The sequence below is a fragment of the Rhincodon typus genome, chromosome 7 (assembly GCF_021869965.1).
Source record: "Rhincodon typus isolate 14 chromosome 7, sRhiTyp1.1, whole genome shotgun sequence".
Classification (NCBI taxonomy): Eukaryota; Metazoa; Chordata; class Chondrichthyes; order Orectolobiformes; family Rhincodontidae; genus Rhincodon; species Rhincodon typus.
The window spans coordinates 14400176-14472264 of NC_063338.1; the positions used below are offsets into that span (position 1 = coordinate 14400176).

At 42.1% G+C, this 72089-nt stretch overlaps 3 protein-coding genes across 6 annotated transcripts in view; 1 reads left to right on the top strand and 2 right to left on the bottom strand.

The window, feature by feature from the left end:
- The window catches only part of LOC109910743 (carboxypeptidase O), a 34873-nt gene extending 20690 nt beyond the window's left edge, over positions 1-14183 (top strand). Inside the window, exons 7-11 of the mRNA XM_048599202.1 lie at positions 1686-1796; positions 1923-2013; positions 6615-6817; positions 9582-9666; positions 13779-14183. Of these exons, the coding sequence (XP_048455159.1) occupies positions 1686-1796; positions 1923-2013; positions 6615-6817; positions 9582-9666; positions 13779-14050 (762 nt within the window). The 3' untranslated portion in view covers positions 14051-14183. The remainder of the gene's footprint in view (positions 1-1685; positions 1797-1922; positions 2014-6614; positions 6818-9581; positions 9667-13778) is intronic.
- Positions 14184-27963: 13780 nt separating this feature from the next.
- Positions 27964-59372, bottom strand: fastkd2 (FAST kinase domains 2). Of its 4 annotated transcripts, none has more exons than XM_020509985.2 (12): positions 59258-59372; positions 57441-58235; positions 53542-53645; positions 49410-49518; positions 47618-47741; positions 42440-42579; positions 39460-39635; positions 36131-36294; positions 34575-34796; positions 32044-32131; positions 31431-31545; positions 27964-29158 (listed from the first exon to the last, which is right to left on the bottom strand). In XM_020509985.2, exons 2-12 carry the CDS (start codon positions 58173-58175, stop codon positions 29081-29083), a joined length of 2055 nt encoding a protein of 684 aa, XP_020365574.1. In that variant the 5' UTR covers positions 58176-58235; positions 59258-59372; the 3' UTR covers positions 27964-29080. The 4 variants fall into 4 exon arrangements, with proteins under 4 accessions (XP_020365574.1, XP_048455275.1, XP_048455277.1 ...); XM_048599318.1 differs by having other exon boundaries at positions 59175-59291; XM_048599320.1 differs by having other exon boundaries at positions 58618-59291.
- Positions 59373-68542: 9170 nt separating this feature from the next.
- tspearb (thrombospondin-type laminin G domain and EAR repeats b) overlaps positions 68543-72089 on the bottom strand; it is a 59406-nt gene continuing 55859 nt past the window's right edge. Inside the window, exons 11-12 of the mRNA XM_048598694.1 lie at positions 69596-69697; positions 68543-69035 (exon numbers count right to left, since the gene is read on the bottom strand). Of these exons, the coding sequence (XP_048454651.1) occupies positions 68882-69035; positions 69596-69697 (256 nt within the window). The 3' untranslated portion in view covers positions 68543-68881. The remainder of the gene's footprint in view (positions 69036-69595; positions 69698-72089) is intronic.

A 72089-nucleotide genomic window follows, 5' to 3' on the forward strand; every position in this document is an offset into this window, starting at 1 on the left:
GCTTGACACCATCACTGTAGCTAAACACTTGGAATTCCCTTTATACAATGTCACAATCAATTTCCTTCCAATGGAGGAAAAATTCTTACCAGGAAGTGTGTTCGATGGTGCAGCTTTCTTCTAAGTCAATGGAAATTATTGACATTGACTACACGTTAAGGGCCAACATAAATTCCAAAGTAAATTCTTCATTACGAAGGACTAGCTCAAAACATAGTGAAAATGGACAGGACTGAGAAATTAACAAAACTGATAGAATCTGTCTTCTTTTGACTGAATTATTTGCTTGCAATGGTGCCAGATGTCAGTACTGGGAAATGAAGCCACTTCTGACTGTTGAAATTCAGTGTGGGTGGTCAGGAGATCCTAGGCACCTACAGCAGTGGTTCTGAACTTTTTAAATCTTATGTTCAACCAAACATTTTGTGGAAAAAACCCTAGTTCCACCATAATACAAACAATATTTTCCAAGAACGTGTATTTTTACATTCACATACATTTTAGTTTTATATTCACCATGAATGGAAACAATTAAAGTCATTAAAAATAGCAATGATTTTGCTGGGAACAAGTTTTATTGCTCAGATGTGAAACGTAGAAATCAGGAACGAGAATAGGCCTTTTGGTCCTTCGAGCCTGCTCTGCTATTCAGTGTGATGATGGCTGATCATCCAATCAATACCCTGTTCCTGCTTTCCCCCCACACTCTTTGATCCCTTTGGGCCTAAGAACTATAGCTAACTCCTTGAAAACATTCAATGTTTTGGCCTCAACCACTTCCTGTGAAAAATTCACAAGGTGAACAAATTGAGATTTCTTCATCTCAGACCTGACATAGTCTACTCTGTCTCTTAGCCTACAACCCCTGCTTCTGGACTTCCCAGCCATCAGGAACACCATTCCTGAATATAACCTGTCTAATCCTGTTAGATTTTATAGGTTCCTTTGAGACCTCCCCTTATTCTTCTAAACTCCATTGAATGTAACCAGTCTAGTCTCACTTCATACATCAGTCCTGCCGTCCCATGAATCAGTCTGGCAAACCTTCATTGCACTCCCTCCATAGCCAGAACATCCTTCCTCACATAAGGAGGCAAAACTGCACACAATACTCCAGTTGTGGTCAAGGACCTGTACAATTACAGTAAGACATCCCTGTTCCTGTATTAGAATCTACTTGCTATGAAGGCCAGCATACCTTTTCCCTTCTTCACTGCCTGATGCACCTCAAGCTTACTTCCAGTGACTGTTGTATGAGGAAATCCAGGTCTCATTGCACCTCCCCCTTTCGCAATCTATTGCCATTCAGATAATAGTCTGACTTCCTATTTTTAACTACCAAAGTGGACGATGTCCCATTGATCCATATTATACATCACCTACTATGCATTTGCCCCACACACTCACTCAACTTGTCCAAATCACACTGAAGTATCTCTGCATCCTCCAATCCTTTCCATGCAATTTACTGCCTACAAAATGAAATAATAATTTGATCATTAGCAGTGGTGCCTGTGATTGCATTTCATTGGCAAGCATGTAAAATCTTGGGGTTCCACTTAACAATAAACACTGATCTACAGCACTGCTGACAGTCAGGATGAGGATCCCTGAAAAAGAAACTCTATCAAATACTTCTAACCTTCTCCTTCTATAATCTCGCTTTGTTTGTGTGTGCATGCCAGGTACTAGAGACCTACACTGCAGACCCTCAAACAGATCGCTTCCTCCAACACATTGACTTCTACGTCCTGCCAGTTCTGAATATTGATGGTTACATTTACTCCTGGACAACAGTAAGTGCAAACCAGACCATTATTACATAACACTACTGAAACACAATGACCTACCAGCAATCCTGTGAAACTTGTCTCAGTACATTTCATTACTGTACACTAGATTCAAAATCCCTCTATTTCTAGGACCGTTTATGGAGAAAATCCATGTCTCCATGTGATAACAGCACTTGTTTTGGAACTGATCTCAACAGGAATTTTGATTCACAATGGTGCAGTAAGTGATGTTCTCAAAAATCTTGCCTTTTGCATCTACATCCATATCCTTTACATTATTCTCTATTTATGAATGAGCCATCCCCTCCCTCTATTGTTTCTGTCTTCCCATCAATTACTCTGTCTACCTTGTTACTATCGTACATCACGGTGTGTAGGTTGACTTACTTGAACCCTTACAAAACCCTTTCACAAACTGGGCTGAAGTTTAAGTATAAAATGGGAACGACTGGCACAGGGTAGGTGGTTGTCATTCTGAGATGTAAAACAAAGACACTGGCAATTCAAATTAAATATATATATAATGCTCTTGTTGAATTAATTAATTTTACAAGGATACTTTCACCAATTTGTAAAAAAAAAATCGATTTCAGAATCCAACGCTAGTCCCTCATATTCATTTTGAGTTGCATTAGCTGTAGCATCATCATAACAATGCCACTCTGGATTAGATTTGGTGCTTTCAGTTTCAGAATCATCCCTCACAACCAATTATAAGATGTAGGAGCAGAAGTAGGTTGTTTAGCCCACTGAGTCTGTTCTGCCATTCAACAAGATTAAGGCAGATCTAATACTCCTCAATTACAACTTCCTGCCTTTTCCCAATAACTCTTGATTTCCTTACTGATTAAAAATCTCTCTCAGCCTCTACAGACCTTTGCAGGAAAGAATTCCATAGATTCACTACCTGCTGAGAGAAGAAATTCCTCCTTATCTCTGTCTTAAATGGGTGACCTCTTACTCTAAGATTATACCCACTGATTCTAGACCCTCCCACAACAGCAAACAATCTCTCCCCACATCAAGTCCCATAAGAGTCTTGTATGTTTCAATAAGGTCTTCTCTCATGCTTCAAAACGTCAGTGACTAAAGGCTCAACCTACTCAACTTCTCCTCATAAAACAGTCACTCCAAACCTATGATGAATCTCCAAGGTCATCCTCTTGTCCATCCACTAAATTACATAGATAACAAGGTGTAGAGCTGGATGAATACAGCAGGCCAAGCAGCATCAGAGGAGCAGGAAAGCTGACGTTTCGGGTCTAAAAAGGGTCTAGGCCCAAAATGTCAGCTTTCCTGTTCCTCTGATGCTGCTTGGCCTGCAGTGTTCATCTAGCTCTACACCTTGTTATGTCGGCTGCTATGTCCTGGATGCCTCTTGAGTGTTGTTGCAGCTGCACTCATCCAGGCAAGTGGGGAGTATTCCATCACATTTTGGCTTTGGGGAGTAGATAGCAAATGATATGACTTTTACTTTGAAACAAGCAGAGGATCCATTTCTGTTCATCCTTTGCCTTGCACGTTCTTCCTTGTGTTTAAACCCCTGTACAGAATCTAGACAATCAAATCTGCTTGATGCCACATGCTGATTTATGAAGTGAGTAAAATATGTACTTATATTTGTAAAATATGCATTTAGAAAGTGAAAAATTTAAGCTGATGATTAATGTGAGTACAGCATTTCTTACCAGAAAAGGAGGGGAGTGGGTTGACTTAAAACCAAAAGTAGGCCAAAACATGATCTTTCGCATCAATAAAGTGGGATTGTCTTATACACCAGGTGAACTTCCACACCTCAATCTCTGGTATTTATTCAGCTCTGCCCTAATTGAGCAATTTAACATTATCTATTTAATATCTACTGAGACGTCCTGAAGTATCTGTCTTTAAGGATCTAGTACTGATCTAGTAACTTTTCCGGTAAGTGTGTTTTTAGTACTGATCTAGTACTGTGTGTACGCTGCTACTTTCTACCTGTTTGTCCAGTTCTGCAGAAGCTGATTGTGACTGTTTAGTGTTTCAAATTTCCAGCATTTTAAGTGCAGGGGTCAGGGTGGGACAGTGGAGCAGCTGAGGGGCTAGAATTCGTCAGAATGTGAGGTAGTGAAAAAAGAAATCCCAGCGATGGTCTGTACTGCATGATAAAAACCAAAAGAACTGAGGATGCTGTAAATCAGGAACAAAACCAAAGTTGCCGGAAAAGCTCAGCAGGTCTGGCAGCATCTGTGGAGGAGAAAACAGAGTTAAAGTTTCGGGTCCGGTGACCCTTCTGAGGACCTGCTGAGCTTTTCCGGCAACTTTGTTTTAGTACTGCATGATAGTGCAAGTATGATCCAAAAGAGGTGAGCAGTGCAAAATTGTGTGAGATAGAGCTCACAGCCAGCAGCCCTCCATGAAACTCCTCCGAAATTGACATGTTGGCAATTTTTAGTAAAACTCCCTCCTCCATTTAAATGCTGATCTGACCTGACATTCCATTGGCATAGACTTCTGAATAGATTTTGAGGTAAGTGAAGCAGAGGAATCTGACCTTTCTTTCCTTTGTAGCCCATTGGCATTGAAGTTAATCGTAGGATTAAAATGTGTTGTAAACCTGAGTAACATTGTGTTCAAAAAAGTGCTGGTAAATAGCAATCCATACAATCCAAACTTCACAGAATCGCGTTATAACCAACACAAGTTTGCGTTTTACAAATACCGTTCCCCTATTTGCCAATCACGTTACAGCCAACTCGCATTGCCAGAACACCTTGTAACAGGATGTTTAGCTTTCAACATGCACAAGTTGTTGAGTTCCTAATTAGCTCCCAGTCTGCTCGTGAAATCATAATCTCCGCTGAGCTTGCATCACAGATTGTAAAATCAATTAGAAGTGCCTCTTCCAGAGATTGTAAAGCACTTCCAACAAATAGACGATCCACACCCGGAAGACACATCAAGTCAGCTTTAATAGCACAAACTGGACTGTGTAGTTCACTTCAGGAAACCCCAGTCTGTATTTTTTTATCCTTCGGCTTACTGTTCCAAGGGTGTGTGTTTGGCGTCAAAAGTATGTTGGGTAAGTGATACACTGACACCATCTAGTGGCTGTGGTGTGGCAAATAGGTTTAAGCCCAACAGACCGAGGGCAGAAACATAAACAAAAACTCAGTAAAACTGACCGAATCTGTGAACAGAAAGCAGAGTTAACATATTAATTCCTCCTTCATTACAGCTCCTGCCAGATGTGCTGAGTTCCTCCAGCAATTTCTATTTTTGTTTCAGATCTTTGGCATCTGCAGTTCTTATGTAGAATGGTCACTGGGACTGGAAATGTTAACTCTGCTTTCTCTCCACAGATGCTGCCAGTCCTGGTGAGTTTCTCCAGCAATTTTTGCTTTTTTCTTCAGGTCTTCAGCACCTGCAGTTCTTTGCAAAGGGTCCCTTTAGGGGTTTTCCCCCATACTCTCTACTTGCCAAAGCTCTAAAATCACAGGTACCTCTCCACAATCACAACCTGAAAGTTGGGCTGCTCAAAATCAATTTTCTTTTAATCTAATCTTCAGAGGATCTTCCTGTTGGGAGGTGGCCTCTTCCCCCTCTCTCTTGGCGTAGGCACTGGCAGATGCCAACTCAGCGGCTGGCACTATCAATCATTTACTGTTGGAGGACTGCTCTCTGGCCCTCCAGGCCTAGGAGCACTCTCACCTTGATTTAATACTCTCTGCTCAATAATTAAAGCTCACCAAAACTTGTGTCAGGTGCTTACTCCTGATAAGGTTCTGGGTTGAGTTCAAATTTGATCCTGATATCTGGGTCATAGTCGTATAGTCAGAGAATCAGACAGCACAGAAACAGACGCTTCGGTCTAACCAGACCATGCCAACCATAATCCCAAACTAAACTAGTCCCACCTGCCTGCACTTGGCCCATAATCCATAACCTTTGGTCCTAATCCCAAATGGAAAACTGAGCCCTATAAGGGCCTAAATTGAACTACAGTTGGTGCTGTCTCCATTTGACAGAATCCCCACGATGCAACAAAACTGAGCTGGCTCTTGATTCCATCCAGGAAATCCATATGGTGTTGGAAATAAAATACTTCACACTGGTCCCGTTCTCCTGCTGGGAATGTGGGACGTCGTTCCAGGAAAGTTCACTCTGAATTTGGTCTGGTCTGCACATCCTTCTTTGTTTATTTGTACAAGGGAATGTGGGTGTCGCTGGCTGGACCAGCATTTATTGCTCATTCTGAAGAAGTGGGTGGTGAGCTGCCTTCTTGAATGTGCTGTACTCCTTGCAGTAGATTAGCACCCCCAACGTTGACAGGAAGGGATCTGGGATGAAAGTAGAATGCCACATTCTCCCAGTGCTGTTGACCCTGTCCCTTACAAATACCAAGCCAACCCCTTCCCAGAATCCCCACCCCACACATTCCAGAGAAGCAAAGTGAACTAGAAGCTATGGTCCTTGTTTCTTCATTTCAAAGAACCACACAACAGCAACTTATATTCACAAGACTTTTTAACATGGTAAAATGTCCCAAAGAGCTTTGTAGGGGCAATGTTCACATGATACTTGATAGCCAACGAGATGTCAGGATAAGTGTATAATAGCTTGCTCAAACAGACAGTTTTTAAGGAGATTTCTTCAAGTTACAGACTGAGACAGAGAGGTTCACAGAGAAAATTGCACAATGTGTGTGTGACCTTAGCTGCTGAGGGGCAACGGTTAACAGTGAAAGGTTTTGGGGACAAATTAGCAAGAATGGGGGGAACGAAGGGATGTATACATCATATTGCTGCTTTCCTTTGAAACTGTGTACTTCATACTTTGCTTCAGGTATTGGAGCTTCAAGAAACTGCTGTTCCAACACCCACTGTGGTTCAGCACCAGAGTCTGAACCAGAGACCATTGCGGTTGCTACTTTTCTCCGTGACCATCTACAGGATATTTTGTGCTACCTGACCATTCACTCCTATGGACAGCTGATTCTTACTCCATATGGGTACACAAACACAACAGCCAATAACCACGAGGAAATGGTGAGACATCTTCCCTAGCGGAGGGGATGGCAATCTAAATTCTAGGTTTTGCAATTACCCAGTTGCTCTGCAGATTAGGCATCAGATTATCTGGGACAAAGGAACCTTATTTACAGTCAGTATAGTCCAGAAACCACCAAACCCTGGGAATGATTGATATTCCAAACTATGATGCAGATTGAGGGATGAGTTAAACACAAAGTGTAATGTCATATAATAAATTAGCACATTCAAAATAAAAAATAAAATGACTTGTATTTGTATAGGATTTATTCTGACCTCCAGACGCCTGAAAGTGCTTTATAGCCAATGTAGTGCTTTTTGAAGTGTAAACACAACTGTAGGAAATAAGATCGAGATCCAACAAAAGGCAAAATATTAGCTAGCAGGCCATCTGTTCTGGTGAGGTGAGTTGAGGGATGAATGCTGGCCAGGACTCTCAGGAGAGTTGGGTCCTCAGTTTACCACCTCATCTGAAAGACGTTGCCTCCAATAATGCAACATGCCAGTCTAGATTACCCATCCAGATCTCTGGAATGGGCTTTGAGCCCACAATGCTAAGCCACTACTAGCACTATTTGATCTTCAGCCCCATTCAGATTTAGCAACTAACAGCAGATTACTTAGACAATTTGGATTGTATTGCCATTGGAGGTGGGACACAAGACACTCCATTCACTCAGAATCTAGTCCAAAGCGGGTTGTAACTTCAGTCTGCATTGGATCATTTACTAAAACCACCTATTGTAAAATCATCTACTGACACATTTCCATGGGCATGAACATTTTAAATCCTCTTGAAAAGGTTCTGGGGATCAGGGCTGGCACTACAAAAGAGCTAGACTGTGGCCACCTTTAAGTCTTTGTCCATTGAGACATCTGATGACCAAGACGCAGTGAATGAGAGAAGCAGAAAATCATTTACTTCAATTTCCAGATAGCACCTATTTTGAGATATGGGACCTGATTTAGGTTGAGGTACACCAGGAAGTGGGTTGGTGGTCGCAGGGGTATGTGTGGTTAGGGAAAAGGGGGAGCAATTAAGCTGAAATGGGAGCAACATTCTCACTCTGTTTCATCCCTAATCTGCAATGATAAATTGCTGTTAGCAAGGCCATTCACCTAAGCTAGTGCGGAATGCCTTCCAATACGCAAGCCAGGCTCTTTGGGATCCAATCAATTGGGTCATGGGGCTAAAGGAGACCCTGGCAAGGGAGTTTTCATGACAGTTTCACTAGATTTTCTTTTGAGCTGGTTTTCTTTGTGGAAGAATGGAATAGTGAGGGGACGGCAGTGTCTGTCCGGGTCCCACAAGGAAATCCAGGGCACCCCACGTTCTGAATCCATCCCTTCACCACTTACATGACTAGCAGGGACCATACCTGACTTACATGTGCATTTTCACTGCCAGGGTCTGAGCTCGCTGTTTTCACTTCCCATTCACAAATCTGTGCCAATGTTGCAAAGACCCAGTCATATCAAGAATGGCTTCTTTCACCTAGCTGTGGGACTAACATTCACATTTGAACTGCTGGTCATAGAGTCATACAGCACGGAAGCTGACCCTTCGGTCCAACCAGTCCATACCAACCACGTTCCCAATCTAAACTAGTCCCACCTGCCTGTGTTTGGCTCATATCCCTCCAAACCTTTCCTATTCATGAATTTATCCAAATGTCTTTTCAATTTTGTATCTGCATCCATCACTTCCACTGGCAATTCATTCCACACACGAACCAGCCTCATGTACTTTTTAAATCTTTCTCCTCTCAACTTAAAAATGTGTCCCCTAGTTTTAGACTCCTCCACCATCGGAAAAAGATCCTTGTCATTCATCTTATCGACACCCCTCTTGATTTTATAAACCTCTTTAATGTCACCCCTCAACCCTTACGCTCCAGTGAAAAAATGTCCCAATCTTTCCAGTCTATTTTTATATTTCAAACCCTCCATTCGCAGTGACATCCTGGTAAATCTTTTCTGAACCCTCCCCAGTTTAATAGTATCCTTCCTATAAAAGGGTGATCAGAACTGCACACAGTACTCCAGAAGAGGCCTCACCAACATCCTATACACTTCAACATGATGTCCTAACTCCTATACTCAAAGGTCTGAGCAATGAAGGCAAGCATGCTAAATGTCTTGTTAACCACCCTGTCTACCTTCTATTGTGAGAAGGGAAATTTTTTTCCTTATAGAATCCCTACAGTGTGGAATCAGGCCCTTTGGCCCAACCAGTCCACACCAAACCTCAGAGCATCCCACCCAGACCCATCCCCCTATAAGCCACCTAATCTGCACATCCCTCAATACTACGGGCAATTTAGCATGTGGCCAATCCACCTAGCCTGCACATCTTTGGACTGTGGGAGGAAAACAGAACACCCGGAGGAAACCCATGCAGACATGGGGAGATGGTGCAAACTCCGCACAGACAGTCGCCCAAGGGTGGAATCGAACCCAGGTCCCTGGCGCTGTGAGGCAGCAGTGCTAACCACTGTGCTTGCATTATAGCCTGTGTCTAAAAGAAGTAGACCTGCATGAGTAAGAGCAGGTTTCATGTTCTACAGGCAACAAAAGAGAAGCTGGTTTAAATCATTGTTATAAATATGTACGGTCGGTTCAGAATAGAACTGGGGTTGCCTCCCCCTGAGACAGTATATTGACCAGCACTGAGCCAAGCTACATCTAGCTTGTTCTAAATTCTTGAGTTATTCTCTGTGAGGGCCTCCTGTTTGAGCAACGCTGTCCTGTTATTTTGCAGATGAGAGTTGGAGAAAAAGCAGCTGATGCTTTGGAGCGGAAACATGGGACCAAGTTCAAAGTGGGGCCTTCCTCGTGGATCCTGTGTAAGTTTCAGCACTTATGCTATTGACCTGGCTCTTTGCTCCTTGTGCACCTCACTTTGATCAGCTCTGATCTAGAGACTCTTCCGATGTAAGCTTCTCTGAAGTTGAACTACAAAGCAATTCTGCTTATTTTATTACGAAGGAAGGAGCTGTTTTGCATTACAATGGTCAATATCGTTTAGAAGGGCAAATTCCCTCTCAAAGGCAAGCCCCAGATTGAAATGATTACTCACCACCAGGTTCCATAATGAACACACTTGAGAAAATTCCAAATATTCCAGCAAATACTAATGGGGCACAAAAGCAGTCTAGTGTGGTCACAAAATGTTAGCAACTTTAACAGTACAATTGTGTGCATTGAGGAAAGCTGTATCGTGGGGTGATAGTACCTGCTGAAACTTAGCCAGGTGATGGAGAAAAGTCCACTGTCTATGTTTGATAGAAAAGAAAATTCTAAAAAAAGTAAGCAAAGATGAGAGGCAGTAAAGAATTGTGATCTCTAAATGCTTGATAATCTCTTAATCAGATAAAGGACCCTAAATGTGGTTGAAATGAAGGAATTAAATTGACTGATGGCAAAACATGAGCCCAAAATTGTGAAGCAGTTAAGGATATAGACTAGAAAAGGACGGGGGGTTGGTACTAATTGGTTAACTATTTCAGAGAGCTAGCACAGGCACGATGAGCCAAATGGCCTCCTTCTGAACCACATGATTCGGGTAAAACGGCACCTAAAAACTAAAGATGTGTAAACAGTTTAGGCATAAGCCTTCCTAAGAGCAAGAACAGGAGTGACAAGTATGTGGCTTAGATCAGGAGTAAATGTTCAGAGATCAAACGACTTTCCAAAGTAAGGCCAAAGAGAGAAAGATGGTCAAGCATGGACAGTAGAAGTGAAGAAACAACAGGCTTGTCCTGGCAATGACTGAAGGAGGAATTGGGAGTGAAAACAAAAGAGGAAGAAAATAGGATGGATGAATAACATTGACCAGTGGACTGAGGGAGGCTTAAAGAAAACCAGAGAAGAAGGAAGACTAAGGCAATGTTCTCTTCCTCAAGAACAGTCCCAATTTTGCCAACCTACATAACTGAAGTTCCTCATCACTGGAATTAGTCTTTTGGGTCTTTTCTGCGGCCACTCTAATACCTTCACATTCTTGCCAAAGTCCAATGTCGGTATTAGACATAATACTCCAGTTGAGGCTGAACCAAGGTTTTATACAAGTTTAAAATAAACTTCTTGCTGTTGGACTCAACACTGCTGGTAGTGAAGTCTACGATACTGTAAACTTCATTGCAGATGACAGTTAAAAAAACAGAAATTGGAAAGACAAAAGGGAGGGACCAGGAGATGGAGACTAAGAGCTAGGGTGCTGAGGCCATGAATGGGGCCATGAGGCCAAGAGTGGGGGGGAGGAGAGGGGTGTGGGGGAGGAGGTGTGTGTTGGGGCAAGGAGGTGTGCCCTGAGTCAAGATTGAGTGTCTGAGAGCTAAGGGTGGGAATTCCCTGGAGGAGAGGTCAGGTGCCAGACACCATTTCGCTGAGACTGGGTTGGGGAGTTGGGAGCCACCTCATTGCAAAGGTGCCTGCTGGATCTGGGGTGGTTGAGGGAAAAATAGAGGAGGCTACAAAGTGGTGAGAGAGACGTGGAGACTGTAATGGGGCTTTAGAGTGAGAATGGACTGGGTAAGATGGGGGTGCAGCACAAAGGGGTCCATGGAGCAGGGCGGGGTGGTGCAGGAGGTGGTAGGGCCACAAGGGAGATGGTGCAGAGACACACAGAACAGCAAAGGGACTGAGATGAGACAAGGAACTGCAAAGGGGCTGGGGACAGACGGTGACTGGGGAGAGGCAAGGGCGAAGAAGGGGACCACAAGAGGCTTGGGGGAGGCAAGAGTAGCATATAGATGAGGAGGCGGAGGGGACGGGAGACTGGGAGGCCACAATTGTGGTAGGAGAGACAGGCAGCAAGGAGATTGGGAGGATGAAGATGGTATGTGGGAGAGAAAGAGCCTGCAAGAGGAGGGAAGAGAGTAAGAGAGAGGCTACGAAAAGGAAAGAATAGTTTCAAACCTGACAAAAAATAAACACTCTGCTAATTAGGAGCGGGGGATTGCTCAGGTAAATAATTACTTGCAAATGATTATAGAATTACTGCCTTAATACTACATATGTTCAGGAGCTACTATATGGGAAAGTGCAGTGGATGCTATTGTAATGAACACTGTATCAATTGTTAAATATAAATCTGAGACTGCAATACAGGTAGTTCTGGTATAATACGTGTTTCGTTAATGCAAATTGGCTGTAGTGCAACCAATGAATTGTGGACTCTATTTGGATAACGTGAACTTTCTGCTGTGCAGGTATCGCGATTTTCTTTAGTGATTTCCATACACCGCGATTTTCTATAGCGATTTCCCTTAATAGCATTTTTCTATAGTGATTTCTCTGTAACGGTGACTTTCTACAGTGATTTTCTATAGCACAAGGCCATGCAAGAACGCAACTGTTGCATTACAGGAGAACTACCTGCATGCGATACAGTAAAAAAGGCAGTAGGTGTCGGATTTAAATATTCCAGCACTGTGAATATGCGATACAGCCGCTTTAACTGTAACCTCATCATTCCAGAAGTGTGTTTGTGGTGATAGCTTTCTGTGTGTAGAATTGTATGTCAGTGACTTTGAAACAAAAAGTTCTCTTGCTAATTTATGCCTGTAGTCTTGTGGCCAACTTGAAAACTGTGGTGTCTAGGAAATTAATGTTTTCCTTGCGTATCGTGCTTTAAATTTCAATGAAAAATTCATAATCATTGAAGATTTTGATGAGGACCCATCAGACAAACTGCCTTGGTGCTTTAACCAAGAGGTGTAAAGGCTTTGATAAATCCTCAGAAGAAATCTGACTAGAAATTGAATAGGGATGAGGAAGGGCAGAGAGGCTGGGATTGCTTACCTTAAAGCCAAGAAACCTGAGGGGATTTGTGAAAAATTCTGTAGCGTTTAGACAGTTTCTGTTCATTCTATTTCAGGAGTGGCTGAGAGGTCACTAATCAGATGGATTTACAAGGGAAATTTTCATGCAAAGCATTGTTAGGATCTGGAATCCATTTCTTTCATGAGATTGTGGCAGATGTTTGAAAGGAAGCTGGATAAATACTTTGAGAAAAATAAAGGGAAGGATGGGGTGGGAGGGCAGTGAGGAGAGAATCATAGAATCCCTACCATGTGGAAGCAGGCCATTCAGCCCATCAGGTCCACACCGACCCTCCGAAGAGCATCCCACCCAGACCCACTCCCTTATCCTATTCCTGCAACCCTGCATTTCCCATGGCTAATCTACCTAACTACACATCCCTGGACACTATGGGCAATTTAGCATGGCCAATGCACTTAACCTTCACATCTACAGAGAGGGTAGGATTGACTGGATTTCTCTTGTAAAGAACAAGCACAGACCAGATGGGCTATCGAGGAGTTTAAAAAAAGGGGTGGGATAAGGGGACCTGGAAACTGGAGAAGCAACCAAGACCCAAGATTTCCCTCCCTGGCCCTGGGCTCCAAGGCAGTTTTCAGGAAGGTGCTTATTTAACATGGAACCGCAAAGGTGATATCAGAACAAAGGTGAAACGCTTGCCAAAAATTAACAATTTAAAGGGGAAATTGCAATCTAGAGAGCAAACGAGTGTTGGGATAGACAACCTCCAGATCTTCGGAGTAAACAAAAAAAAAACCAAGGAACAGTAGATGCTGGAAATCAGAAACAAAAACAAAGGCATTGTTGAAAAGACACAGCAGATCTGGCAGTATCTGTGGAGAGAAAACAGAGTTAATGTTTCAGGTCCAGCGCTCTAGAGCAGGGAAATGTTAAGTCTGCTTTCTCTCCTCAGATGCTGCCAGAGTTGCTGAGTTTTTCCCAGCAATTTTTGTTTTTGTTCTGGAGTTCAGGGCTGAGGGCAGGTACTGTTGCCAATGGAGTGGTAATAGTAAGGGGAGGATCTACCTTCGGAATGATGTTCCAAATTAAAGGAGTTAATATAAGTCGGTGTTTAATGGTAAGAGGATGGTACATGTAGTCAGCTCATGTACTGAAACATTTCATCTTTCAGATTATTCATCTGGCTCCTCACGGGACTGGGCAGGTGATGCTGGGATAGACTTTTCCTATACTTTCGAGCTCCGAGACAACGGGACCCATCAGTTCCTGCTCCCAGCAGATCAGATCCAGCCAACCTGTGAGGAAACCATGGCTGCTGTAACGACCATCATTGAGCACGTTCATGACAAGCATTTCCCAAACTCCTCTCCGACCATTGTAGCTCTGTGGTCAGGTGTGCTGACCCCATGCTTATTAAGCATGTACTTTGTGAATTCGCTGTAGGAAAGAGAAGGCCGACAGATAACTGGGTAGGCCTATTTAAATAATAAAGGGCTCCATTAGGTTTGATGCAGAAAAGATGACTTTGTGGAAGCCAATAGCCATAAAAATAAAAGATACTCACCAATAAATCAAATGAAGAATTCAGGAAATTTTTTTTTTTAACATAGAGAGTCCTTTATTCATTCACAGGCTGAGGGAGTCGCTGGCTACACGGCATTTATTGTCCATCCCTAATTGCCCAGAGGGCTCTTAAGAGTCAACCACATTGCTGTGGGTCTGTAGTCACATGTAGGCCAGACCAGGTAAGGATGGCAGTTTCCTTCCCTAAAGGACATTAGTGAACCAGATCGGTTTTTCCCAAGAATCGACAACAGATTCATGGACATCATTAGATTGTTAATTCCAGATACTTATTGAATTCAAATTCCACCATCTGCTGTGGTGGGATTCAAACCCAGGTCCCCAGATCATTATCTGGGTCTCTGGATTAACAGTCCAGCGATAATACCACTAGGCCATCGCCTCCCCAGAATTTGAAACGTGGAATGGTTGGGGTGGATAACATTGATCCATTTCGCGGTAACCAAGCTAAGTTCATGACAGAGAAAGGAATAGAAGGATATGGTGATAGGATTAGATGAAGTAGGGGTAGAAGGAAGTTTCTATAGGCTCAGCATTGACCTGTTGGGTAAATGGCTTATTGTAAAATGCCATGTTTCTTAGTGTGTTTTTCTGCTAAATGCTCAGATTTCTGGAGTGAGGGGGTGAAGATAGATCACTATTATGTAGTTGTGGTGGGTACAGAGGAAAGGACATGTCGCTCAGGGGCTGAAAACTGACTCAAAAACGTGGTCAATATTAAGAAGTGACACTGTTCCCCAGCTCTAATCCAAGTATTTCCATTTCCTCAATCATTATTTCACCAAGGAAATGGGGGATAGGTACTTTCGTGTAACCGTATCAAAATTCCACTCCATTCTGTGCCCAAAGGTAGCTTCCTGGCACTGCCCATGCATCATCCTGAGTCAATTCTCCGGGAATTAGGCAGCTTTTGTCAGCGGGTGGTTTAACATTGCTTTCCACCTCTCAGGGGCAAGGTGAGGGGCCAGGTCCCAAGTCTACCTCAGCCAGAAGGGGAATTGAACTGACTGTGTTGACACTGTTGTGAACCTCACACTGTTCATCCAGCTCATTGTTCTAATCCAGCCCCATAATGAAATAACTCCTGAGATATATTGGGCTGAGCACCGACCACCCCTGGTTCTCACCATGACGGTTGCATTCTTCTTTGCAATTTACAAATATGGAAGTTTCTTCTTAATTTTAGCTCTGATTTGCTCAATGTTTTGAAAACAGAATACATTATTTTTTTAAAAATCAAGCCAGTTGAATCTGTAAGGGAAATTCTCAGGACAACTCATAGGAAGTGGACTTTTACAAATCTCCTGCTTTCCCCAATGTTACATACTCTCCAGGTCAGGCAAGGAAGGCTCGTATGGTGATCAGGATGTTTCAATCCGAGACCAGAGTGTGGTATCCACTCAATCAACTGTACATGCTGGATATGGACAAAGTACTGAACCAATATCACCATTAACGCTGCAAGATGAGCCTCACTGGCACTTTCAAATCCCACTTCGCAGGCTTGAGCACAAAATTAAGGCTGACTCTGCCAGTGTAGTATTGAGGAGCTGCATCACGGCCAGAGGTGCCATCTTTAAGTCGGACCCAGCTTTTCCTCTCTGGTAGATGTAAAAGATGCTCACTTTTTGAAAAAGGGACTGTGGAGTTCTCCCTGTGTCCTTCACAATGTTTATGCCTCAACCAATAGGTAAGGCAGGTGGCCTGGCCAATGGAAAACTGAAAAGAAAACTGAAATTGCTGGAGTAACTCGGCAGGGCTGGCAGCAGCATTTGCAGAGAGAAAACAGATTTAACATTTCGACTGCAGTGACCCATCTCTAGAACCAAAAGTACATGGGAAATGATGTTATTTATACTGCTGGCAGGGACTTGGGGTGGGGAGGGAATAAAGGAGTGAACAGAGATGGAGCCCAGAAAGAGAGAGAGAGAGAAAGGCAGACATATGATTGATAATAAGCCACTGTCAAAAGCATAAATAAATAAATAGCAATTTCCAGCTACTATCAGTTCTGAAGGACCGAACTGTTAACTCTGTTTTCTCTCCACAGATGCTGCCAGATCTGCTGAGTTTCTCCAGTAATTTCTGACCTGATCATTATCTCATGACTATTCATGGATAACTTGCTGGATGCTATTTGACTGCCCACTTCTTACGTTGCAGTGCTGACTTGCGTTTAAAAGGTACTTTCTTAGTTGAGCAACATTTTGGGTTGTACTGTTCTAGTGAAAGAAGCTGTACAAATGTAATGACAGTTTTTCCTACAAATGCAGCACTCACAATAGTTTCAGAATTGAACCGACTCACTGTGCCTAACCGTCCACAACTATGACAGCTTTTGCTGAAAATGCTGTTGTAGTGTCTATTAATAAATCCTTGAATCTCTGCATCTCTTAAACATAACACTTAATGCAGATCACGTTGACTGTGTGGGTCCCTTAGCATTCTAGACACAAGCAGAGACTAGTGCATTTGTAACTGATTTCTGATTTACTGAAATGATTGAATGAAAACTTCAGGGTCTTGCTGTAATATTATCTGCATTATTCAACACTGAAAAGTCAAATCCCACAGGCAATATTCCCATGGAACCAACTGAACAGGAACAATTTGCATTACTTGCTCATCCATCATCATTCTTGTGATAATCCTATAATCTAGGAAAGCAGTATCTTCTCCAGATAATTTTTGAATAATATAAAAGCTAGAGCAGTCAATCATTTTTGACTTCTGATGTTTATTGGTTTAAATCCCTTGAGCTGGTGCCCATTAAAAAGGACAATCATGGAATTCCTACAGTGCAGATAGGGGCCATTCAGCCTATCAAATCCGTACTGACCCTCCAAAAAGCATCCCACCCAGACCCAGCTCCCCATTCCATCCCCGTAACCCCACATTTCCCATGGTTAACACACCTAACCTGCACATTCCTGGATACTACGGACAATTTACCATGGCCAATCCATCTAACCTGCACATCTTTGGACTGTGGAGGAAACCGGAGCACACGGAGGTAACCCACACAGAAATGGGGAGAATGTGCAAACTCCACACAAACAGTCACCCAAGACCGGAATCTAACCTAGGTCCCTGGTGCTGTGAGGCAGCAGTGCTAACCACTGAGCCACTATGTCAATAGATCCTTCTAATACTAGCATTGACCTAAATCTCACCAATGCCTGTCTTCTGGAAGAAGGACAGTGCTATCTTCAAAATTGTGCCAAAAAGAGTCACTGGACCGTTTTCTCTCCAGGCTGCCAGGCCCATTGAGTTTCTTCAGAGTTCTTTGCTTTTATTTCAGATCTCCAGCGTCTGCAGGATTTTGTTTTATTTGCTCAGGGGATGTGGGCATGGCTAGGCCAGCACTTATTGCCAATCCTAATTGCCTATTATGGCTTTGCTTGAGTGCTTAGTTCATTGCTACTTTTCTTCCACCTTGTAGAAATTCTGCTTTTCTCTCCAACGGAATTCCTGTTTAGAATTTGGAATTGGAAAAATTAGTCAATTTCCATCTTTCTCTTGCTTTCATCGAGTCCATCTTTGACTCTGTCTCTTCCCTGCCTTGACTTCTCTGTTTCTTTCTCTGGAGGCAGACTGTCCAGCAATTTCCATTGGAAACCCACCCATTCCACAGTTAATAAGGACTTAAGGACATAAGAACTAGGAGCAGGATTAGGCCATCTGGCCCCTTGAGCCTGCCCTACCATTTAATAAGATCACGGCTGATCTTTTTGAGACTCAGCTCCACTTACCTGCCCACTCACCATAACCCTTAATTCCTTTACAGTTCAAAAATTTATCTAGCCTTGCCTTAAAAACATTCAGCGAGGTAGCTTCAACCGCTTCACTGGGCAGGGAATTCCACAGATTCACAACCCTTTGGGTGAACAAGTTCCTCCTGACCTCAGTCCTTCATCTACTTCCCTTTATTTTGAGGCGATGCCCTCTAGTCCTAGTTTCACCTGCAAGCGGAAACAACCTCCCTGCCTCCACCTTATCTATTCCCATCATAATCTTATATGTTTCTATAAGATCTCCCCTCATTCTTCTGAATTCCAATGAGTATAATCCCACTTAATAAGAAGAGTCTTTGGCCTCCATATGTTTGCTCCATTTCTTCCTCCACAGATGCTGCCAGACCTGGTGAGTTTCTTCAGCTCTTACTGCTTTTAATTGCTATTTACAACTTGTTAAAGGGCATGCTCCAGTAGCCCAAGTGAGACATAATTTCAGCTTGCTGCAAGGCATCAGAGTATTTCTTGTTAACACAGACTGAAGTCCATTAAGGAAATGCTAAGGATTCCTGATGCAATGCGGTAACAGATGCACAAAGCACAGGGTTCGGCAGGATTTACACAGTGTCTCAGGTCTCTCAAACTCAGCTTTGAAAATCAGTGTTTTTTTAACCCCGTGCAGACTGCATATGTTCATACGTCGGCAGACAGCACCAGATGCGAATGAATGACACATTACTCAATGCTATTAATTAGAAATATTGAAAAAATGTGTTCACCACTTTCATGCACTGAATATTTGCCAGTGCATAATGTACTCAAGGATACTGTATTTCCACAATACACAATGTCAGCTGTGTATGCTTGATACAAAAATGAGGGTTTAATTTTAAGAAAGGCCAGCATGACAAATCTCCCTTTGTTCATTAACAAATATTGAATAGTTTGAGAATCACATCTTTTGAACATTAGATTTTATCGTAGGTTCTAAGAATGATGTCTTGCCTAAACAAGCACCCAGCCAGCAGCTGCGCAAAGCTGTGAAACTTTACAATTCTGCTTATTAAAACTATGCAAACAAACTTTATTCTCAACAACATAATCTGGAAAAAAGCACTGTAATTTAACTTCCATTACCGAATGTTAGTAGTGGTATTGGAAACATGCACTAGATGAGTGGCACGTGTGCCTCGATTACTGATTCCTTCATTTCCCAGTCAGAAGGTCACAGGCTCAAACAGCACTCTAGAGATTTGAGCACAGAATCCGGACTAACACTGCACTGTGGTACTGAGGGAATGCTGCACTGGCAGAAGTCATATCTTTCAGTTTAAACTGAAGCCAAGTGTTGCCACACGTTTCAAGAAGTGCAGAGGAGTTATGAGATAACAAGGTGTAGAGCTGGATGAACACAGCAGGCCAAGCAGCATCATAGGAGCAGGAAGGCTGACGTTTCGGGCCTAGAACCCCCTACCCTGAAGAAGTTACCCTCCTAAGGGTCTAGGCCTGAAACGTCAGCCTTCCTACTCCTATGATGCTGCTTGGCCTGCTGTGTTCATCCAGCTCTACACCTTGTTATCTCAGATTTTCCAGCATCTGCAGTTCCTACTATCTCTGCAGAGGAGTTATCCCTGGTGTCCTGGCAATATTTACCTGCATTCACTGAAACAAAAAATTACTTGACATTATCACGGTTCTGTTTGTGATGTGGCAGTCTGCCATGTGATCTTTCTGCATTATTTAGCTGAGGTTCCTACACCGCAATAGTGACCATGTTATACAAAGTTCGTCGGCAGAAAAACAGAAGTTGCTGGAAAAGCAAAGCAAATCCAACAGCAGTTGGGAAGAAAAGTCAGAGTTAACGTTTCGGGTCCGGTGACCCTTCCTCGGAACTCATATTACAGCATCCAAAGTTCATTGGCAAATATTTCATGAGACCTTACTCCCATCAAATAGCTGGCCAGCTAACTTCCCTTTCTGATCCCCAGGTTAACTGATATTGTTGACTTTTAAGGTAATGCAGCCTTGAGATATCTCCTTATATGAGCGTTAACACTAAATCCAGTGTTAGGGTTGATGACCAGAAACCTGCTCAAACATTCAGAGTTTTAAGGAGTATCTTGTAGAAAAAGATAGCAAAAGGTGAGAGGTTTCGGGAGTGAATTTTGTTTTGTTTAGGTCCATGGCAGCAGAAAGCATAGTCACCAAGAATGGAGCAATTAATATCAATGAGCATTCTATCCAGGTGCACAATGGCCTGGCGCGGCCACTGCTCTGCCCAGAGCTGTAAGAAACTACAGAAGGTTGTGAGCATAGTCCAGACCATCACGGAAGGCCACCTCCTGTCCATGGACTCCATTTACACTTCCCATTGCCGCGGGAAGGCTGCCAACATCATCAAAGACTCCTCCCAGCTGGGTAATGCTTTCTTCCAACCTCTTCTGTCAGGCAGAAGATACAGAAGCTCGAACACACGCACCAACAGGTTCAAGAACAATTCTTCCCTGCTGTTGTTAGACTGATAAATGGACCTGTCTAACTTCAAAAATGTTGATCTTTCTAATGTTGATCTTGCTTTGTGCACTTCCTGTGCAGTGTATCCTGTGCAGTGTATGCCTCTCTCTGTCTAAGCACCCTATGATCTTATCTCCTTGCTTTCTATGATTTGCCTGTACTGCTCGCAAAACAAAGCTCTTTACTGTTCTTAAGTACATGTGACTACAACAAATCAAACCAAACAAGATGCCAGAACTGGAAAACTGCAAATATCTTAAGCTGTGGGGCTGGAGAAGGAAATTACAGAGATAAGGAATGGTAAGGCCATGGAGGAATTTGAAAATAACAAAGGGAGCAAGCAACAGAGTGAGAGCAGCATTAATCTTGGGTGCAATTCAATGCTCCTTTGCATACATTAACTCAGATCCATAGCCCAAATCAGAAAGAGGTCCCAAGGAGCAGCTCAACGTGATCCCAATAAGCAATATCTTCCTAGTTTGCATTTTCTCATTTGAAGAACTCAGGTCTGGAGCTCACTCCCATTACCTCCAGAAGCTCTTACAGCGTTACAATTTGAGAAAGATCTAGGATCCGTCTGACACCAGCTGACCTCTACAGAAGAACGTCTTTACAAACTCAATCCTCTTCTAAGTATATTCAAGTACATAACTGACAATCAGCTTCTATCTCTCCTGAACTTGATACATATTTATGATTTCTAATTGATTAAAAGGACTCTGTGCAGACTAATATCTGTAACCAACTGATATTTTCACCACAATATGAGCCAAGTCAAGGCCATTCTCAAATAAATCAGGACTCATCTGTGACGACCATATGATATGATCTAATGTGGTTCAAGTGTTAGTTCCATGACTGTTACCTTGGTGCACTCTTTCTCTCTCTCTCTCTCTCCATACATTCTGAGGATTTGGAGAACTGGAGGTCATGGAAAATGGAGACACATCTAACTGGTGGCTATTCATAGCTTGTTGTCACCCTCATTGATTGATTTTCATTAGCTAAGATGTTCCAGCTGTCTCCGAACTGTTTCAAAACTGCAGAGAAGCTTACTACCAGTGTGCTTTCCTCTGCCTCAGAAACTGAATGCCTTGTGCATGTAGGCTGACCAAAATATGAGAGAATTATTAAGTGTTACAGCATAGGAGGCCATTGACCCATTGTGTCCACGGCAATTTTACAAAAGCAACATGCCTAGTCCCATTCCCTTATTCTCCTTTGGTCCCTGCAAATGTTTCCCTTCAGATAATTATCTAATGCTCTTCAATCTGTTTCCACCACACCCTCAGGCAATCCAGCTCCTGACCACTCGCTGCATAAAAAAAAGCTTTTCCTCATGTGACCATTGCTTTGTTTTTCAATCACTTTATATTACGTGTCTGCATATTGGTTGTGCCACCAATAGAATGTTTCTCCCTGTCGAGACCTCCCTCATAATTTTGAATGCCTGTAACAAATTTCCAATGAACTTGCTCTTCTCAAGAACAGCTTCAACTTCTCTAATCCACCCAGGTAACTAAAGTTCCTCATCCCTGGAACCATTCCCATGCATCTTTTTTGCCTCTTCTGTATGTCTTCACGTCCTTCATAAAGTGTAGTGTTCAGAACTGGACAGTAGTTTAGGCCTAGCCAGTGTTTTGTCATAACTTCCTTGCTTTTGTACTCTTAAGCCTAGGATCCCAACTTCTCAACATTCCTCCTGCAACCTTCAACAGTTTGTCCTCACTTGTCCCGAGATCCTGCACAACTGCACAACTTATTTCACACTACTTGTTGTTCTTCCTACATGCATTAAATTTCAACGGACATCTCTCCATTCAAGCTTACGTCTTTTCAATGGTTAAAACTACCCTCTGCAAGTGGCAGCCCCGATGATTTGATGCTAATTGGAGAGATTCTGAATGTATTGCCAGAACGACAACTCTGCCTCTGGTCATCCAACTGGCACACTTTGAATTTCCACTCAGTCTTACCAGCTTGCTGAGCTCCCTACATATGAAAAATCACATGGGCAAAGGTAGCCTAGATAAGGATTTCATACACTGTTTCCAGGATAGTTTCTTAGAACAGCATGTTCTGCAGCTGACCAGAGAGTAGGCTGTACTTAGATCCTGTAATTCATTGACGACTTCATAGTTAAGGCACGTCTAAGTAGCAGCAATCATAACATGATTGAATCTTGCATTTATTTTTCGGAAAATAAAAGTTAGTCAAGACTTAATAAATGGAATTATGAGAGTATGAAAGCAGAGCTAGCCAAAGTGAACGACCAGCTTAGGCTAAGGGATAAGTCAATTATATTGGAGTAGACATTCAAAACTGCAAGTCCTTTGGATGTACAAGCAGAAGTAGACCATTCAGTCCATTGAGTCTGCTCTGCCATTCAATGAGATCATGCTTTATTTGATAACCCTCAACTCCACGTCCCTTCCTTTTCACCATAACCCTTTGATTCCCTTACTAAAAAATCTATCTCAGTATTGAATATACTTAATGATCCAACCTCAACTTTCCTCTCTGGTAAAGAATTCTACAACTTCACTAACCCAAGAGAAGAAATTCCTTCTCATTTCTGTTTTGGCGACCCCTTATTCTGAGATTAAGACCTCTGGTTCTAGACTGTCCCATCTACCCTGTCAAATGGCCTAAGAATCTTGCGTGTTTCATTTAGGTTGCCTCTCATTTTTCTAAGCACAATTTGAAAAGAATGTAGTTAACAAACTGAAAGGCAGTCTAAAGACAGTGAATGGGGGGTGGGGTGTACTAATAATAAGAAATAATCAGATGGTAGATGAATTAAAGTAACATGCAATTGTCTTCACTGTAGAGGATACAAGTCATATCCCAAACACTTGGCATAAATCAGGAAATAGCAGGAAGGGAGGAACTCAAGAAAATTGCAACTAAAATGGAAATGGTTATGAGCAAATTGTCGGAGCTGTGTACTGACAGGCACCTGGGCCCTGATAGACTTTCCATCCTATGGTCAGAAAAGAAGTGTCCTGTGAGATAGATAATGTGTCAGTTTTAAATTTCCAAAATTCCCTAGATTTGGGGAAGGTTCTATTAGATAGGAAAGTTTATTCCAAAAAGGAAGGTGGAAAGTAGGAAACTATAGGCAGGTTGTTTAAGCAGCAGTTGCAAGGAAAATGCTTGAAACTACTATTAAAATGTTATAGCAGGGAACTTGGAGAAGTTCAATGTAATCAGGCAGCCAACATGGTTTTGACAAAGGGAAATCAGGTTTAACCAATTTATTGGAGTTCTTTGAGGAAGTATTATGGATAGAGGGAAACCAGTGGATACACTGTACTCATGCATTCAATAAGGTGCCACTTCAAAAGTTATTGTGGAAAATAAAATGTCATGGCGTGGAAGGTTACAGATTGGCATGGGTAGAAGATTGAAAGCTAACAAGCAGCAAAAATTAGACATTCTTTTGGGCGAGAGGTAATGAGTGACAGGATCAGTGCCAGGATCTCAACATTTTACAACTTATATAAATGACTTGGATGAAGGAAGTGAAGACATGGTAAATTTGCTGATGACACAAAGATGGGTAGGAAAGTGAATTGAGAACAGGACTGAGGGAGCTACAAAAGGTTGCAGATAGGTTTGATGAGTGGACAAAGATCTGGCAAATGGAATTCAACGTGGAAATGTAGGAAGGTCTGTTTTGGCAGGAAGAATAAAGAAAAAAGCATGTTATCTAAATGGTGACAGGTTGCAGAGCTCTGAGATGCAGAGGGATATCTCTGAATATCAATGACAAAAATAGGCAGTTATAGCAAGTAATTAAGAAAGCTAATAGGATTTTATTATTTATTGTAAGACAAATGAAAAATAAAGTTGGGAGGCTATGCTTCAGTTCTACAGGACATTAGTGAGACCGTATCTGGATTACTGCTAACAATTTAGGTCTCCTTTTTTGAGGAAGGACTTATATGCATTGGAAGAGTTCATAGACAGTTTACCAAACTAATACTAGGAACCAGAGTTGGGTTATGAGGAAAGAATGGAGAGGTTACGCTTGTATCCATTGGAGTTCAAACAAATAAGAGGCAACTTGATTGAAACATAGATCCTGAGGGGGCTTGGCATAGTGAATGTGGAGAGCATGTTTCCTCCTGTGGGTCAATCTAGACCTAGGAGTCACTGTTTAAAAATAAGGGATGGCCATTTAGATAGAGATTAGAAGAATTTGTTTCTCAAAGGTCACAAATCTTTGGAACGTTCTATCTCAAAGCGGAAGTGGAGTCTTTGAATATGTTTAAGATAGTTCGATTGATAAGCATGATGGTGAACGATTATCGGGGAAGGCAGGAATCAGATCAACCATGATCCTACTGAATGACAGAGCAGGGGTAAGGAGTTTTCTGTCCAATTACCTAGTGTCTAGATTACAGCAAACTTCAGATCCCTGCTTCAGTGATGTGACAGGCTTTTGGCTATTGGCTCTCATATCTTGTTCACGAAGAAATGGTTAGATCTTTTGATTCTCTTCAGGTCCAGATTCTTCCCTTAAAGTAGCTGTGGCTTATTTGGTAACGAGTCAGAAGTTTATGAGTTCAAGTCCAAAAGCCTTGAGCTCAGAATCAAGGTTGTCATTCCAGAGCCAGGGCTGAGGCAGTACTGTTTACCGTTGGAGGCTCCGCCTCTGACATGAAACATTAAACCCAACGGCCCTTCTGCTGTTCAAGTACCAGCAAAACAACAGCATGACACCATCTCAAAGTAGAAGAAATCTCGTAGTCAATATATATTCCTGAACCAATATTGCTAAATCCCAGGTAATTTGGTCATTATCAATGACCTGGCAAACTGATTCCCATCTTTTCTACACTGTAACAGTGTTAGCATTTCAGGGTGCAAAGCATTTTGGGAAATCCTGAAAGGTGGGTTATATTTCTTTCATTTACTTGTATTGATTAGCATTTACACAATTTGCATTTGTTACTGCTAATTTATCAAAAGTTCATTTTATTTTAAAAAAAGTGTGCATCTAATCCACATTCTTCTTATTCCAGGAGTAAAGGAATATGGATATGAAATTAGCTGCCAGGGAACACAGTAATGAACAATTTTTATCGGATTGGAGATAGGCTTGTAGGGGAGTTCCTTAGGGGTCGGTGTTAGGATTCCTGCTCTCCCTGATATATATTAATGAATTAAACCTTGGAGAATAGGGTACAACTTCAAAATTTGCAGATGAAACAAAAACTTGGAAATGATATCGCCTTACTATTACTGAACACATGACAGCACAGGCACGTGGGACAGCTCATCAGCACAGGAGAAGGTGCTGCAGACCATCTGCACAGTCAACTATTACTCCAGTCATCTTGAAATATCAAGCCACTGGAAACAATGACTGGAGTTGGACAAGCTCATTCCATCTCCACTGTAATCAAGTGAGACACAGACTTTTTTTTGTGTGTGCACATCTCCCCAACTCCTTCACATTCCACTTTATCTCAAACTAAAAGAAAGAAAACGCACTTGTTTAAGAAAGAATGCAGGGATAATCCAGGAAACTGTAGGCTGGTGAGCTTGACGCCTGTGGTGGGGAAGCGCTTGGAGAAGATACTGAGGGACAAGCTTTATGCACGTTTGGAGGAAAATGGACAGGTTAGTGACAGGCAGCATGGTTTTGCCTGGGGAAGGTCATGTCTCAACAATCTGATTGAATTTTTTGAAGAGGTAACGAGGATAATTGATGAGGATATATTTTATATGGACTTTGGTAAGGCATTTGATAAAGTCCCACATGGCAGGTTGGTACAAAAACTAAATTCACAAGGGAATCGGGACGGCCTGGCTAGATGGATAGGAAACTGGCTTGGTCACAGAAAACAGAGGGTAATGATGGAAGGACGTTTTTCAGAATGGAGACTGGTAACTTGTGGTGTTCCACTGGGGTCAGTCTTAAGTCCTTTGCTGTTTGTAGTGTATATAAATGATCTGGAGGTAAATGTGTTTCAGAGATAGTAGGAACTGCAGATGCTGGAGAATCTGAAATAACAAGGTGTAGAGCTGGATCCATCTTCTATCCGCCTCCCCCTCTCTCCCTATTTATTTCAGAACCCCCTTCCCCTCCCCCATTTCTGAAGAAGGGTCTAGGCCCGAAATGTCAGCTTTCCTGCTCCTCTGATGCTGCTTGGCCTGCTGTGTTCATCCAGCTCTACACCTTGTTATCTTGGAGGAAAATGTGGGTGGTCTGATTAGTAAGTTTGCTGATGACACGAAGATTGGTCGAGTTGCTGATAGTGCCAAAGATTGTGAAAGTATACAACAGGATATAGATAGATTTGCAACTTGGGCGCAGAAATGGCAGATGGAGTTTAATCTAGACAAATGCAAGGTGAAGCATTTTGGAGGTTCAAATTTAGGTGTGAATTATATGATAAATAGCAGAACCCTTAGGAACACTAACATTCAGACTGATCTGGGCATGCAGGTCCATGGTTCCCTGAAAGTGGCAACACAGATAGCCAAGGTGATTAAGAAGGCATATGGCATGCTTGCCTTCATCAGCCGGGGCATGGAGTACTAGAGTTGGCAAAACATGTTGTAGCTATATAAAACCCTTGTTAGGCCGCATTTGGAGTATTGTGTGCAGATTTGGTCACCACAATACCAGAAGGATGTGTAAGCTTTGGAGAAAGTACAGAGAACGTTTACCAGGAAGTTGCCCGGTCTCCAGGGCATTGACTATGAGGAAAGGACTAGAATTGTTTTCACTGGAGAGACAGTGGCTGACAGGTGACCTAATAGAGGTCTACAAAGTTATGAGAGGCATAGATAGGGTGGATAGTCAGAGGCTTTTTTCCAGGGTTGAAGTTTCAATTACAAGGGGGCATAGGTTCAAGGTCAGAGGGGGAAAGTTTAAGGGAGTTGTGCGAGTGACGTTTTTCATGCAGAGAGTGGTAGCAGCCTGGAATGCACTACCAGAAGAGGTAGTGGAAGTGGGCACATGGAAGACATTCAAGAGGCACCTAGATGGGTACACGAATAGGGAGGGAATAAAGGGATACTGATTGAAAAATGGCAGGTTTGTTTTTAGATTAGTTAGGGCATGATGGTCAGCACAGGCTTGGAGGGCCGAAGGGCCTATTCCTGTGCTGTAAGTTTTCATTTGTTCACTCTTTAATATTCAGCCACAAAAAGAGGTAGGAACAGCTACCTGGAACATATAAGCTGCACTAGATATGACAGCAGTTCTGGAATCATCCCAGCGCAGAACTGCCTTGGTTGTCAGAGACTTATGGAGATACAATAATCAACACTGAGGCTTTCACAGAACGTCAACTAGCAGAAGGGCATCAGCTCACAGAGCTATCAGCAGCTTACACACAATTCCAATTAAGGAAGCCAAAGTGTCAGGCGAAAGACAGGTACTGGCATTGCAAACAGATTAGCTACATTCCGTAGGAGCGAACACAATTGCCTCATGACTATATGACTACCTTTTGTAAACAACAAATTTGGCACAACTGCGATGAAACTGAGAGACTTAAACTATTATATTTTAATATTGTTTATTGCAAGTTTGTTTTCTTGGGATTTAAGTTAAACAATTGCGCTTGTCTGCGTGTTTGGAGTGAACGTTCCCTGTTTAAAAACAATACCCACAATCCCAAGCAAGAGTTCCTCAGGAACTACCTGGAGGGCTTATGGGGAAAACTTTCCAGATTCTGACTTTCATTGTCAATCCATGCTGAAAAGCACTCTTAACTTGTGTTGTTAACTAACTTTTGTTTGGCTTTATTGTTAAAACAAAGACTGCAACATTGCATGCTTATGCTATAGTAAAAGATCACTTTGGTCATAAAAATAAAAAAAAATTACTATCTATCCAGCTAGGTTCCTGTTGAGATTCAGACTAGTCTGGTGCTAACATCCCATAATAACTGGGGCCATCAGATCATAATACAATCGTCCATACATAAGCTCCAGCAGCAACTAGTCCTGAGAGAATCAGAGACAAATTCTTGAAGGAACTGGACACACTACAAAAGGCGGACAAGCTCACTATGTTGGGGATCTTCGACACATGGGTAAGAGTTCACTCTTGGGCATGGGATGGTGTTTCGGGATTTGAGATTTGGTGAAATGCAACAGCAACGCAACATGCTTCTCCCAAGTCTTTACAATCATGTAAATATATCAACCACCAACAGCATCTTTACACAGCAGGTAAAGTACAAGAACACTTGGATGCACACAAGATCTAAACAGTGGCATCAGACTAGACTTTATCATTACTCTGCACAGCAACATAAAAGATGTTACGATCAAAAGGATTCTGTGCTGTGCAGTGCTCTACAGACCACGTGATGCTATGTTCCCAGGTGAAATTTACTATCTCACCAAAAAGAACTCCAGCTGATTCACTAAATCTGTCTCACACATGATTATAAAAGAAAGTGGAGTACATCCCTTCACATTTCGGTCTGAACTGGAGATCAATTTGAATCCACAGTTTCAGGATAAACAACAAATCACTTCAATTTTGGAATATCTGTTCTCGCAGGTGCAATAGCACCACAGACCAGTCAAAGAGAGCACAGCGACCAGGAGCAATCAATTCCTTTGTTTTGTTCCCTCGATGCAAGTGGCACTGATTCTCACCACCCACTCATTCAGTGAAGATGGCACTCTTCAGGAACCCAACTCGTTCATCTTCAGATAGCTTCCCGAACTCGTGTTCTGAGACCTGGAATAAACAAACAGAAATTGGTGAAAGAAAATCCAAGTCAAGATATTGAAGGAAGACAGCGTGCATAGATGGAGGCATTTCGGCCCAATGAGTCTGTGCTGGCTCTTTTGAAGAGATGTCTAGTTAGTCCCACTCTTTTCCCTGCAATTTTTATCCATCAAGTACATGGTTCCCAAAGGCAGCCAGTAGGTAAGTGAGAAGACGCAAAAATATTTTAATGTGAAAGACTTTTTTTCTTTAGATCCTGCTGATTTCTTTACACAGTACTCTCAACATCTGTATACACTCCCTTCTCCCTCATTTTAAGGGGAGGCGACGGCCTGGTGGTATTATCGTCAGACTATTAATCCAGAGACCCAGGTAATGTTCTGGGGACCTGGGTTCAAATCCCGCAAAGGCAGATGGTGAAATTTGAATTCAATATGCAAAAAAATCTGGTATTAAGAATCGATTGATGATCATGAAACCTTTGTCGATTGTCGGAAAACCCATCTGACTCACTAGTGTCCTTCAGGAACATCCTTACCTGGTCTGGCCTACACGTGACTCCAGAACTACAACAATGTGGCTGACTTCCCTCTAACATGGTCAAGCAAGCCACTCAGTTCAAGGGCAGCTAGGGACGGGTAATAAATGCTGGCCAGCCAGCAACACCCACATCCTATGAGTGAATGAATAAAAAAAAGTTTCGAAGTTCAGTGGTTTAGCTCATCAAGTCATTGGTACTAAAAAGGAAAGTGAACTGTAATCACTGATGTAGGAACATGGTGTCACTTCATGCACAGGAAACTCCCACAACAGCAGTGAGATAAACGACTAGATAATGTGTTTCAGTGACACTGGTTGAGGGATGAATGTTGGCCACATCACGGTAGAGATAATTTCCCCGATATTCTTGAAAAAGAGTGCCACAGGATATTTTATGTGCATCTACCATCTGAACGGCTCAACCGCAAGATGGTATCTCTGGCAGTGCTGTGCTCCCTCAGTACCGTACCGCAGGGTCAACCTGGATTTTATGCTGAATTTGCTGAAATGGCAGTTAGAGAATTTGAAGTCAACTAACACAAAAAGTGTCTGGAAATAACATGATGACATTAGTAAATATGAACGTGGAGCTGTTTGCTTGCGGTAAGAAAGGCCCATCAGATTCACTGGTGTTCTTTAAAGAAGGAAACATGCCCTGCCTCCTTACCTGGTCTTGTCTACACACGACTCCAGTCGTAAATTCCATGTTCTCCAAGTAGCCTAAAGAGGCACTCGGTTGTGTCAAACCATTTAAAAGGCAGCAGTGCACTGTTACTTTCTCAGGGCAACTGAAAATGCAGCCTTGCCAGTATTGCCCCCAGTAATGGAATTTTTAAACACTTTGCATTAACAACCCGGCTGAGATTGCTGTGCAAACAGTTGCTTTTTTGTCAGAAATATTAAACCAAAGCGGGGGCTCTCCTAGCTGACATTAACTCCTTTGGTCCATCTGAGCAAGATGGGTATATGAAATGAAGGAGTTAGATACAGTTCTCAGGGCTAAAGGGATCAAAGCAGGAACTGGATGATCAGCCCTGATCACACTGAATGGTGGAGCAGGCTCAAAGGGCTGAATGGCCAATTCCTACTCCTCTCTTCTACGTTTTGCACGTTTCTAAATATAACCTGTCAATTGCTGGATGTCAGGAAGCAATTCTTCATACAAAGGGTAATGGAAATCTGGGGTTCTTGCTTTCCCCGCAAAAAACTATAGGGTCTGAGTCAATTGAAAAAACCGATATTAATAGATTTTTATTGGGTAAGGGTATTAAGAATTAGGGAACCATGGCAGACCGTTGATGTGGAGGGATAGACCAGTCATGACTTGACTGAATTGTGGACCAGGCTCAAAGACTGAATAGCCTCCCATGGTTCTGCAAATCAAGTAAAATCGGAAAAGGGTTACAGGCTCCATTCCCTAATTTCCTCAGAGGTCCGAGCTCGGCAGCGCCTGGAGAAATGGGACGTGAATATGTGGGCACACTGATCAGCATGCATGGACCCTTGGATCAGCTGTGCAGCTACATAGCTTAGAGAGAATGTCGGTTACAGATAAGAGAGGGCTTTTAACTACTCATCTATATTATTTGGCAGATGATATCCAAGGCAATAATTCAATACGACATGGAAACTTCATTCACTTGGAGAGTTATCGCTACAATCAGAACATCAGAAAGTAGAATTTTGAGTGTTACACAGATGAGACAGGCCACAACTCAAGGAGACCATTATAAATACTCACCAATACCGCATGGTACCCCAGCACCTTGAGATGCCGAATCTTCATTGCCAACCTGTCTTTGGGGTGAGATGTGCCAAAGCAAAAGGCAGATACTGGAGCACAAAGCACAGCCACTCTGCAAGGTACAAAATGATAGTTATTACTGACCGAAATATTTCAATGATGTGACAGGTTGATGCTAATACAGTGGACTTTGTTTGAAATAATTACCTCTTTTGCTTAAACCAAAATCTTTCATTTTTCTTGCCCCAAGACATTCCCCACCCTATCAGTTACTGATTTGCTTTGTAATCCCTCTTTCTGAATGAAAGAATAAAGGTGAAATCTGTTGTTCTTCCCAGTCTTCCAGATAGTGTCTAGACAGATGAGAATTACCACGGTAATGTACTAGGAAGCCAGAGCAATAGATTACACCTTTAACTAAGATTTGAATCAATTGTCTGAAACTTTGAATTACAAGCATATATTGTGACAATGGTGTGGAAAATGTTGCATATGAAAAAATTTGTGTCAATCCTATCAAAAGGCATTTCAATCCCAACTGCATGTGACCAGGTAACAGGTTCACCAATAACTGCATCAATCAATAGATTTACAAGACAGTAATCCTTACCGCTGTATGTCACTCTCACTGCCAATCTCATCATCCTGAGGAATAGGGACCACATTCTTACTCTTTTGGTCTAAAGCAATCACATAATCTTGATGGGAACACAGAAAACAGAGATTATCTTGGTAGAAAGCAGTTTGGAAGAGTTTCCATATAGATTGTGTACTTGACAAAAAAAAACGTTACTTACATTTCTACTCCTAGTCTATTCTTTTCTATTGAGATTTGAACACTCCAGTAACGCATTGCTGGCTTTCAAGATGTGATAAAGCCTCATATCCTCTCCATACTCAAGACCGTCCATTTGCAAATCCATAAAATCGCTCACCTCTTCTCCAGCCTCAACTTCTCTGCTGCCAAAACCCTCATACAAGCTTCTGCTCCACCCAGAATTGACTCAGAAGTGACAAGATTTCTGCTGACTTCTGCACCGTTTCTCAATGGTTACCATGACCAGCAGTGAAAATTTCTTCAAGCGCCACACTTCTGGACTGTGCTTGTGAAAGGGTCAGCCGCTTAGCCCCACAGGCCTGATCTTTGCCACAGCTGTGCAAATCTTACCCTTTCAACTACATATTCAAATTCCTTTTGCAAAACATTTTTGAACCTGCCTCCAACTCACTTTGGATTCCAGGTTGTAACTTACTGCATTAAAGAAACCTCGTCTCGCCTTTGATTCTTTTTGCCAACTACTCTAAATCTGTTTCAGAGATAGTAGGAACTGCAGATGCTGGAGAATCTGAGACAACAAGGCGTAGAGCTGGATGAACACAGCAGGCATCAGAGGAGCAGAAAGGTTAGGAGGTAGGAGATGGGAGTGGGGCTTGAGTTGGGAGGAGGGGTTAGGTGGGAGGAAGGACAGGTTAGGGAGGCGGGGACAAACTGGGCTGGTTTTGGGATGCGGTAGGGGGAGGGGAGATTTTGAAGCTTGTGAAGTCCACATGGATACCATTGGGCTGCAGGGTTACCAAGCAGAATATCCTACCTACTAACCTCATCCCGCCCCCTTGACCTGTCCGTCCTCCCTGGACTGACCTATCTCCTCCCTCACTCCCCACCTACACTCACCTTTACTGGCTCCATCCCCGCCTCTTTGACCTGTCTGTCTCCTCTCCACCTATCTTCTCCTCTATCCATCTTCCATTCGCCACCCCCTCTCTCCCTATTTGTTTCAGATCCCCCTTCCCCTCCCCCATTTCTGAAGAAGGGTCTAGGTCCGAAACGTCAGCCTTCCTGCTCCTCTGATGCTGCTTGGCTGCTGTGTTCATCCAGCTCTACACCTTGTACTCTAAGTCTGTATCCTTTATTATTGATCCTGTTACCATAGAGTCATAGAGACGTACAGCATGGAAATAGACCTTTCAATCTAACTCACCCATGCTGACCAGATATCCTAAATTAATCTAGTCCCTTTTACCAGCATTTGGCCCATATCCCTCTTATAAACTCTTCCTATTCGTATACCCATCCAGATGCCTTTTAAATGTTGTAATTGTACCAGCTTCCACCACTTCCTCTGGCAGCTCATTCCATACACGCACAAATGTCTGCGTGAAGAAGTTGCCCCTTAGGTCCTTTTTAAATCATCCCCTCTCACCTTAAATCTATGCCCGCTAGCTTTGGACTCCCCTACCCTTGGCTATTCACCCTATCCATGTTCCTCATGATTTATAAATTTCTGTAAGGTCACCCTTCAACCTCTGATTGCTCCAGAGAAAATAGCCCCAGCCTATTCAGCCTCTCCCTATAGCTCAAACCTCCCAACTCTGGCAACATCCTTGTAAATCTTTTCTCAATCCTTTCAAGTTTCACAACATCTTTCCTATACAGGTGGACGAGAATTGAATGCAGTATTCCAGAAGCGTCCTGTACAGCTGCAACATGACATCCCAAATCCAATACTCAATGCACTGACCAATAAAGGCAAGCATACCAAAGCCTTCTTCACCACCCTGTCTACCTGCGACTCCACTTTCAAGGAAATACAGGTAGTTCTGCTATAATGCGTGTTTCATTACCATGAATTAGCTGTAACGTGATTGACGAATGGTGGATGCTGTTTGAATAACACAAACTTTCTGCTGTACAGCTATAGTGTGATTTTCTAGGGAGATTTTCTATAGCGCGAAGTCATGAAAGAACGCAACTATCACGTTATAGGAGACCTACCTGTACGCACTCACACCCCAAGGTCTCTTTGCTCGGCAACACTCCCCAGGACCTTAGCATTAAGTGTATGAGTCCTGCCCAGTGGAAGGATTTTCTACTTATTTGCTCTATCAAAACTTCTCATTTTTGAAAAAGTCTGTAAAGTTTATCTTTAATCTCTTCCGTTTAAAGAAGAAAGATCTCAAGCTCTTTTGTCTCTCTACCCGAATGCAGTTCCATATCCTCGTCTCATTCTGACAAACCAGCTCTCCTCCCGCTACAAGTCCTAATATCCCGTTAGCAAAGGGTGGTGGAGACTTTCTGAGCCACAATAAAACAGAGTTCTCAAGTAATTGCTCACTTTTTTAAAAAAAAAGTTCAAATACCTATAAAAAGTAAGTTTTTCAACATCAAGCCCTGCTGATACAGGCTGCTGTCACCCAAGATGGTGTCCACGGTTTTCTGTAGCTCTGCATTCACCGAATGGGACAATGACGGATCGACAACTGTGGTATTCACCGGCTGCCTGATGAAGGATGGATTTTCTAACTCCAAGCACAGATTGATGCACTGAAGCATCTGCTCGTTCGCTTCACGGTAGACACTGGCTAGAACAGATAAAATTAGGGGGGGTCTGGAAGCATTGATGAGTAATTTTCATTGCGGTTTACTTATACCTCGACAGAAATGATCCAGGTTGTTACAAACAGAAAGCCAAGTGGTGAAAATATTTTCTCTCAGAGGATCACGTGCCTTCGGAATTTTCTTCCTGAAAAGGTGCCAAAAGCAGATTCCTCCAATGTTTCGAAAGCAGAGGAAGACAGACTTTCGTTAAGCAGGGGACAATAAGTAATCGGAGATAAGTGAGAATGTGGATCTGAGGTTACAACCAGATCAACCACCATTTTATCAGATGGTGGAGCAGGCTTAATGGGCTGAATGGCCTATGTCTGCTCCTTGTTTGTACGATAGAACTGGATCTAATCTTTACACACAGAAAGTGATATATATTTCAAACATGCATCTCCTAACCTAAACAGCGCAATTTCAATTTATAGGAACACTAGTGAATTTGCAATGTTAACATAGGTGACCATTCTCTTTCACCCAAAATAATCCTCTGCTGGATATTATTGCCACTACAAATGTGCTAAGGTTGTGTTAATGCTAGCAAGTTGAGCATGGAAGTGGTTAGGGGTTACAGCAGAGTTTGTTCTCCAATGGATGAGGAAACCGACAGTCGCACACCCAGATTTAGTTTGCATGAAGCTGTGTGGCATAGTAAGAAATCTGATTGAAAGCAGAACGTTGCAAACGGGCACAGAATTTAAGTGAGTGGGCATGGTGGCGGAAGACGGAGTTCAATGTGGGAAATGTCTGAGATCATCAACTTTGTTCCTAAGGAGATTATAGGAAAAGTAGTGGACAGGTACAATGCAGTATTGCCTGCAAATTGAGCTGAAGTCATGCTACATTTACATAAAGTCCTTATTAGACCACGTTCAGTGTGCTATGTATAGGTCGAAACATGACATCATACCTCGGGAAGAACTGGGGGCAATCAAAAATGTCAAAATGAGGGCTGACAGATTTTTGTTGCGCAAGAACAGAAAGGCAACATTAAACAGTCACGCTTAAGATCAACCATGATCTAATTCAACGGTACAACAGAATCGAGGGTGTGAAAGCACTCAGTTTGTTCCTCACAATTCGAAAGATTAAAGTCATTCTAGCTGCAGAGGACAATGGAGCTGCTCTCTCATGACAAAGAGAGACAGACGACTGATGGTGAGTTTAACCGGAGGGTCACTATATCTCCGGCGAGGTTGAGAAGGTGGGCCCTTCGTGGTACTCCAGCTGGCATGGGAACTGAACCCGCGCTGCTGGCATCACCCTGCATTGCAAACCAGCCATCTAGCCAACTGAGCTAATTATCACTCACCTGATGAACAAAGTTCATTTAGAACGTCATCCCGGAACAGTTGGTTCAGAGCAACCTGGGGATAGTGGCCCATCAGACACAAAGAATAAACACCACGGAGAAGCTCCTGCGAAGAGCATTTCGACAAATACAACTCAAACACATCACTTACAGTCTGTAGGAATCTGTGGAGGGGTAAGGACACACAAAAAAAAAATTCATCTTCCAAAACCAGTCAAACTGCCAGGGCCAAGTCTGACATTGACCGTGAGGCAGCAAAGCAGAGATGAGCAGTACTTCCACGTACCTACATACACATTCAAAGTTAACTTTCTCTCCACATTTTATTTTTGAGGTTTCCCTACTTATTACCTACAAACGATTGCACAGAAACAGGTCACTGCACCCAAATGGTCTTCTCCCAGGGATTAAAGGGGTAACACGGATACTTATGAGCTGAGAGACACAGAGAAGGAAGTAGCTGTTGGTGGTTGTTTTTCAGGCTGGAGAGCTGTGTGCAGAACTATTCTGCAGGGCTTTGTATTGGGAACAATGTCTTCATTGATATATGTGTATTAATGACCTGGAATTGGGTAAACACGATATCATTTCTAGGTCTTCAGATGGCACCAAACTGAAATGCGGAAGCAGTGAGCAGGACAGAGCTCAGGAGGCACACAAATGTAAAGTGGTTTATTTGAGCAGGAAGAATGATCATAAATCATAGAATCCCTACAGTGTGGAAACAGGCCCTTCAGCCCAACAAGTCCACACCGACCCTCAGATCATCCCACCTAGACCCATCCCCCTAATCTACACATCCCTGAACACTATGGGCAATTTAGCATGACCAATCCACCTAGCCTGCACATCTTTTGGAATGTGGGAGGAAACCGGAGCACCCAGAGGAAACCCACGCAGACAGGGAGAGAATGTACAAACTCCACACAGACAGTTGCCTGAAGGTGAAATTCAACCCGGGTCCCTGGCGCTGTGAGGCAGCAGTGCTAACCACTGAGCCACCGTGCCAATGAGGAGTGATGTAAACCTAATGGCATAATTTTAAAGGAGGCACAGGACCAAGGTGTTACCTCTGTCACACCCTGGTTCACTTCTCTATCACCCCCAACACTTCATCCCCCTTTCATGGCACTTACTTTGCAATCACAAGTGGTGTAACATTTCCCCTTTTATCACCCCTCCCTTCTCACTATCCATGGTCCGAATGCTCTTTCATGGTAATTTACTTGTACTAAAACAGAAGTTGCTGGAAAAGCTCAGCAGGTCTGGTAGCATCTGTGAAGAAAACAAAATCAGAATTAACATTTCGGGTCTGGTGACCCTTCCTCACCGGACCTGAAACATTAACTTTGATTTTGTCTTCTTCACTGATTTCTGCCAGACCTGTTGAGCTTTTCCAGCGACTACTGTTTTTGATCCTGATTTACAGCATCCACAGTTCTTTTGATTTTTATTCAGTAATTTACTTGTGCTTCTTTCAATTTAACCTATTGTACTCACCGTCGCAATGTGGTCTCTGCTACATTGAGGAAGCTAAATACAGACTCAGTGACCACTTTGTGGAATATCTCTGCTCATTTTGCAAGCATGACCCTGACTTTCTGGTCGCCTGTCACTTCAATACACCACCTTGCTCTCACAGTCGGACTTCTGTGCTGGACCTGCTACAGTACTCCACGAAGCTCAATGCAAGCTGGAGGAACAACACCTCGTTTTCTGTTTAGACACTTCACAGCCTTCAGGACTCAATAGTGAGTTCAACAACTTCAGACTATGAACTCTGTCCTCAGTTTTGTTTCCCCTGCCTCTCACCAACCCTAGCAATAATCACTGGGGTCAGGCTTTCTTAATTTTGCTTTCTGACATTAACACCTAGCCTGGACCTCTCTCACCTCCCAAAACCATTACCACTCATTTTGCCTTTATGACGCACGTGAACTCTAATTTCTCTCATCCTCCAGCCTTCCCTTGACCGGGCTACTTCCAACCACTTGAAACGAGAGATGATGGCCTAGTGGTAGCTTCACCGGACTAGTAATTCAATCTAATCCTCTGGGTTCAAATCCCACTATGGAGATTTAAATTCCTTCCTAATAGCTGTAATTGGAAACTAGTCCATTGTGACCATGAAACTAACAGCAACTGCTTTAAAGACCATTTGGTTCACAAATATCCTCTAACATCAATATCCTGCCTGGCCAACATTAGACTCCAAACTGAAAGCAATGTGGTTGACCTTAACAATCCTCTGAAATGCCTAGCAAGACACTCAGTTCAAGGATCAGCAAGATGTCCAATGAAAGAGCAACAGTTTATGAAATGAGAAGGATTTTAAACTGTCCAGGACCAAATATCTAAGAAGCAGATGTGGCCTTAAGTAGTTAATAAAATAGGTTTGTGGGTGTAATAACCAGACATCAAAATTCACTTCAACAATACTGCTTTTATATAATGAATGTAAGGAGGTACTAGTTAGATTCCCTCATGTTGAAGATGATCATTGCCAGGCACTTAAGCCGTGCAAATTTCTTTGCTGCTTGTCAGCCCAAGCCTGGACATTGTCCAGATCTTGCTGCATTTGGACATGGAAGGCCTCAGCATCTGAGGAGTCATGAACGGTGCTGAACATTGTACAATCATCAGAGACTGTGCCCACTTCTGAGCTTATGATGGAGGGAAGGTCATTGATGAAGCAGCTGAAGATGGTTGGGCCTAGGACACTATCCTGAGGAACTCCTGCAGACATGTCCTGGAGCTGAGAAGACTGACCTCCAGCAGCCATGACCATCTTCCATGTACCAGGTATGGAACCAGCGGAGCGTTTTCACCTAGAGATTCTTGTCCACATTAGCCAAAATGCGTACTGCAAACATCAGGAATACATGAAGATGCTAATATTTTAAATTATCACCATAAAATTATTCTGCTTGCCTTGTTCAAGCCACTTATTTCATGGACAATTAAGAATGGGCAACAAATGCTGGCCTTGCCAGTGACACCCACATCCTATGAACAAATAATTAAAAAAAAAAATGACCTCCACCAACTAGTCTACACAGATATACAGAAACAAAATCTGTGTGTTGGCTATGTTTTCAGCTGCAAAGCCTAGCATTCTCTCTGCAGACCTCTTTGCCTCTATCTTCGTTTGAGATACACCTCATAACCTATTTTTTGACTGTAGTTTTGCTCACTTTCCCTCGTGGTACCATGGTGATAACACACCCATGATGCACCTTGGGACGCTTGGTTATACTAGAGATGATACAGGAATGCTAGCTGCCGTGGTGTTAGTGCAAGGAAGACTTGAACAGAGCACCAAGACTTACTGCTCGATCCAACCCTCATCTGGTCGATGGTTCAGCAGGGAATACACGCGAAGAACTGACAGCACATCCTTCAAAGTTAGGGATTCAGATTTTGCCAGTATAATTTGTGCAAATGCATTCATCAACTCGATATGGCGAAAGTTGAGCTCCGAAAACAGCACTAGGAACAGAATTAGCTAGAACAGAGAACATTAAAATAATGGTGAAGGTATGTACGTTCATCAAGGTATGAATTACATTTAGGAGCAGTGGAGCATTGTCCCACTCTCGGTGTAAGCCAGTTCTTATTCAGAGGGTTCCTGATTTCATTATCTTTAGTATGAAGGAGTATTTCTTGATATTACTCCTGAATGGCCGAACTCTTAATTTTAAGGTTATGCTCACGTTCTGAAGTTGGGCACCAGAATAAATTGTTTCTCTCCATCTAACCTATCAATTCCTTTTCAGATTTCAAATACCTTGATTAGACCCCCTATCAATCTCCTGTGGGGGCTGGGTCTGGGTGGAGTGCTCTTCGAAGGGTCATTGTGGACTCAATGGGCCAAAAGGCCTGCTTCTACACTGTAGGGATTCCGTGACTTTTTACTCAAGAGAATGCAAATCACATTGTACAAACCTCTTTTTCATCAGTTAACCCTTTATGGCCTGGTTTTGCACAAACATGAGGTGCTTTGGAAAAACCTTCTACCACATGAAGGGTGTTTCAGTGAAGCACACAGGACTCCAAGAGATTTTTTTACTGCAGCTCAAATATTACTTGAACATGCAGTTTCTCAAATGATGAAGGGATTAGATTATGTGTGAGTGGACAATTTATTTCCATTAAATAGGCTAGGGAGGATTAGGAGGTCACAATCTAAAGGTGTATAAAATCAGATCTTGGGTTTAACATCAGTTGGTGGTCCTGGAGAAGAGCAAATCTTTCAAACAGGCTGTTGACTTGGTGAGTCTACACTGCCACTGCATTCCTTCAAGCAACAGCTGGACCTATACGGTGATAGTAATCTTGTTTGAGGTACTGGGTAACGCTAATCTGGTCCACCGTGATTTCCTGGATGAGTTATGATTGTATAAAGGCATGGGAGGGAAATTCCTTCAACTCAACCCTCATCCTGCCATTGGCCTAACTTTATCTGGTTTCTTGCCTCTCCTAGAGCATTGTATGGTTTCACATGGGGTGGAGCATAATTAATGTGATGCGCAAGGCATTGCAGTCATGTGGGGCCAGGCTGGACGAAGCGTTGAGTCTTTTGTGCACCACTGTCCATCTGAGGACACACCACGAAAATGGATTTAATAGATATTACACTTAAATATAAATATCTGCTCATTTTGTCCATTTCTCACTGTTCAAATTCAAACAGGTCCCTGCTTTCCCCAAACAGGGCTAGGAGAAGGCAGAGCATGGGAAAGAAAAGGAAATCATGGCTACTGAAGAGTGGCCATCTTAGCCTGAGACTTTGGAGACACAGCAAGAGACAGTCAGAGGAGAATCAATTGATAATGAAATCCAATCTCTGAGAGAGGTGCAGGGACAGAAAGATAAAGTCAGAATTCATAGTGGACTGCAACTGCTCTCATTTATTAATTGATCTTGTTTTGTAACCCGAGAACTAAGAGAGTCAGGAGATTAAGGTAAAATTTTACAGACACAAAAAAAGGTTGCATTTATTTGCACCACAACACCAGGGGGAGCACTTGCTGCACAGTTTCAGTGTCAGGCTATTTGGAGTGAGAGAGGCCTTTGAACAGAGGTCTGTTTTCTGCCATTGAGTTCAGCACAAGCTGGTGTCTTATAAATGTCTCCTTTTAAAACAAGGTCAATCAACGGAAAAATTTCCTCCTCTTCAAGCAGCAATCATTTTAAAAGCATGGACAGGCCATACCTGGGCAACAACAACAAGAATTATTTTCCCCACGACCAAACAGTATGCTTTTAACTGTGGAGAATCACCACTGGGAAACATCAATAAGAAATGGATTTTGAATAAAATATTTAAAGATCAAATATAATCATGCGATTTGGGGTTCAAAAGCGTGACCCTGGGATTGGGAATCCCAGATCAATAAGCTGGGCTACGTAGAAACCTCCTGCACAAGCCTTTCCAAGTTGATCGCTTGTTCCAATAAATCAAAAGGAAACATCATTCAGCGGTTACGACTGCAGTGCTAAAATGACCTTTGTGCAATAGTAAAAACTTCAGTTGCACTTAATTTTCACTTAGGCTTTGCTCTCTTTAAATTTACTCCAGTAGCTAATCCCAATATATTATAATTGGCAGTCTTCTAGTACAACATTGTATCTTACAACGTTTCCATTTGTGTAGAATAACAATATTTCATTCTAACGGCTGAAAATCGATTTGAGCTTCTCCTAACATGACCAGTTATTTGTGTTGTATACTTCAATTTGTGGTGCACAGTGGAAACTCCGTTAGAGAATCTGTGACCAGGCAAACAGCGAGCGAGTGGCCACAGGGGGATGTCAACGACGACTTGCAGGCCAGAAGCAATGTTTCAAAAAAAAAATATCTGGTCAAATATGAAATAAAAACAACCCATGCTGAAAACAGACTGCAGGTCTGTCTGGGGAACTGAAGGAGAAGAGGACAGTGCAACATTCCGTGTAGATTAGTCTTCACCAGAGCTCTCGTTTATTCAGCCTCTTTTCTTTCAACCTCTGGCTTTGACAATGATCGGTGGGATTGTAATCACTTACTTTCTTAGCCGCTGGAGGACCTGCAGCTGTCGGTCCCTGCAGCCCAGGTAAGGTACATCACAAAATGACACAGCACGACACTGTGAGCCGAAGGGCCTGTTCTGTGCCCGACCGTTCTATGTTCTATCCCTGCCATACTGTTGACAGTGCTAACCACTCCCCCGCTCTTTCCCCGCAGCCCAGCACATTTGTCCCTTGCGCGAGCTGTCCAGACAAACGCAAAAGATGGGTCCTCAGATTCAGCTCTTGAAGGCATCTCACCTGTTTAACCTGCCAGATCGCCAGGCTGGCTGCCACATGGTTGCCAATAGCACTCAGCAGAGCGGGGCTGCGATACCAGAGATCCTTGCACGACTGCAAAATGTGCACAAGACGCCAAAATGGGATGCTGTGGATATTCTCTGAGGGAACAATACGGGACAAACATGGCAAAGGTGAAGAGCTGTTAGTTTTTCTCTTTTCAAGAGGTCAAAGACAAGCTATTTGGTTTGCTGGAATTATTCACTTTTCTCCATCACAGCCCTGGGACATGGGAGTCTTTTGCACATTACCTATTTCTCATGCTTCCCTCTTCTTCTGATCTCCTGGAGACGCATCTTTTGTTTCTTTCCTTGCCTTATCTCTTTACTTATTCTGTGAACGCAAGTCCCTGGTGTCAAGTGACAGCCTCCTCATTTGCTGAGTGAAAGGGTTTCAGTCTGCCACTTAGCCTACAGAGGGGAGACTCTTCGCTGTTTGGGTCTCTCCACAATAGGGCTTGTATTGAAGCCCTGGCTTATCCTGAACCTGTTTAGCAACTACCATTCTTACCATGGTAGAAGCACAACGCTGGCCATTTGACAGATTGGAGTTTGTCACAAGGAAGTGGTTCATGACTTCCCGTGACTTGTCAGATGTGTAGAGGAGTAATATTTGTGAGAACAGGAAGACAGAGGAGTGTTCTTGGGCTGAGGGTTTTTTTGAGTGTCCACAAGATGTGCGCCATATGCCAGCTATGCCTTTGCTCGACAGATGCACAATACAAGTTTCATCGGGAAAGTGCTGCATTATCGTGATCCCATTACCAGCCTCTCTTTTCTTGCACTGTCAAGCCCTTATTCATTTAATCTCTCTGCCTTCCACCTTAACACACACATTCCCCCTTTGCCACCACTCTGGACTTGCTTTAAATTGTTTGATCTGTGCTGGGAGGTCATCGATCAGGAAGGTTAACTTTGCTTCTGGGATTTTTGCCTGACGTCTTGAGTATTTCCAGCAGTTCCTGTTTTTATTTTGGAAATCAACTGGTGACAACAACCACATGGCAAAAACAATCAAAACTTGACCCTCCACTGAGGCGAGTAACAAACTGCATTAATATAACACCTTTACTCCAGGAAGGCATCCCAAGTCGCTTGCCACAGATAAAATCTCACAGCAAGAAACACAAAAAATTTTTGGACAAGTTGATAGGTTTTGAGGAGCAAGGAGGAAAGGAGCAAGACATGGAGATGGAGAAAGTGAAGGAGGGAATTCAGAGTTTATAATAGATGACAGTATGTACAGCCACTAATGGTGGGTCAAAGAAAATTAGAGATGCAAAACAGATCAGAATTGGAGGCAGACAGGGATCTTAGAGGGTCTTGGGGCTAAGTGAGCTTAAGGAGATAGGGAGGGCAGAGTCCATGAAGGATGAGAAATACCTTTATAAACGTTGTTTTCCTGCCAGTATCAGAGGTGAGTGCTGCCTTACATGTAGATCTCCAGCACTTATAGTTTTGCACCAATTGAACTAAGGACCACACTAATGCAGTCAACTCTTGACTGATAAGCAGAGAATCCCAAACTGGTAAACCATCCCAGTCACTTGTACCAAACTGAATTACAAAAGTGAATTATAAAAGTTTTATGTATCCAACTTTAAATTTCATCACCTTTGTGCCAGTAGTCAAGGATTTAACTCTCCCCTCGTCAAGGTAAAATCAAAACAAGAGGCTGACTCCACTGGCGTTGTAATGAGACAGTGCTGGACTGCTGAGTGCTACCCTTCAGATAGGATGTTAAATCAAGGGTCTGCCTTTCCTCTTTGCTGAACATCTCAGTGCATAATTCCAAAGAAGAGTGAGGAAGCTATCCCAAGCATATACCTGTCCCTTATCCAACATCGAGAAAAGAGATTTGTTGGTCATTATCACTTCAATGCTTGTGGGAGTTACTGGGAGCAAATTAGTTGCCCATGTATCTGACATTCAAATAATGTTTACACTTGAAAAGTATTTTGTTGGCTCTAAAGCACTTTGGGATGCCATAAGAACATGAAAGGTGCTACATAAATGCGAGTCTTTTTTCTCAGGAATTAGATGATATAACACATTCATAAAGCGGTGAAAAATCATGAGAAAGGAAAGGAAGAAATACTGACAAGACAATGTGAGTTCTACAAACTGACCTTCAAGCAATAATGCACACAACAGTTGTGAGAACATACAAGCGATAAACAAGTGAGGAGCAGAAATAGGCTATTCGCCCCTCCAGCCTGTCCCACCATTTGATAAGATCACGGCTGATCAACTCTATTTCCTACCAAAACTCATTCATTCCCTCACTTTCCGAGAATCCATGCCTTCAAAATATTCAAAGGCTCTGCTTCCATCACCTTTGGAGCAACAGAGTTTCAGAGACTCACGCTGAGAATTTCACCTCAACTCTGCCTTAAAGGGGAGATTCCTTATTTTTAAACTAAGACTCCTCATTCTAGATTTTCCCACAAGAGAAAACATCCTCTCCATATCCATGGGTCAAGACCCCTCAGGATCTTAGATGCTTCAAACAAGTCACCTCTAAACTCCAGTGGATCCAAGCGTACCCTGTCCAACCAGTCTCCTCAGCCAACCTGCCTATTCTAAATGTTAGCCTGGAAAATCTTCTTTGAACCTGCATTGATTCCTGTGGCATAGCACTCACTACTTCTCCCAACTGTTTATTCCCACTCTCAGTCTCTTATTAGCTATCCATCTTTTATCCACGCCACATGTTACCCCCACACATTATCAGCTTTTATTTTCCACAGCAGCAACCTTGAATGTGACATCTTATCAAATGCCTTCTGGAAATCTAAGTACAGCACATCCACAGATTATCCTTTATGCACAATGAGCACTAATAATTTGGTTAAACATGATTCCCCTTTCACCATGTTGACTCTGTTTGATTACCTTGCATTTTTTTTTTAAAAAAGTGCTCCAAATCTTTATTGATAGCTGCTAACATCTTCCCTCTGACGGATGTTAAGAACTGGCCTCTCACTTCCTGCTATTTGTCTGCCTCCCTTCTTGAGTAAAGAGGTAACACATTTGCCACCTTCCAATCTAATGGAACATTCCCCAATCTAGAAAACTTTGGAAAATTAGACCCAATGCATTGCAATGGAACTTGTCAGCCCACCATTTGTCAGTGCCACTTGCCTGGGGTTTACAGTTTTCTTTAATTCCTCCTTTCTTGCCACTTCCCGAATGACAGCTACTTGTGAGATGTCACTTATATCTCTACAGTGAAGACTGATGCAAAATACATTTTCAATTTAGCTATCATGTCCTTATTGTCCATTATCAACTCTCACCCTATCAGACTAACATCCACTTTGGTCATTCATTTCCTTTTCAAATATCTATAAAAACTCTTACTATCAATTTTTACATTTTTAGCATTTCTCTTTCATTGTAATGTTTCACTCCTCATTAACCATTTAGTCACTCTTTGCTGATTTTAATACTTTATCCAATATATCGATTTGCCACAAGCTTATGCTTTTTCTTTAAGTTTGATGTTGTCTTTAACTTTTGCTTAGTTAATCACGGATGTTGGGTCCAACCTTTGGAAAGTTTCTCTCTTTTCAGAATGCATCGATTCCGTGAATTCTGAAATATCCCCTTAAATAACTGCCACTGTATCTCTATTAACCTAGGTCCTATCCTAATTTGCCAATTCACTTCGTCTATCCATGTTTTCATGCTCTCATAAGCGTCCACATTTAAGTTTAAAACACTAGTTTTAGATGCACTCCGCTATTCTTCAAATCGAAGGAAAAATTAAATTACATTATTGTGACCTAGGTATGCTTTTACCTTGAGATCATTAATGAATTAATCCTATCTTGTCGCACAACACTAGGTCTAGTGTAGCCTAATCTCTGGTCAGCTCCAGAATGTGCTGCTTTAAGAAAATGTCCTGAAAAACATTCTATGAACTTCTCTCAGCTATCTTTGTCCACCTGACTTTTCCAGTCTATTTGTAGAAAAGACTTTACCAGTCGGGATTGGGAATAGAGTGGACCTGAGCATCCTCAAACATGGGAAGCGCTGAAGAAGAATTCTTGCCAAACATCTGAAAGCCGTTCAAACCAAAAGAGCGGAGGGCTTACGCTCGGTTCGCACTAAACAACTACACCTCCCAGTCGCGAACCATTTCAACTCCCCCTCCCATTCCTCAGACGACATGTCCATCCTGGGCCTCCTGCAGTGCCACAATGATGCCAGCCGAAGGTTGCAGGAACAGCAACCACTTGGGAACCCTGCAGCCCAATGGTATCAATGTGGACTTCACAAGCTTCAAAATCTCCCCTCCCCCTACCGCATCCTGAAACCAACCCAGCCCGTCCCCGCCTCCCTAACCTGTCCTTCCTCCCACCTATCCCCTCCTCCCAACTCAAGCCCCACCCCCATCTCCTACGTACTAACCTCATCCCGCCCCCTTGACCTGTCCGTCCTCCCTGAACTGACCTATCTCCTCCCTACCTCCCCACCTACACTCACCTTTACTGGCTCCATCCCCACCTCTTTGACCTGTCTGTCTCCTCTCCACCTATCTTCTCCTCTATCCATCTTCTATCCGCCTCCCCCTCTCTCCCTATTTATTTCAGAACCCCCTTTCCCTCCCCCATTTCTGAAGAAGGGTCTAGGCCCGAAACGTCAGCCTTCCTGCTCCTCTGATGCTGCTTGGCCTGCTGTGTTCATCCCGCTGTACATCTTGTATATCTCAGATTCTCCAGCATCTGCAGTTCCTACTATCTCTCCTAAACCAAAAGAACCTTTTTTTTAGATATATATAATGCCTTTAACGTGGCAAAGCTATCCCAGGGTGCTTCATAGGAACGGCAAACAAAACTTGGCAGCAAGCTGCAGAAGAAGCAGGAAGTGACCCCAAACACGGAGTTAAAGAGGGACATTTCATGGAATAGCTGCAAGGAGTTCGCGGGGCTCAGGGAAGGACATCTGGGGTCCCTGACCTTGGCAGCTGAAAGTGTGGCTGCCAGTGCAGGGCAATGAAAATCAGGGCTGCGCAAAAGGCGAGAACTGGGAGTGTGCAGAAATACTGAGCAGTTGTAGACTGGAAGTGGTTATAGTGGGGCAATGGAGGCCACTGGAAACAAGGATGAGAATTTTAAACTCAAGGATCACTTACCAATAATCCTGTTGCTGCAGGTCTCTAGGAGTGGAAGTGACCGGTGGTCCATGACTGCCAAAGTGACGAACATGTATTGACAGTTGGGAAGGGTGAACTCATTCAGCAAAGAGATTGCTTTGTTCTGTCAAACAGAGAGCAACAACCTTTAAATAACCTCTCAGCAGCCCGAGACAAAATTGCATCTTGAAAGAAAGTACTGTCACTTATCTGAATTGCAGCCTTCAAATTGCATTAATGATATGCAAAGTAGTATTTACAGTGAAACAAATGCAGCACCCACTTTGCATTCTGTGGTGTCCACTGCACAGCATCAATGCACGTGCACCATCACTGGAACACTCCTCGACCAGTCAACTGCTCGAGGCAGTTCTGCCATTTAGCTAAACATTAAGGTTCTACTCCTTGCTCTGCCCCTGTCAGATGGAACAGATTCTCTCCATTCACCCTCTCAACTCCTTTAATCATCTTAAAACAACTCCACTAAATCACTCCTTCACCTTACAGTTTCAAGTCAACAAAAGCCTATGCAATGCGACTTCTCTTGAAGACCTAATCCTTTAAACTCTGTCAGGGTTCTGGTCATCCCTGAAAGGGCAATATATTCTTCTTGAGATGCAGTGCCTGGAACTGTACACCATGCTACAGGTTGGTTTTTTACCAGAGCTCTAAACAGTTTTATGGCCTGTTTTTGTTTCCTGTGCCCCGTTTTTTAGCTTGCAACGCACTTGAATGAGACATCCCCTAATAATATTAATATTTCTGGAAGACAAGACAGCACAGTGGTAATGTCACTAGATTTGTTAACCAGGGGCCTAGCTAATTGTTCAAATTCCACCCCAGTAGAGGGTGGAATTTAAAATTAATTCAGAAATCTGGGATATAAAGCTGTTTATCAATTATTTGTTTGACCATGTGGTTCACTTTAGGAATTTGCACTCTTACCCAGTCTGGCCTACATGACCCACAGCAATGTGGTTGGCTCTGAACTGCCCTCTGAAATGGCCTAGTATTTGTGGGCAGGCAACAAATGCTGGCCTTGCTAGTGACATCCGCAGCCCGTGACAGATGCCAGTGCCTGAACCTGTGAAATGGGACATAACTGTCAATGAAAAGCAATCCCAACTCCAATTCTGCAAATTGCCACAGCCCTGGCTCTCAGTTTCTTGTTGAAAATGGTCCAAACCCACCCAACAGAATAGAATAGATGTTTCTTCGAATGAGTCCTTGCCTGACCCAACAAGTTTCTGCTTCAGATTTATGGTCATTTTCTACGTTCCCCTCTCTGATCAAAGAGGGAGTGGTATGGATGGTACAGGTTGCCCTTCCAATTCTGTGCCTCCATCAGGGGGTATCATACAGAAAGGCATTATCTCAAACAATGATATAGCACAGAAACAGACCCTTTGGTCCAACTCCTCCATGCCGACCAGATATCCTAAATTAATCTAGTCCCATTTGCCAGCATTTGGCCTACATCTCTCCAAACCCTTCCTATTCATAAACCCATCCAGATGCCTTTTAAATGTTTCAATTGTACCAGCCTCCACTACTCCATTACCAAAACATAGTTCTGCTCCATTCCACAAAAAGCCAGTCTCCATAACAGTGACCATGGTGCTGTTGGATTGTTGGAGACTGGTCCTATATATGACTTCATACCAACGTGGTTTCCTGTTTAGTGCCCTGAGGAGTAAACCATTGCCTCCTCAAAAGGCTAGCAAGCAGGCACATGTAGCAAATGCTAGCCTTGCAGGTGACACCGAAAACCCAAGAATTACATAAAACTTACTTCCAGCTTTTTCTTAAGAGGCAGTGGGGCATCTTGACCAATACATCTCATCATGGTCTGCAGGGCCATCACTCTCTTGATCACTGGAATGCGTAGCTCTACAAGAAGCCTATCAGGACACAAACACCAAACGTTGTTTCTCTCTCTTTATAGCAACATAGGGAAAAGGTCAGAATTAGGCAGTTCGGCCCCTCAAGCCTGCCCCAGCATTCAATGAGACCATGACTGATCGTCTACCTCAACGTCGTTTCCCCACAGTATCCAGATATCCTTTGATGTCTTTAACCCCTGTAAATCTATCCATCTTTGTCCTAAACATATTCAAACACTAAAGGTTTACTACCCCTGAGTGAAGGAATTTCATCTGATCTCAGTCCCAAATAGCCTACCACTTATTCTTGGACTATGTTACCAGGTTCCAGACCCCAGCATACTTCCTGCATCTACCCTGTTGAGTCCAAGACTTTAGCATGCTTCCATGAGACGACCCCTTTATTCTTCTAAACTCTACAGAATACAAGCTCAGTCTCCACAATCACTCCTCGCAGGATAATCCCATCCTCCCTGGGATCATCTACTGCACTCCATCTACGGTAATTTTATCCTTTAGGGAAGGAGATGAAATGAAAAAAGGACACAAAATTTTATTCCTTCAGAATTTCATGTCATGTCATTCAGCATATTATATTGTCTGGCAAGCAGAAGGATTTGGAAGAAGTGTTGGGTGAAAACTATTGCAAGCCACTCTCTGGAAGCAGGCAGTGCACAACAGCTAAACTCTATATTCTCGCTATATTCTCCCAAGCTCTCAACTTCCATCATTAACATAGGACAAATGCACGACAAGTGTCAGTTACTGATGTGGAATCTGCCAAACTCACTGCATTTGTCAGGAGTAACAGAACAGGATTTTTAAATCTATCATTAGGATATCAGCTGATTTTTCCACTGGATAAGTCAGATCCCAAATTAAATTCAGCTTGAGGATTTTTATGTTAATTTCAAGCGGTTTTATTTTTCACTGAAGCATAAACACACGAAGCTGTGGATTTGTATAACAAACCAATTACACAAAATAAATTTTAAAAATGAAATTAAACAAACTAAGCTAACTCAATATAACAGCTTGAAAGATTTCAGAAAACAAGCCAAGAAGCCATTATTATTAACACTATTATTTCACTCTTAATCATAATCCAGATAAATTTTCCTTCCCTATTAAATCTGTAGGTTTGACTTAACTGCTTCTTCTCATATCCTGCCTTGTGAGCTGCAAAGTTTTTTTTCTTGAATACTCACACAATTGAGAGCTTATACTTTCTCAAGTTTGAATGGCCAATGTAAATTTGTAACTCAAAACTCCTGGTCTGGAAGTTTCACAAATTACACTCTTTCACTGAGGTAACTTCTTTCCCTAACTGCTATGAACAATCTCCCTTTTTAACGAAAGATGATACTTGCATCTGACTTCAGTCAGTTTGTTTTTAACTGAACCAAATGTTCTTCAATTATTTTTTCTTTAAAATTTATTTTCAGACTCTGCTAAAGCTAATGGCTTAATGTTTTAACTGTCCTGTTGTAAACCCACCCACAATGTCAATAAACTTCCATTCACACTCCAGGGGTCCTTGCGATCACCTGCTTTCAGGCACATTCTGGTTTTAAAATCATGCTGTCATAAAAACTGACCTCATTATTTTTTAAATGCGTTCACAAAAAATAAACCAACAGCCATCTACCAGTTTGAAAAAAACATACACAAATGACACACTCTCATCGTACCAGTCAAAAGAAAAGAGTACACCACAATTCTTGTGCTGAATCCGTATTATAAAGGGAATATTGTAATTTAAGGAGCACAGAGTTAAACAAACGGTAGCATTCTCACCTCAAGGTGGAATTGCGCATGATTGTTAAAATGAAAAATAGTTTTAAAACAGCTCAATTTCCTACTGTTAAATTGTGCCTGAGTTTTAAAATATATCTTTCTATATGAAGCAATTGTAAGAGCACTGGAGAAAGTAAGGGAAAAAAAAGACAAGGGTGAGACCAAACCTGAGAGGTACAACTCTCAGGAAATGGCTGAACAGGGTGGGTCACTTCTCTTTCAAAAAGAGGCAGCATGCTGTGAACTGATAGATGCCTTCAAAATTACAGTAGGATTTAGAGTCATAGAACTGTACAGTACGGAAACAGACCCTTCAGTCCAACTCTTCCAGGCCGACCAGATATCCTAAATTAATCTAATCCCAATTGCCAGCATTTGGCCCATATCCCTCTAAACCCTTCCTATTCATATACCCATCCAGGTGCCTTTTAAATGTTGTAATTGTACCAGCCTCCTCCACTTCTTCTGGCAGCTCACTCCATACACGCACCACCCTCTGTGTGAAAAAGTAGCCCCTTCGGTCCCTTTTATATTTTTCCCCTCTCACCTTAAACCTATGCCCTCTAGTTTTGGACCCCACTACTCTGGGGAGAAGACTTTGGCTATTCACCCTATCTACACCCCTCATGATTTTATAAACTTCTATAAGGTCACCCGCCAGCCTCCAACACTCCAGGGAAAACAGCCCCAGCCTACTCAGCCTCTCCCTATAGCTCAAACCTTCCAACCCCGGCAACATCCTTATAAATTTTTTCTGAACCCTTTCAAGTTTCACAAAATCCTTCCTATAGCAGGGAGACCAGAATTGAACACATTCCAAAAGTCGCCTAACCAATGTGTTGTACAGTCGCAACATGACCTCCCAGCTCCTATACTCAAGCATACCACATACCAAATACCAACTACCAAATACCTTCTTCACTATCCTGTCTACCTCCGACTCTACTTTCAAGGAACCACGAACCTGCACTGCAAGGTCTCTTTGCTCAGCAATACTCCCCAGGACCTTACCATTAAGTGTATAAGTCCTGCCCTGATTTGCCTTTCCAAAATGTAGCACCTCACATTTATCTAAAATAAATCCATCTGCCACTCTTCAGCCCACCGGCCCATCTGATAAAGGTCCTGTTGTACTCTAACCTTCTTGGCTGTCCACTACACCTTCAATTTTGGTTTCATCTGCAAACTTATTAACCATACCTCCTATGTTCACATCCAAATCATTTACACAAATGACCAAAAGCAGTGGAGCCAGCACTGATCCTTGGGGCACACTGCTGGTCACAGGCCTCCAGTCTGAAAAGCAACCCTCCCCCACCACCCTCTGGTCTCCTACCTTCGAGCCAGTTCTGTATCCAATTGACTAGTTTTCCCTGTATTCCATGTGATCTAACCTTGCTAACCAGTCTATCATGCAGAACCTTGTCGAACGCCTTTCTGATGTCCATATTCATCACATCCACCGCTCTACCATCATCAATCCTCTTTGTTACTTCTTTAGGTAGATGAAGAGAAGATATTATCACTTGTGTAGGAGTCCAAAAATATGGGCTATAATCACAGAAGAGCCTCTAATAAATTGAACAGAGAATTCCGCAGGGCGGCACAGTAGCTCAGTGGTTAGCACTGCTGCCTCACAGCATCAGGGACCTGGGTTCGATTCCAGCCCCGGGCGACTGTCTTTGTGGAGTTTGAATGTTCTCCCCGCGTCTGCGTGGGTTTCCGTCGGGAGCTCCAGCTTCCTCCCACAGTCCAAAGATGTGCAGGTTCGGTGGAATGGCCATGTTAAATTAACCCTAATGTCCAGGGATGTATAAATTAGGTGGATTAGCCGTGGGAAATGCAGGACTACAGGGACAGCGTAAGGTGGCGAGTCTGGGTGAGATGTTCCTTGCAGAGTCGGTGTGAAGTTGTTGGGTCGAATGCCCTGTTTCCACACTGTAGGGATTCTATGAATTCAGGGAATAAATCCTTCATGATGGAGATGTGAGAATGTGAAACTCACCACCATAGTGGGCTGTCGAGGTGAATAGCATCGATTCATTCAGGCAGAAGTTAGAAAAACACGAGGGAGAAAGGAATAGAAAGAATTACTGACAGGGTGCTTTATCTGGATGAGTTGGGCTGAGTGGCTTGTTTCTGTGGTGTAAAGGTTCCACAGAATTAAGGCAGCATTTCTAAAACATGAATTGGGCACTCGTGCAGAACAGGTTGCGATAGTAGATTCATGTGCCACTGCCTTACCTCAGGCCTACTCGCAATGCATTTACACTTTTGTTGTCTTCCATGTTCTTCACACAACTAGACAGCACTGAGAGAGCCCTCTCATCAAATTCATTCAGCCGCTCCTATAAGACCACAGACAGACCAGACAGGTTACTGCAAATGCAAAGTTAACAAAACTTCTCTGTTTTTCAATTCTAGCCCCCAGAAATAAAAACCCAGTGCTTGGTTTCCTTTCTCACAGGCCCGATTGACCTGTGTCACTAATTCTAGTTATTTGTCTATTTGGAATCCCAGATCCCTTGGTTCCTTGAACCCATTTAGATTCTTATTTTCTAAGTGACGTTTAATCTCCTCATTATTATTACCAATGTGCAATACTGCATGCAAGTACATGTTGAATTTAATTTGCCAATTATATTTTCTAATCAAAATGTTCAGAGATGTTATTACACACCTCTGGAGCAGGTGGGGCTTGAACCTGGGCCTCCCTGTCCGGAGATATGGACACCACCACTACACGACAAGAGCCCATCATTTACAGATTATATGCCAATTATGTTCCTAACTTCTTGTAAGTTAGAACTGGCCTCCTCAGTATTGACCATCTCGATCCTACTATCATAATGCCTCCTGACTATTCTGATGTTATTTGAAATTTAAAAATTGTGTTTTGATTCCAAAGTGAAAATTATTAATTGAAGTTGTGAACAACAGTGATTCCAGTCCTCATCCTTATGGGACCTAATGCTCCCCCTGAGCCACTCTGAACATCTACATTTTATCTCTGCTTGCTACCAGTTAGCTGCCCAGTCTGCAATGTATCTCCAAACCCCATACACTAATCTTATTAATCAGTCCATTATATAATGCTTTATCAAATAAAAACCGAAAGAACTGCTGATGCTGTAAATCAGGAATAACGTTTTATCGATGGCTTTTGAAAATCTAGATATGTTGAATCAACTGCATTCTCATTAACCTTCTCTGTTGACTCTTCAAAGAATTCAATGTGATTGATCAAATGAGCCTTTTCATTTTGCAAGCCGTGCTCACTTTTCATTGTTTGGGTTTCCAGGTGATTCTCCATTTTCTTCTTTAATAAGGGTTTTGTTATCTTTTGTTTTAACAATGTTAATTCAACTGGTCTATAGATCTCAGAACATGCTGTATATATTCTATACATAATTCGGCTGCCTTTACATTCTGAGCTAACGTCCCAAACCCTAAATTAATAGCTATAAATGTTCACCTGAAATGTGAAGAAAAAGCAGCCCAGTGTTGCTTCTACCTGAAGCAGTAGGCATAGACATTTTAAAACTGACTGTTCAGGGAGTTAGATATCTTTCCTTATCGGAAAAGTGACTGATTAAATTCTACACAGTTTCTTCAAAGGATTTCTGTCCATTTCTTTAACGGGATAATTGCAATCTGTGGCAGAGCAGGAGCAGGTGAAACTTCCCCTCTATCACCACCTCACATGTTCCCTTCCAAGCTACATACTATCCTGACTAGGAACTATATTATTGTTCCTTTATTATCACTGGATCTAAATTCTAAAACTCCCTTCCCATCAATACCATGATAGCACCTGCAAAAGGTGGTAGTGGTTCAAGAAGCTGACTTACCATCACTTTCTCAAGGGAAATTAGGAATAGGCAACAAATACTAGTCTAGCCCACATTCCATGTAAAATCCATTTGTCCCAATCTAATAAAAAAATCGAACTAGTTCAGATTCTTTAGAGGGAAAGAATTCCACATTTACATTAGCCTTTATGTGGATAACATGCTTTCCATCTTGACTTTAAAATGACCTCGGCTCTAATTTTAAGACAGCGCCCCTGAGGATTGGATTGTGTTCCTCCAAAGGAAATAGTTTCCCCTGTCTACCTTATTGCCATTATCATTTTAAACATTTGCAATCAGGTCTCAAAGGGCTTCAAAGTAGGAATCTCACAACAGAATGTCGGTATTAGAACAAAAAACTTGCATAATGACTTTAAAATAATGTAACACTCCAAGGTGCTGCACAGGGTCATTAATAAAACAAAGTAGGATACTGAAGCACATAAGGTGTCATTGGGTTAGATGACCAAAAGATTGGTCAAATAGGTAGGTTTTAACAAAGCAGTTTGGAGCGGTATAGAACCGGGAACGCTAGAGCTTTGGCCCAGGCAATTGAAAGCATGGCTACCCATGCTGCAGCAATGATGATTGGGAATGCACAGAATACGGGAGTGCAGTTATTTTGGAAGGTCATGGGATTGGAAGAGATTACAGAGATAGAGTGAGGCGAGGACATGAGATTTGAAAATAAAGATCACTATTTTACAATCAAAATGCTGCTTTAAATGAGAGCCAATTTAGGTCAGTGAACGCAGGGATTATAAGGAAGCTAGACCTGCCACCAATTAATAGTTAGAGATTTGGGTGAAGTTTACAGAGTGCCTAGCAGCAGGAGGAGCCGATTCAGCATCTCAAGCCAGCTCCACCATTCAATAGGGTCATCTAGTTGTAGTCGCAGGTCCACTTTCCTGTCTGCCAATTCGATAACCTCCGATTCCTTGTTGATCAAACATCCAACTAACTCCACCTTGAATAAATGCAATGAACCAGCCTTCACCGTTTTCAGAAATGGGAGGTCTATATGCTCAAAAAAATCTCATCTCATTGATGGTTATTGTTTTAAGTTCCTTCCTCCCAATTACCTCTTGATTTTCAATTATCATTTGAAAGTTTTCTTTGCCTTCTGCAGTGAAGAGACACAAATATCTGTTCAATGCCTGCACCTTTTTCATTACCAATTCCTCAGACTCTCTCTCTAGAGGACCAAAGATAACTTTAGTTATTCTTTTCCACTTTGAAACATGGAAACTAATACTATCTGCGGTTTTATTTCTTCCTAGCTTTCTCACATACTCCTTTTATAATTTTTTGCTGCTTCTTAGAATCTGACTACCACTATTCTTTGTAGACTTGTGCCATGTTTCATTCTATTTGATACTATTCTTATTTATTTAGAGACAGATGATGCATCCTTCTCAAAGAATCATTCACTTTCACTTTAGTAAATCTTTACTGAGTTACTAATTATCTCCACAAAAGTCACTGCATCTCTACTGTCCTTTCTTTTAACCTAACCTCTTAGCTCACTTTAACTAGCTCTGCCTTCAAACTCTTATAATTATTTTTATTTAGATTTGAAACAATTGCACCCATATTGGTCCCCTTCAAACTGAGATTTGAAATTTGATCAGATTATGACTGTCACTTTTAGTCTCCTTTACCATTATCATCCAGAATAGCCTGTTCTCTGGTTGGCTGTAGAAAGTACTGCTGTAAGAAACTGTCCGAAATACAATCGACGAATGCATTTCCAATCTATCCACACTGATCTAAATTCCTATTTCCATGTAGATAGGAAGTCACCCGTGGTTACTGTGTGATTTTTTTACATATTGCTTTCTGTACAATCTGTCTTACACTGTACCTGCTTGTTAGGGAGCTTGTACAGTATTCCCAAATGGATGAGAGACCAGCTAGAAGTACATTGGAAATAGTCGAGTCTGTAAGTAATGAAGGTATAGATGAGCATGTGAACTGTGAATGAATCCCTATTTGCTATTAATACTTAAGTAATACAAGAATTTAAAATGTCTTATTTAAATAAGAGTTTTGGGTTCATACTGAGTGGAAAACTCTCATGTTTACAGTAACAGGATGGAAGATCACACAAACGTGGGGCATGGACCACTTTTATTTTTCAGCCAGTCACCAGCCTTTTTGAGACCATCCTGCTTGCTATATGCTTCAGTTTGTCAACCAGAGAACTAAATTACGGATGCTAAGAGAGTTTCTCAATAAGCTACTATGCCAATTCTAACCAGCAACGCATTGCAAGGCATTAATTGTATCTACCTGGATCACTCTCAGCAGGGTATGAACGAGCCGGCTATTCTGGGACACTCCAATCTTTACCAACGCGAAGAGACTATATGACAAGTCACTGCAACTCATTAATTGAGCTCCCTTTAGTGTCTGCTGGCAGATCTTCTCAAAGACAGGATGCTCAAACATCAGCTTCCGCTCATATCGCTTTTGATCCTCTGACATCTTTTTGGTAGTTTTCCACATGGTCATCAGGCAATTGCTGACCTGCTTCCAGGTCACTGTGGATTCTTTATATAGGTCTAGCACATCGCTGGGGGAGGTGCACATCTGAAGCCTGTCAAAGAATTTTTCCAAAGGCTTTATCCTTTCAGCTGATGACAGGCTTTTCTGTTCAGTAACAAATTCCTCTTCAAGAGCCTCCAGATTTTGCATGATTGTCCTTTTTGATAAGTGACCATCAGAAGGATCAGATACGCCACTAATCTCTCTGCTGTAGATATTCCCATCCTCTGGCTCTCTTTCTATTACTGCTGTAGGAATTCGATATTCTGTCTTTTCAGATGAATGGAATCGGTTTGATTTTAAATCCAAACAATTTCCTAGATAGTAGAGAAAGCCATTCTGTCTCCTCACTGGTGCAAACCTGTATGTTTGGATGCAAGTCGCATGGCTTCGAACACCAGTTAACACACATCTATGGGAGAAAAAGCTGCACAGTCTTAAGATCCTGACAAGGTGATTTCCAGCTGAGTGGATAGTCATGGTAAGGAAGCAAAGTCACAAAGGTTGAACTCAGCAGTTGTTTTTTCTATAAATTACAAGCTGCAAACAAGAATAAAAATATTTTAAAACAGCCAAAATTGTAGCAATTTTGAAAATTGAAAAACAGTATAAACAGAATATACCAATGTTCTGCTCTAAACATTTACAGGTCATTTACATGTTCTTGCTGATCTGGATACAGGCATTTTCAGCTTCGGGCGATTCTGTTAATGAAGATTCAAGGTTGCACACACTGCTGCCACTATGCGCTGGTACAGGAGTAAACTTTAAATTCGAGAGCTGCTTTATTTGACATGGTGTTGAGCTTGAATATTGTTAGTGCTGTACCCATCCAGGCAAATGGAGGGCAAAGAACAAAGAATAGTACAACACACAGGAACAGATCCTTCAGACTATCAAGCATCTATTACACTCTCCTCACCTTGTAGATGGTGGACAGGGGACTTAGAATTCCTAGCATTTGACCCGCTCTGTAGCCCCTTTATTCACATGGCTGGTTAATAGGGATCCCCAGGATGTGGATCAGTGGTTAGCGATTCCAGTCTCGGACACATTCCCCCTGTGTCTGCGTGGGTTTTCCGCCGGGTGCTCCGGATTCCTCCCACAGTCCAAAGATGTGCAGGTTAGGTGGATTGGCCATTGGCGGTTACAGGGATAGAGTAGGGGGTGTGGGTCTGGGTGGGAGGCTTTTCGGAGGGTCGCTGTGGACTCGATGGGCCGAATGGCCTACTTCCACACTGTATTGATTCTAATGCTAAGTCGAAACACGCACTGTTGTTGGTGATAGAGGGACTTCTGTATCCTATCAATCAACACTGGGCTCCTGAAAATGTAATCTGGCAACATATCTGAAGATGGGAGGAAAGGTCGATACCAAGGTGTTGGGGGGGGAGGTGGGGGTGGGAATGAAAGTGAAATTCATCACCGATTCATTGAAGAAGCGGCTTAGAGGTCAAGATTCCATTGCCCCGTGTCTACCTCATTCCACTCCTCCCTTCAATTTCTTCTGTCACTCGATGAAGAAGGCCAGGGGTTTAATCTTCTCTCATTCCGCACCTTACCTCACGACGAAACGACTGTCAGGGCGCAGCCATCTTGGAAATCCTGAAGTATCGCGAGATTCCAGCCGCAATGAAAGTGATAGAGCAGTTTCACGTTGCGTCACTAGCGGATGTGTCGACACGGCACCAACCAGCGCGTGCGCGGAATGGCACTTCCGGGCCAGTGTAAAATTTCTCACCTTTCTCAGCGCAGGTGTTGAGGAGCTTCTACGGTTTAACTTCTCATAAAATAAAATAAAATTTAAAACTTAAAGAGCGATCATTTCCGGCGTGACTTCTTAAAAAATATATATAATTAACCTGCACAAAGGGCAACAAAAATCTGTAACCATTTCTCAAGGCTGCGGGCGCGTGGGCAGTTACAGCTTTTGGAACTGAGATTGACCTATTTTTGTTCCGTATGAGTGTCGAAGGATATGGATCAAAGTTGGGTGAATGGAATAGAGTCAGAGATCAGTCTTTAACAGGCCCGAGAGGCTGAATGACCTGCTCTGTTCCAAAATCCTTAGTAAACTGAATGGCCTAATAATGTGGGGATGCCGATGTTGGACTGGGGTGTAGAAAGTCAAAAGTCACACGACACCAGGGTATAGTCCAACAGGTTTATTTAAAATCACAAGCTTTCTGAACGCTGCTCCTTTGTCAGGTAATCCTTTTTACATTGACAATAACAACACTTTAATCGTTTGGACCGGTAAAATTAAACTCAAGCTCTCCTGCACACATCCCAACTTGCACCAAGTCCAATTCAAACATGAACTCAGTGCTCACTGACCGACATGGCTCCTTCAGCAACTCAAATCTCTCCTATATCTGAAATGTGATCCAGGCCTCCAACGGTCTGAGATCTCTGTGCTTCTCAATAATTGGTCCCTTGCAAACACCCAATTTTTACTGCTCCACCATTGCTGTCTAATCCTCAGATAGCAAGACCCCAAGCTCTGGAGTCACCTCATTAGCCTGCTACCCCTCTCCACTTTTGTCTTTCAACACTCTTTTTTCACCTGTCATGATGCACCTTGGAAAATTTAACTCTGTTAAAAGCTGCTACATAACTTTATGTTGTTGTTCTAGCAGGGGTGAATGTCAGCAGGTCATTTTATGGTGAGGGTAACTGTCCCATTTTATTTTTGACACGGAAACTCCACGTATTCCCAGTCCTTGACACTCGTAATAAAGTGCAAAATACACTTAAAAAGCCTTTTCTCAACATTGAGAGTAATAAATCACTGTGAGTTCCCACAATTTCTCACTCAGCAGATTACAAGTTTCTGCTGCTATTAGAGTGGGTTGCTTTTTGGCTATGCACACAAGTTAAGTATTAATTTAGAGATAGTTGAAGTTGTAATAAAAATGGAGAAAACTTACCTTTCTAAATCACATTTTGTAACTTTAGGACATCCCACAGTAAATAAAGTATACATACTGACAAACATGTGAAATATGAGCAGGAATAGACCATTCTGTCCCTCAAGACCGCTCTTATTAAATAAGACAATGGCTAGTCTGATTGTGACTTCAACTCTACATTCCCCCTACTGCTGATTGCTTTTACTCCCATGTTAGTCAGGAAGCATATTCACTATTGGAATGTAGGAAATGCATCAACCAATTTAACTACAACAATCTCCCATGAACAATGATGTGATAGTAACCGAAAAAAATAAGTTACTGTGGATGTTGAAATAAAATCATAAAATGCTTTAAATATCCAGCTACTTCAGCAGCATTATGGTGAGAGAGGAGATTTTATGGCCAAGGTTTGGCGATCCATGTCCAAAGTGTGGAGGTGGGCATCTTCAGGGGCAATTGACACCACTTCAATGAGGACTCATAGTGGTAAGGGCATTGGGGGAGGTGAGCTAGCACTGAAGAATGGTGACGTTCATTCCAGCAGTGATGGCACAGTGAAGGGGACTTGTGTCTGGCCACGGCCCATGGCCCATGAACGGGCACTCAACAGGAGGGACTGTAAAGTTGGGCACTTGCTTTATTTCTTCATTTTTCTGCTTTTATATTCTATGTTTTGATTTACTCTTCTGTTCTTTAAGATGGCACCGGTGAGTGGTCACACCATACAACACATTTCACTTTATTTTGTAACAAGATACATGTGACAATAAATAAATCGAAGCAAATCCCACTCCCACCATGAGATAATTCACAAAATTAATCACCAATCTGTCATTTAAGAGCTGCTGGGGTTGGGGGGCTTCTCCATGAACCATGAGCCTTGTTAGTGAAGTCCAGTGCCACCAGAAACTGTCAGCTAATCAGAGACCAGCAATTCTGGGTCTTAGAGATGGTCACTGGAATCCCAGTCTTTAAGGGAAACTGGAAGGTGTTTGGGGGGTGGAAGTGCTTTTTGATCAGGGTCATGAGGACAGGGGGTCTAAGGCAAGGGCAGGGTATGCCTTCAGCATTATCCACTTGCACCCATCCTTAACCACAAATGGCTCCTGATTGAAGCAAATGGAAGTCACCTAACTCAGCAGGCACGTCGTCCTAGTTTCCCAATTGGGAAACAAACCATTTTTCTTGCATGTGAGGTGGCAGTTAAGGCTTTTTACATGGATTTAATTGAGCAATATACATTCTAACCCAGCTCAGCGAGCAAGTCAATAACCTCACCTTCTCACCCATTCTGTGATAATGAAAAGGGGGTGAGTAGCTGTCTTGGTCAATTCATCCAATCATTTACCTTTCTTGCCACCTTACTCACCCCCTCCAATGAAGGGGTAATCATGCCCGGTGATTCAAATTGATAGCCTGGTTATGATATGAGTTCCATTGAAAACTTTCCACCATTTTCTCTTTTTAATTATGGCAATGTGATACGAACCACATAATTTTTGTTTGTGATGTTAGTTGAGGGATAAATATTGGATAGGATGTGAGGGATAACTGCTGTGCTCTTCTTTGATTAGTACCATGAGATAGTTTACATCTTCCTGAAAGAACAGATAGAGCCCTAGTTTAACACTTCACCAGAAAGCAATTCCTTTAATACTAACTGAGATTCACTAGCCTTAATCTTGTGCTCAAGGCTCAGGAGTGGGACTGTGAAACCTACAACTTTTGGACTCAGAAAGATATCCAGAAAACAACTACTGACAATGTATTACTCAAGAACTGCCATCATACAGAAGATATTGACATATTTTACTTGTTAATCTAGACAAAACACCAGTAATTATTATTGTATGCTTTATTAAACATATATTAATAGAGAGTGAGGGATATCTCTTAGAAAAATAGTATCATTCTAACAAATCTAAAAAAAACTTACCAAATAACCAGTCCAAATTGTGTTACAAAAGAATGTGCCAGTTGTACATGATTGTGGTAATAGTTTCATAGAATATGCACTTTTAAAAGAAATACTTACAGTCACATGTACAGACTAATATTTATAAACACATTAAACAGTATATTGTGTGTATTTTATTGTATTTTATTAGTTATTAAAATATTAAAGACTGACAGGATGAGGCAACAGCCATTGGGAGGTTGTCTGACAAGCCCTCCAGATATGTCCAATCATAATCAACTCATGAAAGTTATGTATGTAATTACTGGTTATTAAAATAATGGACATGGACAAAAGACTATTTGATGGACCATCAAGAATCATCCAATCAGATAATAAAATGTAAATTACAAGAGACAGTAGGGTAGGAATTTGTCCAACTACAGTTGAGAACCCTTGTGTGGATGTACTAGTAATTGTTCAGGTTTACATATGATGAATGGTGACCATTGTGGATGCGATATTGGGGAGCATTCAGGAATCATGGCCCAGCTAAGGCAAGGCTGTGGAAGTTGGGGCAAAATTGAGAATTTAATTTATCACAGTTGGTTATATGTTTTGTGATATTGTGCAACTGGACAATTTCCTGTTTGTCACCCTAGTAAAATCAGAAAAGCTACAGCCCAGAAGGAAATCATTCAGCCCCACTTTCTTGGGGTAGCTATTTGTAAGAACTTTCCAATTAGTCTCATTCTCTTGCTGATCCCCCATACCTCCATGTCTGCTGTTAAGACATCCTTTGTGCCTTTAATCCTTCTCAATGTATTGTGGACTTCCACATTCTACTCTCTGAACGTTTGAAGAGGTCGAAAATTCTGCTGCCTGTATCTAACTCACACTATGTTCTGTTCGTCTCTCAGGTTGATGCTCATTGACTGACCTTAGCTTCTAATTAGGCAAAGCATCATTTTTAAAATTCACATCCTTGTCTTTAAATTCCTCCACGGCTTTCCCTATATCTGTAATCTCCTTCAACCCCAGGATTCTGTGCCCTTCTAATTCTGGCCTCTTGAGCATCACCAATGTTAATCATTCTGCCATGGTCTCCACTTCCACTTGCTGTCTGAACCCCAAGCTCAGGGATATCCTCCATATGCCTTTCTGCCTGTTTACTTCACTTTCCTCTTTTAAGACACTCCTTAAAGTATATATTTTTAACCCTGTTTTCGGTCATCTGACCTAGAGCCTCATTTAGACCATGTCTAACTTTGCAGCTGTGAAGTGCTTTTGAATGCTTTAAGGCACTATATAAATATGAGTTGTTGCTGTATATATTCAGTTCCTATTTGAAAGTTACTACTAATCTGAAGCCTTGTCAGGCTTCCTGTGTCAGATCATAATAATTCACTGCCTAAAATGTTTAACTTGTCTTCTGGTTCTTTTGTTTATTACTTTAAATCTGTATCCTCTTGCTAGTGGAAACAGTTTCTCTTAGCTACCCTTATCAAAACTCTTCATAATCCTGAACACCTCTATTAAATCTCCTCTTAGCCTTCTCTGCTATAAAAGTGATTACACTTCTAAACTACCTCATTGGCTGTAAAGTGCTTTGGGACATCATTGTTGAGATCATACAAAGTGTTACATAAAGTATTCACTATTTCTTTAAACATTTCCAAGGCACTTCACTGGTGTGTTACCAGGCTGCGTACGAGGCAGAAACATAAAGGAATTTGGGAGGGTCATTTTGGAGCTTGGAACCTATTGAACTGAATGACAGAGGTAAAGGAAGATAGAGGTGGACAAGAGGTTAGAGACGGAGGAACACTGAGATCTCAAGAGAATTGTGCAGCTGGAGCAGTCTTAAGAGATAGGAAGGAGTGAGGACATTGAGGATTTTGAAAACAAAAATGGGAGTTTTAACATTAAGAGCAGGAACCAAAGCAGGACACAGTACTGGGGTGATGAGTGAATGGGACTTCATGCAAATTAAAATATAGAGAGCAGAATTTTGGATGAGTTCAAGTTTACAGAGGGCATGTTAGAATAGTACCACTTTGGAAAGAGATACTAAGTGGGAGCAATGAGAGCATCATCTGTACAAATGTCTGACTGATCTAAGAGTTAGATGTGATGTAGGAGACGAATGCTGGAAGATTAAATGATCCAGAGGCATTCTGGAGTTCCCTGTTCAGTCATGATCCTAGCAAGGACCTTCCTCCCAACAATGGTTTTGAGGATTAGGGAGAGAATATTCCCATCCATACATAAATACAACGGCCAAAAGACAACATATTGTTGTCTGTGTGAACCATATCATAGGTAAGCTATTATATCAGACCAGATTTTCATTAGAAAGTCTCAAGGTGTTAGCATATTTTCTTTGTGAAATGATTGGCTTAGGAAGACGATTATTGATTGAATAGCCAGCATGTACTTTAACAATGGACAGACTTGGGGATTGCAATTCTGAAATATGGCCAGCTAATCTTTCAGTTTAAAGACTGGAAGCTTCCTGTTGCTTTTTGTGCATTGACGTAGCGCTGTAAACATCTGTATGTCAAAATTCCAGCAGCAAGTCACCTGCAATGCACAGACCAGAGAGTGCAACAAAGGGCATACCATCATCTTGATTTTTTTCTTGCCTAACCCACTGTAACCCATTGTCACAGAGCACCTTAATACTACCAGATTTTAAAATATAGACAAACTCATGTAAATACAATGGAAATAACAGCATACAAGTCTCAATTATGATGGATGAGTGATAAGTCACTGTGAGTGTCAACATGGATAGTTCTAAAATCATACAGGCACACCCCCATGAAGGATTTGTATTGTTTATAAATGGTGTCCGTAAGAACATAATAAATGTTCTCCTGTGAAAAGGCGTCAGTTCTGTAAACTAGTGAATATTGTGGGATAAACAGCAGATAAGTTAATATGTGATTTCCATCTCCAGAGTGATTACCATGACCAGATGGCTCCATAACCAAGTCAGCTTTAAGTTTTAATCCTATAAACTTTAAAGTAAATATACTTTATAAATAAATACCTTGCTTTTTCTGATGCAAGTACCATATTCAGTGAATCTTGTATAGTCCATTCAGGCCATCAGGCCTCTGATGGTTCTTTGAAATAACTATTCTGCTTTCTCCCCATTAGCCTGAAAATACTCGGTTCAAAAAGGCAGCTCACCACCACCTTCTCACGAGCAAATGCTGGCTTGGCCAGTGACAGCCACATCCCATGAATAAAAATAATAGAAAGATCTTTTGTGCGACACAATGCAAATCATGAACTTTTCCCCACAACTGTACAGCATTTCAATATGCTCGCAGCATAATGATTGACATTTCCATTCATCAAAGCTTGAATCTGGCAGTCACTGGTATTACCATTCACAAATTCAGCATGAAAATCAATTGAGTAAACTCCACTGAAACTCCACTCCTGTGATTATTTTTGAAGAAGGCAGACATGTTTGCCCTGTACTGCAATGCAAAACAGCATGGGTAATTTCAAATAAAGTAGATGCATTAGTTCTGAGGAAGCGTCACTGGATCCAAAACATTAACTTTGATTTTTTCTTCACAGGTGCTGCCAGACCTGCTGAGCTTTTCCAGTAATTTCTGTTCTTGTTCCTGATTTACAGTATCCGCAGTTCTTTTGGGTTTTTTTTAGATGCATCAGTGTCCACTCTTGAGGTTCGGATGATCTTGAGTCATTGTGATAGGAGCATCCCTTTCACATCAATGCATTATCACAATAAGACATTACTCAACAGCCTTAGGATAAATTTGAAAATTATGAATTAACCCTCATGCAAAGCAAAGAGGATTGAACTTAAAGAGTAAAACTGAGTGGTTGAATTATGTTAACATTCTTATTGTAATTTTAAGGGCCTGAAAAAAGGAGAAACTAATGTTCTGCATACATCATAATAACCTATAAAAGCAAGCTGACATACCTCATATAGTTGTTATATAACATTGAATTTGGTGTCTGCTATCAACATAGGGAGTAGATTATCATAAAACTGTCAGCTTTAAAACAGGCCTTACATTTGGGGCTTCATGTCCAATGTTTTGTTGCGTCTTTATTTTACTTGATTCTAAACAGTGCAAATCAAATGTTCTATTTTAGTCCTATGTCCTCTATTTTTTTAGAAGCTACAGGGTTCGAACCTGGCTTGGTGCTCTCCTGCTGGGCGGAGGTCAGAGCTGAACTTCTGTACACAGGTCACCATCCCAGCTGAGTACTTGGATCCAGTGTGTGTGGATGTTTGAGGCACTTCGGGTGTAACTGGGTTGTAAGGAAACTTTGCTGCCATTCTGAAACCATCCTGAAAAATCAGTGTAAAATTGGAAGCAGTGTACACACTGTGGCCCATCAGACTGTTAATCAGCATCCTAATCTTTTCACTACTCTTGTCCAGATGGAGTGTGGAAACAACAATGTGAGGTATTTCTTATCATCTCGAACTAATCTGATGAATGACTATTAGTAAGCGGTAAAATATAAGGAAAATGTTCTGAATCTTGTGCCTCATTGTTGCAGAGAAGATCTGCTTGCAATTGTAAAGCCTGTCCTTGTTTGTCTTTCTGGGATATTTTGTCCTCTACACTGGCTCAGAATTACCTTGCGCACATTGGCAACCTCAAAAAAAGAAAAATATCTGCACATAATCTAAACATTGGAATGTTGGCTCAAACATTTGATCATTCTTTTATATGAGGATTCAATCCTCTTTAAATAAATAAATCAGAAATGAACTCTTTCTACTTGCAGATAAAGAGGCAACCAGAACATGGGATAGTGTTCTCATGGTATAGATGATCAAGATTTCAGAACATTATATTCATACTCTAGAAAAAAGAAATAAATCCAGATGCAATTAAAACAGAAAATACATATATAAACCATCCTTCATTCGAATTAAAAACAAAATTGTTTTCATCATTAACATACAAGAGTAAACCTATTGTTTTCTGAGGTTCTGTACAATTCCAGATACCTTGTACAAAGACTTTTCGAAAAGGCTCCTTGTGAGGAAGACAAATGTTCTTCTTGTCTAACTGAATTGTGAACCTGATCTCAAAGCTTCAGCTTAGGTAGTGTTTTATGTACCAATCCAGGCACAGCTAGAAATTCCAGGCCAGTTGCATTTAGCTTTGTGTAGTTTCCTGTTGTATTCCAAGTGCAGGGTGATACTCCAATCAAACCACAGTTTAGTTTCCTCTTCCCAAGTCCAGTTTGGTTTCCCAGCCCAGGTAGACATAAACAGACTTCCCGTTCTTCCTAGTATGGAGCAGCAGTTTCAAACAAATTAAAAACACTGATAGGATGGAAGGACTCACAGAAGTCAAAGGAATCAGGAATGTTCCTTATCTCCTAGCCCCTCCTTACTACAGTATTTCAACCAAACTGAGGTTCTAAGCAGTGGGTACCAAACCATGGTCTGCCAATTTGCTCAGAATTTGCCATATAACACTTCGAGGTACACCTGCACTCTGAGTGAAGATGAGATAATTGTTTGTTTTTAAGGGATCCTCCCATATTTTGCCCTGCACAAACCCCCTCCCCCCCCCCACCCCCCACCATGCAAAGCTGAAGACAGATCCTATAAAACCGTTAGATATTGCTACCTTTTGTAAAGGTTCCTCACCAAACTTATTTCCCCTTCGCTTTTCTGTGTGAGGTTTTCAATTGTTTTCACTCAGCTCAGCTAGGCGAAGAAATGAAAATGGTTCAAATTAGCACAGAGTAAGATGAGCCATAGGAATGAGATCAGAGCAGTAACAGTGAGGGAGGCCCGCTCCCCCATTCTGGCCAAGAAATTTGTCTAAATGGAACAACAAATCCATGCAGCAGTTTGGACACTGGTGGGAGTATTGTGTGTGTACGTATACACAGTTATTATATATTTATCCTATATATAGATTTATATAAATAAATAAAAATCATTTATAGCTCAAATTCTCTGCCCATCCAAGAATGACACACATCATGGCTCATTCATCTTCACTTCTTATCACCCCAATATAGCGTCTTCCAGCTTTTCCAATCACTTGTTCATCGTAGCATGGGGAAAATAACTGAGCAGCAAATTCATAAAGATTACTTAAGAAAATAATCCAATGGTGTCTTCTTTTCATTGCTCACAATGTAACATCCGGATCCCAGGAATGAAAAGCAACACTTAACACAATGTAAGCAGGATTGTCCATTCTGCTAATACAAAACCTGTATAGCAAGGGAAACTACGCTCTGTAAGAAAGACCTTTTGAGTGACTGGTGACTTCAATGAGCTTAAGGACGTTGAATTGAATCCAATTCATTTTCTGTAAAGTGTTGACTGAATTGCCCCTTGGTCAATAAGTCTTCAGTTTGAGCACCTTGGAAATGCGTTCCTTTGCACTGGAATAGATGAGGTATGAGCCATCTGCTGTGTGGAACTTTTCCCAGTCTGTGCATCCGTATGTTGGAAGCTGATGGACTGGAACAAAACTTTCATAACCCTGCCACCTACAAGAAAAGAAGGTCCATCAGCAACTGTTAGGTCAAACTTTTATATTTCAGAATGTACTTATGTTCAGTCCCTAACAACAATGATGCACAATTACATAGCAATTTTACCATAATAAAGCATCCTGTGGTGCACCATTATCCAATGAAATTTGACACCAACACGTAAAGAGATATTAGGAGAAGAGGTAATGAGATGGAGTTAAAGCAGCACCTTAAAGGAGGAAACTGAGGTGGTGAGATAGGATTTTTCAGGAGGAAATTTTCCAGAACTCTGGATCAAGACAGTTGACGGAACAGCCACCAATGGTGAAGCGATCCCAACAGTGGATGCTCAAGAGATCAGAATTGCAGCTGGTTCCAGGAATTACAGACAGAGAGAGAGAGAGGAACCAAAGCTGTGGAAGGATTTAAATGCAAGGAAGAAAATTTTAAAATTGAGGTATTGCCAGGCTGGTAGTTAGTGCAGCTCAGTAAGCACGGTGAGAATGAATGAATAGGACTTTGCACAAGTTACATTCAGCCCTGACATTCTCTCCTGTACGAGATAGTACACTCACCTGTATATAACACTGTTTAAAAAAAACTTGGAGCCATCAAAAGAGTTGGCCACAACCAGAAAACTGTCATCACCCACAGTGAAGAACTCCCAGTCAACTGCACTGTAAAGGAAAGGAGATTAGAGCCTATGAGACCATAGCACAATCTGTATTCTCTATTGGAAGTTGTCATATTCTATAAGGTCCTAGTTCCTTCCACAAAAGCTTGTATTCATAAAGAGGGCTAAGGGATAATTGAGGTGTTTGAGATATTCCAAGAGGAACAACCCATCCAAGTGCCCCTCCTAGCCATATGCCATCCTGACTTCGATCAAGATCACTATTCCTTCACTCTTGCTGGGTCAATATCCTGGAACTCCCTCCCTGACTGCACTGTGAGTGTCCTGCACCTGCAGCAGTTCAAGAAGGCAACTCACCACCACCTTCTTAAGGGCAATTAAGAATGGGCAATAAATGCTGCACTTACCAACACTGCTCATTCTCTGTGACAGAATTAAAAACGGTGAAAGGATTTGAATGAGTAAGTAGAGAAAAATTATTTTACCTGAGCGTAGAAGGTTGAGAGATGACCTTTTAGAGGTTTATAAAGTCATGAGGAGTATAGGTAAGGTGAATGGCAGGTGGTTTTTCCCTAGGGTTTCAAGGCTAGGGGGCATATTTTTAAGGTGAGAGGAGAAAGATGTAAAAAACAAATGAGGGACAATTTTCTTTACATAGAGAGTGGTTTGCATTTGGAATGAACTTCCAGAGGAGGTGGTGGATGCAGGCACAGTTACAATGTTTAAAAGACATTCAGATAAGTACATGAATAAATGCGGGCAGTTTAGTTTGGGATAATGGTTGGCATTTACTTGTTGGATCAAAGGGTCTGTTTCCATGCTGTATGACTCCATGACTCTTTGGTGGTGGGGTCCAAAAACAAAGGGGGTAGAACCTTAAAGTTAGGACTAGGCCATTCAGGGTGATGTCAGGAAGCACTCCTGCATGTAAAGGAGAGTGAAAATTTGAAACATTTTCCCACAAAAAGCTGCTAAGTGGACATAAACAGCCTATTTCTGTACCTATATGCTTTCTTTGGAACTGACGTACCAAGGGGACAAGTGTTTACGGTGTATAAAATTGTAAGGGGTCTAGATAGAATAGGAAAGCCCTATTCCTCTCAGTTAAGGCATCCATTGTAGGGTGTGTGGGGAAGCGGTGCTTGGATTCAGGGTAAGAGTTTAAAGGGATTCTCCAGAAAATATTTTCACCCAGAAGATGGTGAAATTCCGGAACTCACTGTTGGAAAACATGGTCGAGGCTGTAATCCTCGAAAAATTTCGGAAGCTCTGGATATTCACTTGAAGTGCTGTAACCCACAATGCTATGGACCAACTGCTGGCAAGTTGGTTTGAACCTGGATAGTACTTTTTTTGAATATTACAGCTTAGAGCTAGGCCCAGCGGGGTCCCTCTAAGCCTTAAAGTTTGAATAATGCACAAATAGATTCAAGAACAGCTTCTTCTCTGCTGTTATCAGACTTGAATGGACCTCTCAAATGTTAATTCTGATCTCACTCTCTCTCTTTCTCGCTCTGTGCACCTTCTCTGTGGCTGTAACACTGTATTCCATACTCTGTTCTGCTACCCTGAGACACCTGATATGGTACAATCTGCCTGTATAGCACAACAAACACTTCTCACTGAATCTCGGTGCATGTGACAATAATAAATCAATTAATTAAATTTCTTCAATTCCATCAAGATTCTACAGAGAGTGATAAATTCAAGATGATGTGGAGATTGCTAGTGTTGGACTGGGGTGGACAAGGTCAAAAATCACACAACAGGTTTATTTGAAAATACAAGGTTTGGGAGCTCAGCTCCTTCCTCAGGCATAGTGCGAGAGAGGGTATAAGACACAGAATTTATAAGCAGAAAGGTAACAACCAGGTGTTTTCAAATAGACTCAAGATGGAAAAAGAACAGAGGAGGCACAGCCACTAGGTGGTGTTGTTGATAGGCAAACTCCACATAGATTCCAGTGAAGCTGCACAGGAACAGCGCCTGAACTTTCAATTAGACACTTTACAGCCTTCCAGATTCAGCACAGAATGGAGCCCAAATTCAGACCATCATCTTTGCTCCCCTTCTAATTTTCTTTCCTTTCCCTTTGCTTGTTTTGGTTTCACTTTCAGTCAGCAGCAGGAACTGGGCATACCTTTCATTCCTTGAAAAACTCAGCAGGTCTGATAGGCATCTGCGAGACAAAGCACAGTTAATGATTTGGGTCCAGAACTTCTGAAGAAGGGTCATTGGACCCGAAACTTTAACTCTGTCCTCCACAGATGCTGCCAGACCTGCTGAGTTTCTCCAGCAATTTCTGCTTTTGTTTCTGATTTCCAGCATCCGCAGTTCTTTAGGTTTTTTTCTTTCATTTATTTGTTAATATTCTTGCCTTGTCACCATTCCGTTTGACCCTGGAGGATCAACTCTGTCATTCTATTTCTTCTGTA

Coding starts and splice junctions, on each gene's coding strand:
- fastkd2 (XM_020509985.2), bottom strand. CDS start 58,175: ATGACTATCCACTCAGCTGGAAATCACCTTGTCAGGATCTTAAGACTG. Junction 34,797..36,130: donor AAATGAACTTTGTTCATCAG/GTGAGTGATAAT, acceptor TATCTGTTCTAG/CCAGTGTCTACCGTGAAGCG. Junction 32,132..34,574: donor GAAAAACTTACTTTTTATAG/GTATTTGAACTT, acceptor GTTCCCATCAAG/ATTATGTGATTGCTTTAGAC.